General features: G+C 43.0%; 3 protein-coding genes across 3 annotated transcripts; all 3 read left to right on the forward strand.

The window, feature by feature from the left end:
- The first annotated feature begins 3,430 nt into the window (after nt 1-3,430).
- Nucleotides 3,431-4,042, forward strand: LOC115458214 (olfactory receptor 1019-like). The gene has a single exon (XM_030188074.1). The coding sequence runs from the start codon at nt 3,431-3,433 to the stop codon at nt 4,040-4,042; it is 612 nt and encodes a 203-aa protein (XP_030043934.1).
- A 4,854-nt stretch (nt 4,043-8,896) lies between these two features.
- On the forward strand, nt 8,897-9,502 carry LOC115458215 (olfactory receptor 1020-like). The gene has a single exon (XM_030188075.1). It carries the CDS (start codon nt 8,897-8,899, stop codon nt 9,500-9,502), a length of 606 nt encoding a protein of 201 aa, XP_030043935.1.
- A 19,027-nt stretch (nt 9,503-28,529) lies between these two features.
- LOC115458216 (vomeronasal type-2 receptor 26-like) lies at nt 28,530-57,827 on the forward strand. The gene is made up of 6 exons (XM_030188076.1): nt 28,530-28,741; nt 33,296-33,590; nt 38,350-39,171; nt 53,895-54,122; nt 55,982-56,105; nt 56,911-57,827. Exons 1-6 carry the CDS (start codon nt 28,530-28,532, stop codon nt 57,825-57,827), a joined length of 2,598 nt encoding a protein of 865 aa, XP_030043936.1.
- The last annotated feature ends 14,262 nt before the right edge of the window (nt 57,828-72,089 follow it).

The following is a 72,089-nucleotide window of genomic DNA, read 5'->3' on the forward strand; positions in this document are numbered from 1 at the left end:
CTGTGACATATACAGACCATATAAAAGGTAGGAATCACATAGAATATATACTGTGGATATATTTTTAAGCTTGATCATCATATATACTGGGCAAATTATAAATCCTCACAGAATACACTGAGTATGAAATGCGATGATTTATATTTCTTGATCTTGAATAATTCCTGTGAGCAAATCAGATTGTGATTTCAAATCATTTTTTACCATAACATAAAATGCATTTCCCATATATAAGAATACATTGATCTGTGTCAGAATGCAAAATGGAAGTTGAAATGGGTAATCAAAATTCTGGTACCTGATAGTACAATAGCTTGCAAATGTATCCATCTGGACCTTGGCTTTTGATTTCTGATTTTTTTTCTGTCCTTCCCTACTTCAGAAGAGTAATCCCTGTTATTGTTTGTTTTATAGAGTCATTTTAACATGTGTTAAAATCAAAAATTGACTTGGATGTTTGACAAGATCTATGTCAGGTTTTTCTAATTTAGCATGATAGTTGGGGTCCTCAGCACACCAGGTAAAGGAACAATGGTCAGCTGTGTACCTGGGAGCTTTTTATGAAGTCCACTGCAGTCCCCTAGGATGCCTGATTGCTGTCCTGAGATGTCAGGGGGACCAGTCTACTAAAAATGCTGGCTCCTCCCACGTCCCAATGGCTTGATTTTGGACATTTTAGACTTGGACATTTTTGTTTTCGAAAATGGCCGAAAATCAAAAACGTCCAAATCACAGGACATCCATGGTATTTTTGAACTCAAAAGATGGACATCCATCTTTTTCAAAATTGCCCTTCTTCCCGGTTCGGAATTTGGACGTCTTTGTAAAACATCCAAATTCAGACTTAGACGTTTCTTTCGAAAATGCCCCTCCACATGTGATAACCATGGTGACAGACTGCCGACTGCCCTGGTTTGATGCCAGTGTTCAATCATGAAATAAAGTAATCTGTACAGAGTGGTGGGTGCTATTCTACCCACCTTGTTGGATAGATTAGATGAACCATGCAGGTATTTATCTACCATTATTTACTGTGTTTCTGCGTGTTTTTAATCACAATTTATGTACCTTATCCCAACTCACTTTCCTCATTTTTTATGCATGATTCTCATATGGAATGCACATGTCTCAGTATGATGCTGAGTCATGCAAAAATGTAGCTTAATTCTGAAAAGAATGTGTCACTGTTGCATAATGACTGAAACTCATTTTTTTATGATACAGTTGATTGGGAATACCATCTAGTCAGAAACTCTTGCCCCAGCCTGCTTGAGAAACAGAAGCATGGAGCAATAATTAATTCCAAGAGCTGCATGTGACTTATTTCATCATACAAGTTTATATTTACTTGAGTGAATCTCTTCATAAAGGCTATTAATAAATCCCAATAAATAAAAATAAATAAAATATTTAAAAGATATAACTTCTGAGTTAATCACACAAATCCATTTTGAAAAATTGGAGCTGGCTAATCTGTATTTGTGCCTAGACAATATAATGCCCAGCTGAAAGTGATCTGGAGATGTTCCATGGGTGGTCTTCAGTGTAAAAAGATAGCAACAATTTTCCACAATTATCTGGTTAATTTTCGAAACAGAAGGACGCCCATCTTCCAACACAAATCGCAGGGATGACCAAAGTTCATGGGGGCGTGTCGGCAGTGTAGCAAAGGTGGGACTGGGACGTGCTTAGGAGATGGGCGTCCTCGGCCGATAATGGATAAAAGAAGGGCGTCTCTGATGAGCACTTGGCCGACTTTACTTGGTCCATTTTCTTTCATGACCAAGCATCAAAAATGTGCCCGAACTGACCAGATGACCATTGGAGGGAATTGGGGATGACCTCCCCTTACTCCCCCAGTGGTCATGAACCTCCTCCCACCATTAAAAAAAAGTTTAAAAATACTTTTTTGCCAGCCTCAAATGCCATACTCAGGTCCATTGCACCACTATGCAGGTACCTGGAGCAGTTATAGTGGGTGCAGTGTACTTCAGGCAGGCGGACCCAGGCCCATCCCCCCCCTACCTGTTACACTTGTGGTGGTAAATATGAGTTCTCCAAAACCCACCCAAAACCCACTGTACCCACATGTAGGTGCCCCCCTTCACCCCTAAGGGCTATAGTAGTGGTGTAGAGTTGTGGGTAGTGGGTTTTGGGGGGTTCAGCACCAAAGGTAAGAGAGCTGTGCACCTGGGAGCAATTTTTGAAGTCCACTGCAGTGCCCCCTAGGGTGCCTGGTTGGTGTCCTGGCATGTCAGGGGGACCAGTGCACTACGAATGCTGGTTCCTCCCACGACCAAATGGCTTGGATTTGGTCGTTTTTGAGATGGGCGTCCTCGGTTTCCATTATCGCCGAAAACTGGGGACGACCATCTCAAAAATGACCTAAGTACGACTATCTCTAAGGTTGACCTAAATTTGGGCGTCCCCAACCGTATTATCAAAATGAAAGATGGACGCCCATCTTGTTTCGATAATACGGGTTGCCCAGCCCCTTTATGGGGCTGTCCTGCAAGGACGCCCTCATGAAAACTTGGGTGCCCTGTTCGATTATGCCTCTCTTTATCTGTTTAAGTCAGAGTCCTTAAATAGCTGTCATAGCATAACAGATATCTTATCCATTTAAGTTTAGGACTACGCATTCAGTGGTACTACCTAATACTGGAAGTTTATGTGGTGGATTGCTGGCTAATCATTATTCCTTCCCCACATATGTTTTAATTTATATAGTACCTCTGCAATGAATTCCATTGCATCTGTTTTCAATTACTTTAATACAAAATTAATCTGATTGTTTTACCCAGGGATGAATTACTACAGCACTAGGCCCAAACTGAGGTATGGAGAATAAAAGGTGAAAATACATGAGAAATTTTAATGGAAATAGTACTTAATTTTAAACCAGTTGCCACTGATCCTATAGACTTTGAGATAAATTGAATGAGTGCCTTGTTTAAACCACAGATAGCCTTATGTACTTTATCATTGGGGTTACCTGTATATGGCAAGTAGATATTCATTCATCCACAATATTTACTTATCTTTCTTTGTATACCAACAGATTATGAACACTCCAACAACAGAGAGAGAGAATAATATATCTTTCACAGGATTCATCATTCTGGGATTCTTTAATCAAACTCACCAGCATGTCTTCATTTACACAATAGTTTTACCATCCTATTTTATCTCTATTCTGGGAAATATTGGGTTCTTAATATTAATGTTCTCTGACCATCGCCTCCACAAACCCATGTACTTCTTCCTCAGCAACTTGTCCTTCTTAGATATCTGTAGCACCATAGTCACTCTCCCTACAATGTTGGAAAGTCTTTTCAAAGGAAAAATATTTATTTCATTTTCTCTATGTATGGCTCAGTATTACTTGGTATCAATTACTGTAAGTACAGAATTGTGGCTTCTCACAGCTATGGCTTATGATCGTTTTGTGGCTATATCCAAACCCCTACATTACCACCTCTTGATGAACAAAAGGAACTGTATTTTACTTGTAGCCATGTCCTGGATAACTGGATGTTTGGATATGATTCCTTTAGTAGATTTTATATCCCGCTTTTCCTTTTGTGGCTCCAATGAGATTGACCATTTCTTCTGTGATCCCAATGCATTGCTAAAACTCTCCTGCGGTGATGCCCACAACTTTGAAATACTAGTACTTTCTGAAGGACCATTTGTGGCTGTCACACCCTTTCTATTAACACTATCATCCTATATCTTTATCATTGGAGCCATCTTGAAAATCCATTCTTCTGAAGGAAGGTACAAGACCTTCTCCACCTGCTCCTCCCACCTCATTGTTGTTGTTCTGTTCTATGGGACTATTATATGCATATACATGAGGCCAAGTTCAATGCAGTTACCAGACCAAGACAAAATGTTTACCCTTCAATACACAGTATTCATCCCCATGCTAAATCCCTTAATTTATAGCATGAGAAATAAGGAAGTAAAAAATGCCATGAAAAATCTAATCTTTAAAAAACAATATGAAAGGAAACAAGACAGTATCATGACCATATGAAACTTCATCATGAATCAATAGGTTTTTTTTGTTGTTTTCTTGGTTATTCCTGTTATTCAATAACTACTGTTATAATGAGGTTGATATTCAAGGCAATTGAATATTGATCTCATGACTGGTTAAATTGTTTGTTCGGGACTATCCACTGATATTAAGCAGCACTTATCTGGTTAGTGCCAGTGACTATCACCACAGATCACTAAACTCAGAGCCAGCTATTTTGTGGGTTGTCCATTGGTGGAGTCAGCAAATTTACGGTTAAGTGCTGGTATTCATCATTTAAGTGCTTAAGTTTAGCAGTCAAATTGGACTGCATAAAAGTCAAGCCAGTTCAATATATATTTTTTGATGTTACAATGTGATTAAGTGCTGAATATTGCACTTGGCCACATAAGAGATGGCCAGCCGCATAAACCTGGATATTCCATTCTGGTTTCCAGACATGGCCCAGCAATGAATATCCAGGAATAACACTGGCACTAGTTGAGAAATGCTTGCCTCTAATGAAAAACATAGAATATAGTTTTTTGTATGGCCATGGTAGCAATGGCCTTGGCATATTGGAAAAGTTCATGTATGGACATGCTAAGGCCATTTTTGCTGCAGTTTAGTGAAAGGATCCCTAAACTAGCTAAAATTCATGTCTAGAATTGTTGGACAGGCATATTTATCCCCTCTGAGTGATGCGATTTTCAACCTCTTGGGACTAGTACGCTCACTGGGGAGCAATCCAGTAAAACTCCTGTGAAAATATACTCAGAGGGTGGTTTTCAAAGTGATTTTCACACATGGACACATGGCTAAAACTCTGTGGGCCTAGTGTTCAGAAGAATTTATCTGAGGACCATGACCATGAAATCTCATACAGATAACAGTCAATATTCAGCCATGATTTGCACAAGTATCTTATGATGTGAATACTGTCTATGACCTGCATAAGTAATGGTGGCTGCCAACAATCTGGATAGGCATAGTTTTCTGCCAAAAATTTGCAGTTTTTCACATGCATATGTTTATCTTGAAAATTCCACCAAGGAAGGCATACATCGACATTTAAACTTGCTCTTTAATACACACACAGCTTTTCTGGGTTAATTTTCAGGAAGGTGTTACACATAAATAAAGTACCTTACCTTAACCATATCTCTATGATTGGGAATACCTCTGCTCAGTCCAGACAAACATACACATGCTTATATTCATACTTTCACCCATGTATCAGGGAGATGATTTATAAAAGCTTATTCCTTGTGGGTAGAGCACTAGGGATATGCATTTATATGAAAGAACATAAGAAATATCATTGCTATATCCTATGTCACTTAATGTCATCTTATAAAAAAAATAAGGGAAATGTCTAAAATTTCAGGATTTTGTTTCTCAAGCGGTCAGTACTGCACACTAGACTCAAACAGTGAAATGACCATAGGTAGGCCTGAATAGGTAGGAACCCGACCACTATGGACTCAGGCCCACTTAGTAGTGGCACACTCTTCTGCAGCTGGAAAGGAACTCACGCCCTGTCAACTGAAGATCTCCTCAAAGGCCCCTCAACTCCCCCAACATTAGCTCAGGAGTCAACATAATTTTCCAGAACTCAAGACATGCTTGGATTTCTATCTAACTCTTCATACAAGCTATCCTCTTACTCTATGGCGCTCATTTTAGAAATATATGTATATGTCTCAAAAGGCTGAAATGTACATCCGGGTGCTTGAAACAATCCAAATCCTGATTTTGCAAAGGCAGAATAGGATGTCCAACACTTCAGGACATCCAAATAGCAAGGGACATGTTCTGGGTAAGTATGGGGCAGGATTAGGGAGGGCATGAAATTTAGACCTCTAAGTGTGATTACCAAATGGGAAGAAACATCCATGACTAAAAGGATAGATGTCCTTATTTAGACCTATTTCAGGCACATCCAGGATACAAAAAGGTGCACTGATTGAGCACCTGTCGACTGGAAGGATTAAGGCATTACACTTCCTTGATTCCCCAGTGGTTTCTGTCTCCTCCCTCTTTCCTGAAAGAGAAGCTGAACGGGGATTACCAGGCTCTATGACTGCTACAGGTATTCTGGGAATTCTTAAGAAAGCAGGATTTAAGTTTGAGGAGAAGCCCAGTTGTTAGTGTAGTGGATGTAAACCAAAGGATCAAGTCCCATTTTTTTTTAAATTGTGAGCCCTCTAGGAGCAGAATTTTGTAGTTGGGATAGCAATGTTTAGGGATGTTAAAAGGGATAGTTTAAGTTGCAGCTATGGTAATATAAATGAGAATATTTCAAGCAGCCTTTATTTAAGGACAATAAATTTAATGGCTATATGGATTTTACAGCGTAATCTGCTTGTGTGTGAAACCGCCAGAAGCAGAAGCGAGGCCTTGATGTCACCGCAGGTCTTACTTTACAAGGTAGTTCATGGAATATTAGTACATTTGATGGAATAAATACGTGCTGCTATGTTGGCATCGACTAGTTTTATAAAAGGTAATAAGAAAAGCGAAGGTTGCATTGAAATATTGATAATAACATTTTTATTTGTGTTGGTTATGAATTTTTGATTGGTTAATAAAGCTGCAGCCGGAATTATTTCTCCAATTTATAAGGTTGTCGTGGAGGGGCATTTTCAATATGATGTCTAAATCTGAATTTGGACATGTTACACAAAACGACCAAATTCTGAACAGAAAAGAAGGTTATTTTCGAAAAAGAAAAATGCCTATTTTTTTTTTTTTTTCGAAAGTACTATGGACATTTTCTATTTTGGAAGGTTTGTGATTTGTACTTTTTTTTTTTTTGTCCATTTTGGAAAAAAAACGTCCAAAGGCAAAACGTACAAAATCAAGCCATTGGGATGTAGGAGGAGCCAGCATTTTTAGTAGATTGGTCCCCTGCCAAGTGATACAACTTAGAGAATTCTATCAGTTGTGTGTCACTTGGCACACTTAGGCCTGACAATTACAACTGGCATTCACATATTTTGACCCATTCACATGTTGTAAGGGGTCACACCTATCTTCTGGATCACCAGTTTGCACTATTATTCATTGGAATAATGGAATTAGAGCCAAGCACAACCAATTAAAGATCCTAAAATGAGGAGCCAAATTATACAATTGCCTTGATGGTCTTTAAAACAAAGTATTCTCATTAGCAAGAAAAACAAATTAGATAGACTTAAGCAAGAAATGAAAATGTCCCTGGTTATTCTATCAGTTTCTATATCTTTGATTGCCTCTACTCCCAAACCATTATGTCCCCAAAGATTTGACCATCTTTATTATCTGGCTGATATAAAATCTGTACTTTTTTGAGGAAGAAGCATCTGTATGTTGTATCTGAACATCAGAAGTCAATACAAACTTATTTGTTCTCATGTTATATTTTCATAAAGCCACAAACTTGGATGTCACTTAGCTCCACAGCTCATAAGGGCTGAGAAAAAATGCCAATATGTAATTAACTACCAAGTTAGTCTTATTGGCAGTGAGAAGAACATGCATCATGGACATAAGAGGTCACATCAGCATGTAAGTATGAATATGGATCTGTTTTTCAATAATAGAAAATTGTGTGCTATGACATATTAGAATATAAATTGTATATGTATTTATAAGCATGCTTATCTCAGACCAGTATTGGGCGAATTACTAATCATTACAGGATTCCCTGAGTTTGAAATGCAATGGTTTATATTTCTTGACCAAATCGATTCTGATTTCAAAACTATTTTTTACCATAACATAAAATGCATTTCCCCTATCTAAGAGTACTTTGTTCTGGGTCAGAATGTAAAATGGAAGTTAAAATAAATGACTGAAATTCTGGTATCTGATGGTAATTTAGATCACAAATGTAACTCTCTGACCACAGCTTTTGAAATGTGATTTTGTCTGTCTATCTCCATCTCAGAAGACTCATCCCTTCCAGTCATTTTCTGCTTAACTTAGGGTTCCTTTTACTAATGCACGTAGGTGCCTACACGCATCCAATGTGCATCAAATTGGAACTGCCACCCAGGTACTGCGTGCCCTGGGTGGTAATTCCATTTTTGATATGCGTCCAAAACACTTGATTGGTTCACCTTTCAATTATTTTCAAACAAAATGAATCTGACTGTTCTGGTCAGGGCTGGACTTCCACTCTGGGAACACGCAGGCAATCAGGGTGAAGGGAGGAAGGCTCTGATTGCCTCTTCTCAGTTGCAGCCTTGTCTCATCCTCAGAGTCTGAATCACTGCAGCACGACACCCAAATTGAGACATGAAGAATAAGAAGTGAAAATACATGTGGAACTATATTGAAAATAGTAGATTTTATTTAAATCAATTGCCACTCTTCTTATAGACTTTGTGGTAAATTTAATGAGTATCTTACTTAAGCCTTGGATAGCCTTACATGACGTATTATTGGGATGATCTGCATATTGCAAAATAGATATTCATTTATCTGCAATATTTGCTTCTCTTTGGTATATTCTAACAGATCTTGAACACTGAAATCATAAAGAGAGACAATAAGACATCAGCAACAGGATTCATCATTCTGGGCTTCTCTAACCAATCTCACCTGCTTGTCTTCATTTATGCAATAATTTTACCAGCCTATGTTATCTCTATTCTGGGAAATGTTGGGTTCTTGATACTAATGTTCTTTGACCATCATCTCCATAAACCCATGTACTTCTTCCTCAGCAACTTGTCCATCCTAGATATCTGTAACATCACAGCCACTCTCTCTACAATGCTGAAAAGCCTTTTAAAAGGGAAAGCATTTGTTTCATTTTCTCTCTGTTTGACGCAGCTATACGTGCTATTAACTTCTGTTAGTACAGAATTCTACCTTCTCACAGCTATGGCCTACGATCGTTACGTGGCTATATCTAAACCCCTGCATTACCCAGTGATGATGAACAAACGGAACTGTATTTTACTTGCAGCTACTTCCTGGATAACTGGCTCTCTGGATATGATTCCTCTAGTAGATTTTATATCCCATTATTCCTTTTGTGGCTCCAATGAGATTAACCATTTCTACTGTGATCCAAATGCACTTCTAAAGCTCTCCTGCAGTGATACCCACAACTTTGAAATACTAGTGCTTTCAGAAGGGATATTTACAGGCATTACCCCCTTTCTATTAACACTGTCATCCTACATCTTTATTATTTCCACCATCCTGAAAATCCGCACTTCTGAAGGGAGACGCAAGGCTTTCTCCACCTGCTCCTCCCACCTCATTGTTGTGGTTCTGTTCTATGGGACTATTATGTGCATTTATATGAGGCCAAACTCAATGTATTCACCAGAGAAAGACAAACTATTTGCCCTTCTGTACACGGTATTCATTCCCATGCTAAATCCCTTAATTTATAGTATGAGAAATCAAGAGGTAAAACATGCCCTGAGAAATCTCTTCTTTAGTAAACAAAGGAAACAACACAGTATCATGGCCATCTGAAACGTCATCATGAATCAATAGTCTTTTATTTTTCTCTTCTTGGTTATTCTTCTTATTGAGTAAATACGACTATAAGGTTAATAAAGTTTTAGAGTTTCTTTGTGCAACTGATTATGATGAGAGCAACTAGATACAATATTGCACACAAGCTCAGACTTAAACCTCTTTATGAATCTCTAAGAGGCACTTTTACTAAGGTGTGCTAATGGATTTAGCATGCACTAAATGATAAGACATCCATTATGGGCATCTTATCGTTTAGAGGGGGGTATTTTACTAAAGCCTAGCTTGAGTAATTTGCAGCAGGTCCCATTTTATTGCTATGGGCCCTGCTGAAGATAACTTGATCTAAGCTTTAGTAAAAGACCCCCAGAGTGTGTTAATCATTTGCATGTGCTAAATCTGTTAACGCACCTTAGTAAAAGGACCCCTTTGTGTTGAAGGCCATTCTCATTGAACGGCGTAGCAGCAACATTCATTGGCACCTTTGTACCTTTGGACCATTGCAAAGTTTCAAAGAGAAACGCCCAGTGTAGTTCATCTTTGAAATATATAATATTGGAAACACATCTAAGTATGAATATCTGCTATTTCTGTAGGTAGAAGCACAGGAAAATATTATACTTAAATAATATGAAATGTATTTTTTATATAATCATGTAATTTAATCATCAGTCAGATTAAGCCCCTATATGGAGGCAAAAACACATTGTAAAAAATTTTTTAGGTATATTGAAAGCAGGATGCTGGCAAAAGAATTGGTTGGACTGCTAGATGATCGAGGAGTAAAAGGGGCGATCAGGGAAGACAAAGCTGTAGCGGAGAGATTAAATGAATTCTTTGCATCGGTCTTCACCGAGGAAGATTTGGGTGGGATACCTGTGCCAGACATGGTATTCAAAGCTGACGAGTCGGAGAAACTGAATGAATTCTCTGTAAACCTGGAGGATGTAATGAGACAGTTCTACAAACTGAAGAGTAGCAAATCTCCTGGACCAGGTATTCATCCCAGAGTACTGATAGAACTGAAAAATGAGTTTGCGGAGCTATTGTTAGTAATATGTAATTTATCCTTAAAATTGAACGTAGTACCGAAAGATTGGAGGGTGGCCAATGTAACACTGCTTTTAAAAAAAGGTTCCAGAGGAGATCCGGGAAATAATAGACCGGTGAGTCTGACGTCAGTGCCGGGCAAAATGGTAGAGACTATTATTAAGAACAAAATTACAGAGCATATTCAAAAGCATGGATTAATGAGACAAATGTCAACATGGATTTAGTGAAGGGAAATCTTGCCTCACCAATCTACTACATTTCCTTGAAGGGGTGAACAAACATGTGAATAAAGGTGAGCCGGTTGATATTCTGTATCTGGATTTTCAGAAGGTGTTTGACAAAGCACCTCATGAAAGACTCCAGAGGAAATTAGAGAGTCATGGGATAGGAGGTAGTGTTCTATTGTGGATTAAAAACTGGTTAAAAGATAGAAAACAGAGAGTAGGGTTAAATGGTCAGTATACTCAATGGAGAAGGCTAGTTAGTGGGTTTCCTCATGGGTCTGTGCTGGGTTTATAAATGACCTAGAGATGGGAGTAACTAGTTAGTTAATTAAATTTGCTGATGACACAAAGTTATTCAAAGTTTTTAAATCACAGGAGGATTGTGAAAAATTACAAGAGGACCTTACGAGACTGGGAGACTGGGTGTTTAAATGGCAGATGACGTTTAATCTGAGCAAGTTCAAAGTAATGCATATGGAAAAGAGGAATTATAGCTACGTCATGCAAGGGTCCACGTTAGGAGTCAATGATACATTGAAACCTTCTGCTCAGTGTGCTGCTGCGGCTAAGAAAGCAAATAGAATGTTAGGTATTATTAGGAAAAGAATGGAAAACAAAAATATGGATGTTATAATGCCTTTGTATTGCTCCATGGTGCAACCGCACCTCGAATATTGTATTCAATTCTGGTCGCCGCATCTCAAAAAAGATATAGTGGAATTAAAAAAGGTGCAGAGAAGGGCAACAAAAATGATAAAGGGGATGGGATGACTTCCCTATGAGGAAAGGCTAAAGCAGCTAGGGCTCTTCAGCTTGAAGAAAAGGCAGCTGAGGGGAGATATGATAGAGGTCTATAAAATAATGAGTGGAGGTGAACGGGTAGATGTGAAGCATCTGTTTACGCTTTCCAAAAATATTAGGACTAGGGGGTATGCAATGAAGCTACAATGTAATAAATTTAAAACGAATCGGAGAAAATGTTTCTTCACTCAACGTGTAATTAAACTCTAGAATTCGTTGCCAGAGATTGCGGTAAAGGCGGTTAGCTTAATGGAGTTTTAAAAAGATTTGGACGGCTTCCTAAAGGAAAAGTTCATAGACCATTATTAAATTGGACTTGGGGAAAATCCACTATTTATGGGATAAGCTGCATAAAATGTTTTGTACTTTTTTGGGATCTTGCCAGGTATTTGTCACCTGGATTGGCCACTGTTGGAAACAGGATGCTGGGCTTGATGGACCTTTGGTCTTTCCCAGTATGGCATTAAGAGGTCCTTTCACTAAAGAGTGATAAAGTGCTAAACTGCACTAACATAGCTTAAAATAGCATACTGCAGGTCACACTCAATTATCTTGTGGTAACTTCAAAATGTGTGTGCTCTAAAAAATATTTTTTCTTGGAGCAGTCATGTCAGGATGGTAGATTCCTGTGCTAATCAGTTGGCATCGCTACATTACCATGCATTAGGGGGCCCTGTGGTAGCATTGGTATGTGGATTTGCCATGTGCTGAGGCCCCTTTTACTGCAGCGGGTAAAAGCCAAAAAAGGAAATGGCTGCACGGTCATTTCTGTGGGGAACTCGTAACGCCACCTATTTAGGTGACAATTTGGGATCGGGGCCCTTTTACTAAGCCATGCAAAAAGTGGCCTGTGGCATTGCGAGCGCGTCTTTTGGGCTTATGCTGGGCCAGTTTTTACCACATCTTGGAAAAAGAGCTTTTTTAAGGGGTCAGAAAATTGATGTGTATGAAATAAAAACCAGTGCGTGTCCATTTTTGGCCTGAGACCTTACTGCTACCCATTGACTTAGCGGTAAGGTCTCACATGCTACCAGGGAGGTAGGCATGCAGCACACGCCCACTGCCGTTTACCACCTGCTAAACGCCACACGGTAGAAAATAGAAAATATTTTCTACCATGCGTTTTTGGTGCCCACTAAATTCAGAATTTCCTCCCAGGGCACATGGTAGCTGGGCGATAATACTAATTTGGCGCACACTGGACATGCAAAGGCCCTTATGCACCTTTGTAAAATGGCCCCTAACAACAAGGCAGCAACCCCCTGGTGGTAAAAAAGAAAAAGAAAAATTTCTAGTTGCACTAGGAACAGTGGCGTTCCTAGGGTGGCTGACACCCGGGGCGGATCGCCGATGCGCACCCCCAGGTGCAGCGCCCCCCTCCAGCGAAACGACACCTCCCCCCCCCCCGGCGAAATGACACCCACCCCACCCTCGGGTGCATTTTTACCTGCTGGAGGGGTGCCGTGCACCTGTCGGCTTCGCTCGTTCCGGGGCAGAGGGAGCACGGAACGAGTGGTGCCGACAGGCGCGTGGCACCCCCCCAGTGGCATGCACCCGGGGCAGACCGCACCCCCCCCCCAGGAATGCCACTGACTAGGAATGGTGTGCGCTATTAGGACTGTGGTAGTGCCAGATTGGCATCTGACAATGCAGCGGTAGCTCTACTGCCACTTTAAAAAAGGTCTGCCATAGGCATAAGGTATATGAGGTATAAGAGGCTTTGGGAGGCTAAGCCTCCCCAGGGGGTTTAAATTCTTGATTGCAGCAGCTGCAGTGAAAGCCCTGTCTCTAGCCTTCCAGTTGTAGAAATTGGTGTAATTTGATTACCTTACTGCTGGGAGAGCAGGGGGGTTGGCTGGAGGTGTCCTGGGTTGCCAGGGAGATATTTAACTAGGATCATGAATTCCTGCACATGAGCAGTGCACACCAAACAGACTTGCACTGACCCCTGGAATTTTAAAACTGCTAAAAATGAGTTTTAAAAGTATTTGCATTAAATCTAATTGCAGAATTTAGGTGCTAGGAAGTGAGATTGGTATGCTATGTACTCAAATTTGCTCAAGCCATATGCAAATTAGTCCGTTTTTGGGAGGGTCTCATTTGCATATTTATGGGTAAAAATGGTTGGAAATGTTTACAGCCTTAATGTTAGGGCATGGCTCTGATCAGAAATGTGAAGTTTGATCGAAAAACGAAGGGTTTATCTAGTGTTTTTGACTAAAAATTCCCATTAGAGTGTATGTTAATCTACATTCAAATAGAGCTCTCTGTTTGGATGAGCAGCTCCTGTTAGAAAATCTGCCTGGTAATAGAGAGATTTGACTGAGACAGGATCTGCATGTTTGAGCTCCTTGTGTAAGAAAGGAAAGAAAGAATTATTGTTTGATCTAAGTTGACTGAAATTATAAAAGAGTGCCTGATTATGTGGTAAATGAGAAAATATGTGAAAAGAGATTGGTGGAAATTTACAAGTTTGAGGTTTCTCTATTGAGAAAAGGATCTGAATATTTCACTTGTAAGTCTTCCCTTCATTCCCGTCAGTGTCCCGCCTTCTTCTGACGTCATTTCCTCTTTCAGCGAGGGCGGGACACTGACGGAAATGAAGGGAAGGCTTACAAGGCTAGAGATGGGCTTTCACTGCGGCTGCTGCGACGGAGGCAGGGGAGCGAGGAGAATTCTTGGATGGCTGGAGGGGGGCGGGGGAGAGGAGAGAATCACTGGGTGGGTGTGGATAGCTGGAGGGGGGCAGGGGAGAGGAGAGAATCATTGGGTGGGTGTGGATGGCTGGAGGGGGGCAGGGGAGAGGAGATAATTGCCGGGTTGGTGTGGATGGCTGGAGGAGGGCAGGGGAGAGGAGAGTTGCTGGACATGAATGGAGGAGAGGGAAGGGAGAGCGAAGAAATGCTGGACATGGATGGAGGGGAGGGAAGAGTGAGGAAGGAGATGAGATGAGGGAAAAGGAAGAGAGAAAAACTGCACATGGATGAAGAAAATAGGCAGAAGCTGGATCCACTGGCAGTCAAGTCTGCGGAGGACCCAGCTTTTACTTACGGATGTAGGGCAAGAAATGAAGAAGAAAGGCGGAAAGTAAAGAAATAAATTGAAAGGAAGCCTTGGAAACTGAGTTAAGAGGACAGATAGCAGCAGAATTGGATACTGGGCCAGCATGATCAGAAAAACAAAGTCACCAGACAACAAAGGTAGAAAAGATAATTTTATTTTCATTATAGTGTTTGGAATATGTCCACTTTGAGAATCAGGTGCTCAACATTAAAATTTTAGATTTATTTACTTTTTTATGGCATTTTAGCACACATTAAACATGGATTAGGATGTTTTGTAGTGCTACATGAGAACTGTGATATTATGATCCCTTGTTTCATATTGTTGATGGTCTGCATTTTCCGTATGGGTGGTATATTGGTGTATTAGGTTCTGCCCAGTGTAATATTTATGGTACCGTAAGGTTCTGAGTGTGTTTTTGCACAAAGTTGTGCATAGTGTTTTGCAGTTCAGCAATTGTGGTTAGAATATGCTTTGAGCAACCAATTTATTCTTTGACATATGATACATATCTAATATCTAAATTTAATAAAAGGTATTAATTGTGACTTTTATTTTTATTTATTTATTTTTTCTGTGTAATCAGACAAGTATTGATTTAAGCTCCACCCCTGGCCCCACCCCTAACCCCACCCACTTTAGCCTCCCCAAACAGTTGGGCCACCGACCGCCTATGAGGTCTGCTAACTAAAAAGGTCCACCGCTATCTCCAGACTCCGTTCCTTTTATCTTGCCACACCTTACGCCTGGAATAGACTTCCTGAGCCGCTACGTCAAGCTTCATCTCTGGCCGCCTTCAAATCCGGGCTAAAGGCCCACCTGTTTGATGTTGCTTTTGACTCCTAACTTTTCACTTGTTCGTAACCTTTATCTGGTCTTCCTCTCTTCAATAGTCCCTTATCCCTATGTGTCCTATTTGTCTGTCCTACCCTTATCCCTTATTTGTCCTGTCTGTCTGTCTTGAATTAGATTGTAAGCTCTCTTGAGCAGGGACTGTCTCTTCTTCATCTTCAATTGTGAAGCGCTGCGTACGACTGATAGCACTATAGAAATGATTTGAAGTAGTAGTAGTAGTCTGCTAACAGTTTAGCACAGGATTACCATGTGAGCCCTTGCTGCCTGCAAAATAGGTATCGATAAGTGCTGATGTAGTAATATTTTTATTGGCTGCATGCTAATAGCAATATTACCCCATGGCCATTAATATATTTAAAAATGGAAAATTGGCCTTTTTAGTACTGTGGTAAAATGGCCTTACTACAATTTATAATTTACCATTTATTTATACTTAAATGCCACTAGCACTAAAGGTCAGAGTGGTTTTCAATACGAAAATGTCAAGACAGTCACATGAGAATGCAATTTACAAAATCCAGAACTTCAATTAAATTACAGAATATTCCTGAAAGTAATGATTTCAGCATCTCCTTAAAAATATATATCAAGAATTATTAACGAACCTAAACATACTCAATCTACAATTTTCAATATGGGAAAAACTTGTGCAAGGCCACACCAAGGTCAGTTTTTGCCACAGCTTAGTAAAAGGACATATAAAAGAGCTAAAACTCTCTGGGCCCTGTTTACTAAGCCACGCTGTAGACGTGCAAACTTTTTGGTATGCACTAAAAATGAGCACACGCTAATGAAAGAGTCACCTATTATATTCCTATTGGTGTTAGCGTGTGCTCATTTTTAGCTCACTAAAAAGTTAGCACACCTACAGCATGGCTTAGTAAACAGGGCCATCTGACTAGAATTGTTGGACAGGTACATTTATCCCCTGAGAGTGAGGCAATTTTCAACCTCTGGGGCAGTGGCATTCCTAGGGCGGCTGACACCCGGGGCAGATCGTCGATGCGCCCCCCCCCCCCCCGGCGAAATGACACCTCTCCCCCCCCCAGCGAAAAGACACCTCCCCCGGCGAAACGACACCCCCCCGGGTGCATTTTTACCTGCTGAGGGGGTGCCACGCGCCTGTCGGCTTTATTCTTTCCATGCTTCCTCTGCCCCGGAACAGGAAGTAACCTGTTCCAGGGCAGAGGGAGCACAGAACGAGCGGAGCAGACAGGCGTGCGGCACCCCCCCCCCCCCCCAGCGGCATGCACCCGGGGTGGGCCGCACCCACCGCCCCCCCCCCCCTAGGAACACCACTGCTTTGGGGTTAGTCAGCTTATTGGGGAGTTTGCGAGTAAGATTCCTGTGAAAGTGTAACTCAAATTAAGGGTGGTTTTCTATGTGATTTTTACAAGTGAACATGTGTTTACCCAAGTTTGTCATCTGTCAAAACTTTACCCTCCCTTAATATGGCTAAGACTCCATGGGCCTGATATGCAGAAGAATGTATCTGAGTTGGAAAGGTTTCTACCTGGATAAGTCCCACTCATCTGAGTATATGTGGATTTTCAGTTTTATTTACCTGAATTTTGCTGCTGAAAATTGGGTCAACCCACTTTTGCACTATTTGGGCAGATCCTGGGCCATCTAGGGAAAAGTTTTCACAGCAAGCATGTTTTGATCTACATTCAGAGATGGCTTTCTGAGGAGACTATCCGCATTATTTTCGAAAGAGAAAGACGTCCATATTTCGACCCAAATCGGGAGATGGGCGTCTTTCTCCCGTGGGCGCCCAAATCGGTATAATCTAAAGACGATTTTGGGCGTCTTCAACTGCAATCCGTCGTGGAAACGGCCAAAGTTGACGGGGGCGTGTCGGAGGCGTGGTGAAGGCGGGACTGGGGAGTGTTTATCAGCCGAGGAAAGATGGGGGTCCTCGGTCAAAAATCGAAAAAAGAAAGGCGTTTTTAGCGTGAAATTGGGTCATTTTTTGGACCCTTTTTTTTTCACGAACAAGTCCCAAAAAAGTGCCCTAAATGACCAGATGACCACCGGAAGGAATCGGGGATGACCACCCCTGACTGCCCCAGTGATCACTAAACCCCTCCCACCCAAAATAAACAACTTTAAAAACTTTTTTTCCAGCCTATATGACAGCGTCAAATGTCATACTCAGCTCTATCACAGCAGTATGCAGGTCCCTGCAGCAATTGTTAGTGGGTGCAAATGACTTCATCCAGGTGGACCCAGGCCCATCCCCCCCTACCTGTTACACTTGTGGTGGTAAATGGGAGCCCTCCAAACCGCCCCCAAAACCCACTGTACCCACATCTTGGTGCCCCCTTCAGCCATAAATGCTATGGTAATTGTGTAGAGTTGTGGGCAGTGGGTTTTGGGGGGGGATTTGGGGAACTCAGCACCCAAGGGAAGGGAGCCCATTTTTTCAGAAAATATGGTTTGTCCCGCCCCTTCATGTACCCGTTCTCGGAGAAAGACGCCCATGGAGTTGGGCGTTCGCATTCGATTATGCCCCTTATTTGTCGGCTACCCTCTGGAAATCCCGCCAACTTGTGGTCTGTGTTTTGCCCTGCAACCTGGGCAAAGGACCCAGAAGGTCACGCTGTATGCTCTGCTTCAGCCAATTTTGAAGATTCGGGCTATGTAGGGACCTGGAATCCCTAAGGTGGAGATTCCGCCGAATACAGAGGGAGAGCCCAGGAATGATAAGCAGCATGCAACAGCGCCTCAGGGCTCGACATAAGTATTATAAACAGGGCACCTGTAGTCATTTGTAAATGTAATTATTTAATAATGCAAATGTCATGTACAATATCAGTTTCCATGTGGCTAATAGGCAAATAGTAAGTCATAACACTTCTGTCCCAGATCAAGGCCTGAGGTTGCAGCTACCCTCCCATGAGTGTGGCTGCAATTTCCAACTAACCTCCTCTGAGATGAATGATATGACATGCAAAAGAATGGTTGACATTGCAACAGGTATGGCAGGGAAGGATCCTCACTTCTGTATCCCTCTTTCTGGGGTCAATACTGTTTCATGGTATTCCTGCCTGAGGTCTTGCTCATAGCATGATTTTAAAGTAATGTAAAGAAATAGTGCTTCCACCCCCCCCCCCCCCCAAAAAAAAAAACAAACAACAACCCCTGGCTATCCAACCATAGTCACAACTCAAAATGCTTACATGCTGCTGAGGAATGAGTGTGCCCTGCCAACACATCCTGTGTACTCCTTGTCAGACCAGCTTCCAGGGTTTCCTGTCATGTCATCTCATGCATCTCACACCCCAGGCATATACTCCAGGGCTCACCACTGACCACACCTTTCCCCATCCCTGCCTCATAGGATGTCACTTTTCGAATATTCTACCTGATGCCAAGCTTTCTACTTTTTTTAATAACATCTGAGCCTTGTGTCTATTGTTTATCATTAGATTTGGGCTTTGAATACAGATCTATAGATGAAAAGGAGGTCCCATTACATATATCTAAATACCAGAGTGCTATTTTTCCATACTTCATAGCAAGAGTGTACATTCCTTAATTACCTGCCCCAATGCAACTGAAGCTTTTACCTCCTCAGTGCATGTAAATGGTTTCATCCCTGTGTGGATTCTCTGATGCTATGTGAGGCTTTCTTGCTAACCAAAGCTTTTACTACACTCAGGACATGTAAATTGTTTCTCTTCCATGTGGACTTTCTGATGCACTTTGAGATTTAAATTACAACCAAAGTTTTTACCACACTTAGAACATGTGCATGGTTTCACTTTATTGTGGATTTTCTTGTGTATTTGGTACGTTTTGCATTTGGATTTAGTTGTTTGAAAATGGACCAAAAAATAAAACATCCAAATCACAAAACATTTTTCCAAATAGCATTTTCAAAAAGATAGCAGGAGAGGATCTCCCTCCCCCACCCACAGCCTATGCCAATGTTGCCACAGAGGAAGAAGGGGGGCACATCATGAGCAGAGACCATCCAGCCAGAGGAGGCAGTTGCTGTGCCTTGCAATCCCATTGCTGTGCCACAATGTGCAGCTCGAGGATTACCAGCATCAGAAATTGGAGCTGCAAAAATTAGGGGTACAGGAATAGTGGGTTGTGGAGAGACCTGGAGGAAGACAATGCTGAGGGTTTCCCGGTGGAGGAGGTATAGTTTTGGCTGATCCATGTTGCACTTACCTAGGAGCCATCTGCCGATGATCTCCCCTCGGTCAAACCTGCAGAAGATTCCTGAGTGCTGTAATATGTAGGCATCATGGGTTGAGCCTGGGTATCGGGCACACACGTCTACAATCTCGCCCTGGGTGTCACACACAACTTGCATATTCATATAGTGTAATGCTTTCCTGTTCCTATAGGCAGTGCTTTTTTTGTGCTGGTACGCACCTGTACGGTGTCCTGGCATCTTTTTTCCTAGGGTCAGCTCACCTGCCCGTCCTTAGCTCCCCGCCCTGTGATGCGTTTACTTCCTTTATTTTTTTTTTTACCTGAAGTCGCAGCGCAGGCGTTAGTGAAAGGACCAGGCTCGCCTCCTCCTGCCTTCCCTTCATTCCCTCTCAGTGTCCCGCCTTCCTCTGATGTAGTTTCCAGTTTCCACGAGGGCGGGACACTGAGAGGGAATGAAGGGAAGGCAGGAGGAGGTGAGCCTGGTCCTTTCACTAACGCTGGTGCTGAGACTTCAGATAAAAAAAAAATAAAGGATGCAAACGTGTCACAGGGCGGGCGGAATGGAAAGCAGGACTTTGGAGCTAAGGGCAGGCAGGTGAGCTGACCCTAGGAAAAAAAGGTGCCAGCCGTATAAGAGTGGATTTCTTCCAGGTAACCTTAATGTTCCTACTTCCTTAGGAAAGTTGAAAACTAAAAATTGCTTGAAAAACCTTATGGTAGCTTTCAAAGGAAGGCATATTGTATGTCTACTTGCTACCAGTAAACATATGGCTTCCTTATCATACATTTTCAATCACTATATAGACAGTGTCAGGCTCCAAACAATAGTATCTGCACAGTGAAGATGTAAAGCAATGACAAAGTGAGGATGGCTCCCAATATTTATCCAGAGGGTAGCAATGTTCAACTGCTCTTTATATAAAGTGTATATCTTATTTAGAAAACAATTGGGATATACTTAGTACCCATAGCTGGTCCATTGTCACCAGAGAATGGGCTCTTCTTACACATGGAAAGAAGGTGATAGTAACATAGTACCATAGTAGATGACGGCAGAAAAAGACCTGCACGGAACATCCAGTCTGCCCAACAAGATAAACTCACATGTGCCATTTTTTGTGTATACCTTATCTTGATTTGTACCTGTCTTTTTCAGGGCACAGACCGTATAAGTCTGCCTAGCACTATCCCTGCCCCCCCAACCCCCCCCCCCCCCCCCCACCGGCTCTGGCACAGACCGTATAAGTCTGCCCAGCACTATCCCCACCTCCCAACCACCAGCCCCGCCTTCCACAACCGGCTCGGGCACAGATCGTATAAGTCTGCCCAGCACTATCCCCGCCTCCCATCCACCAGCCCCGCCTCCCACCACCGGCTCTGGCACAGACCGTATAAATCTGCCCAGCACTCTTCCCGCCTCCAAACCACCAGTCCCACCTCCCACCACCGGCTCTGGCACAGACCCTATAAGTCTGCCCAGCACTATCCTTGCCCCCCCCCCAACCACCCGCCCCGCCCTCCCCCCACCGGCTCTGGCACAGACCGTATAAGTCTGCCCAGCACTATCCCCGCCTCCCAACCACCAGCCCTGCCTCCTACCACTGGCTCTGGCACAGACCGTATAAGTCTGCCCACCACTATCCCCACCTCCCAACCACCAGCCCCGCCTTCCACAACCGGCTCGGGCACAGATCGTATAAGTCTGCCCAGCACTATCCCTGCCTCCCATCCACCAGCCCCGCCTCCCACCACCGGCTCTGGCACAGACCGTATAAGTCTGCCCAGCACTATCCCCGCCTCCCAACCACCAGCCCCGCCTCCCACCACCGGCTCTGGCACAAACCGTATGTCTGCCCAGCACTAACCCCACCTCCCAACCACCAGCCCTGCCTCCCACCACCAGCTAAGCTTCTGGGGATCCCTTCCTTCTAAGCAGGATTCCTTTATGTTTATCCCACACATGTTTGAATTCTGTTACCGTTTTCCTCTCCACCACCTCCCGTGGGAGGGCATTCCAAGCATCCACCACTCTCTCCGTGAAAAAATTAACTTCCTGACATTTTTCTTGAGTCAAAGGAAGGAGTCACCAGAGATAATGCAGCAAAGTTTATTGAGGGAAGACCTGCATCAGGGGTCATCCAAATTTCAACAAATCTACACATATGCAGCGGTATTGAGATCTGCCCAAGAAGTCATATAAACTTTGCCATAGGATCTCTGGTGACTCCTCCTTTCTTTGACCAACTTTGTTTCCTGTGACTGTACTCCCTTTCGTTCTGATTTCCCCTCCCTCCACTATAAAGATATCGCTATAAAAACTGTAGTCTGGTGGACCTTGTAGAGCACATAAAGGTCAGTTCCCAGACCTTTTGGCACACTAGGACCTTTAAGCCTAATCTCTAGCAAAACCTCACCAAATAGTTCCTTTCCTGTCCACCACATCAATATTATACTGAACATGTTTCTCAATGGGGAACAACATGATAAGGCCAATCAATTAATGATTGCCACCAGAGCTGATTTTTATAATGAAGGTATATTCTTTTTTGGACAAGTGGTAAAGCAAGATCATTGAAAGAATTTGAAGCACAATTATAACTCCAGTCAAGTAGGGATGCTACTGTTTTTCTATCTTCCAAATTTCTGAACACTTAACATAGGTTTCTTCTGTCAACACTTTACGAGAATATTTTTACAGTGTTGTCATTAATCCACACTGTAGGCGTGCAAAAGTATTAGTGTGCGCTAAAAATTAGAATGTGCTAACGCTAGAGACACCAATAGGATGATAAAAATAAGTACCTGTATATGTAAGCCGCATTGAGCCTGCCATGAGTGGGAAAGCGCGGGGTACAAATGTAACAAAAATAAAATAAATAAAGGGTGTCTCTATTGTTAACATGAGCTAAAAAGTTAGCACACCTACACTACAGCTTAGTAAACAGGGCCCCAAATATAGTAGACACATAATAAAACAATACGACATCAAGAAAACAAAAGAACTATGAAAGCCTAACAACAGCACAGAGTGAGTTGTGTGGAAGAGAAGGAGACAGCAGCAGTACTAAGGTTGTCTGTTTGGGTGTGAGTGTACACTAGAGCCACACACTGTACCGCATAGTGATGCTACGAGGACGAAAAACATGGGGCTGGTCAAAGAGGCACAGGCATATTCATGCTTTCTGTCACATGAACATACTTTTGTAAAATTGTCTAGAGTTATTTGTTCTGATAGTGGAAGAAAAAATAATCTCCTCCCCTCTCCCGTGTGCATGCACACACACACACACACTGCAAAGAGGCACACACAGGTTGGTAGCCTAGTGGTACCACCTTTTGCTGCTTCTTCTACAAAATGGTACAGATGATCCCTAGTGGTAGTCTCATGTTACTGCACCATAGACAAAGATGAAAACTTCCATATAAAAGGGGTTCTAAGAAGAACAGGAATTTCCCATGCATATGCATCCGGAACTTTCAGTCAGAACTGATTGCAGCTTTCTGAGGATATTCTATACAACACCCAATGATAAAGCAAGATAGTATGACCAAATGACATCAGAATCTGTAGAGACATCTGGTAACACAATACCATATTGGTACCATCAGTATCTCACTATCCAGCTCATTTTCGAAAGTGATCGCCGGCCATCTTCCGACATAAATCGGGAGATGGCCGGCGATCTCCTGAACCCAGCCAAATCGGTATAATCAAAAGCTGATTTTGGCCGGGTTCAACTGCATTCCGTCGCAGAGCCAGCAAAACATCAAGGGGGCGTGTCGGTAGGGTAGTGAAGGCGGGACGGGGGCGGGATGGGGGCGTGCTCACGAGATGGCCGGCTTTGCCTAATAATGGGAAAAAAAAAAGCTAGGCTTGACAAGCATTTCGCCGGCTTTACTTGGTCCCTTTTTTTTCACGACCAAGCTTCAAAAAGGGGCCTGAGCTGACCAAATGACCACCGGAGGGAATCGGGGATGACCTCCCCTTACTCCCCCAGTGGTCACCAACCCCCCCACCCCCAAAAAAGCAAAAAAAAAAAACTTTTTGCCAGCCTCTATGCCAGCCTCAAATGTCATACCCAGCTCCCTAATAGCAGTATGCAAGTCCCTGGAGCAATTTTTAGTGAGTGCAGTGCACTTCAGACAGGTGGACCCAGGCCCATCCCCCCCTACCTGTTACACTTGTGGTGGTAAATGGGAGCCCTTCAAATCCCACCCAAAACTCACTGTACCAACCACTGACACTGAGAGTCCCTCCCCCCCACATATTCTCAGTTCATGTGCCCCAGTGGCGTAGCCAGACCTGACATTTTGGGTGGGCCCAGAGCTAACATGGGTGGGCACTATGTATATAGGTTATGAGTAGCCTTTCTTGGGATACATACAGAACATAGCTAGAATGTTTCCTCTAACAGCTTTCCATAGGAAAAATGTATTCAAATTCTGATAGCACCTCAATAATAGCAACACCAAATCCCTTCACTGCCAGGTACTTTGTGAAGTAACACTATATCCTGCAAAGAGGCTTCTTAGAGCCTATGCTGCAAACCTTAACACCAATTCTGAATAGGAATACCAGTAACAGTACCTTTAAAAAGGCAGCAGTGAATACAACAGCAATACACATTCCATTGGAATAGCCAGACAAGTCAGACTCATAGATCCTCATACAAACCACATGCCAGCAGAATCTCTCACCTGCTTGGTCACAGGTAGAACACAGACCAACCTTATCAATTACAAAATAAAGGACCAAAAATTTAAATTTGTCCTGTAGTCCTTCCTTTCCCTACCCCCCTCCCATCCATCCACATAGCCCAGCATCAGCCTTTCCCTTCCTCACCATCCTTCCCATAGCTAGGCATCAGCCCTATCCTACTCTCACCCCTCCCTATAGCCTCAGCCCTGCCCTACTTCTACCCATCCCCTGCTTTTTCCATTCTCACCCTCCCCCACCCTGAAGCACACCAGCATTAAATATAAAACATTTGGGGTTTTTAAATGTCCTTTGCACTGTAGAGTCTACCCCACCCAGAAACCTGCCTACATTAAATACAAAACTTGTTTTTATATTTTAACCTGGGCACTGTAGAGCCCACCCCCACTCAGAAACTCGCCTTTATTAAAATTTATAGTTGGTGGGTTTCTGGGTGAAGGTGGGCCCTTCACTGAGGAGCACGGGGGGGGGGGGGGGGGGAATGCAAGGCAGGCGACCATACTAATTTTGTAAGGCGATCCTACCTAGTATTTCTTACCTTCGTTGAGTGTGGGGTTGATTGGTATAAACTCATTCAAAATCCTCCCTAATTACTCTGTTGCCCATGCCTTCCTGCTGGATCCCCATCACACTTCTGTCGCCACCAGTATAGCGCACATAATTAGGGCTGGGCTTTTATATAACTTTTGCACACCTAAGAGGTGGTACCAAGGCAGTGGTGTGCTGGTAAATTTTTTAACAGGCTCTCTCCCCGGGTATAGCCTGCAATTTTTTTTGTTGGGGGGGGGGCGCAGAGGCCCCAGTCTACCTCTGCGCCCCCCAAATTGCAAGACTGGCTAAACCCAGAGAGAGAGCCTGGGAGGGGGCAATGCATTACTCTCTCCAGAAAAAAAGAAAGATTTTAAATGCTCCCTGGTTCCAATCTAATTCATGTTTAATGTGGGATAAAATCCCAAAAATAAGTAAATAGATAGAAACTCTGAATGTTGAGCACCTGATTCTCATAATATGATGTCTGTTTTAGTGGACCTTTTAGCAGGAGAAAAAAAATCTCTGCAAGTATATAACACATGCTAGGGTGTCCCTGTAACCAGCCCCTCCCTCCAAATGACACACTAATTACGATTTATAACAAATTACTACTCTACCTATAAAAAGTTATACTTTCTCTAGTACATCCGTATGCTGCAGCAGCTGGCTGGTATGTCTTAAAATATAAATAAAATTAAATAAAAATGCTACCAACAATTAAACAATGTGGAAGCAGCAGCTCTTATTCAATCCAATCTGCTCCGGCTCCCTCCACCCTCCATCCCAGACTCACACTTTCTGTGGCTCCTCCGACTTCGTCCTCTCTGGTGGCACTGCAGGTCCCTCTCTCCTGATGATCTGCTCTCTCTGACAATAAGAGCAGATCGGGAGGGGACCCGCCACCACAGACACCTTCCATCTGGGCTTCGGCGTCTGTCTCCGCGCTGCAGCACAGCCAAGAGGACCAGGCCAAAAAAGCTGCGATCAAGGGGGCACACCGGCAAGTTGAGAAAGCGCGCAAGCGAGCACACACGCACTCGGCCGCTGCGCGATCAGTTTTTTTTTTTAAAGCAGTGCTGCGGGACCCGCGGGTATACATCGTCAGGGAACAGGCTACTTCAGCCAATCCCAGGAGCCTTCCTTCAGCTTGTCCCACCCCGGAGAGTTGAAGAGAGGCCCCGGGATTGGCTGAAACAGCCTGTTCCCTGCCGACGTATACCATTCTGACCCGGATTTAAAAATGAAGCAAGGCACAGGTAGGAGAGGTGCTGTTTTGCTGCCAGTACCGGCACAGCAGAACAAGCGCCTGCCTATCTAGCACCCCTAGAAGATCCTCCTGATTGGGTGGGCCTGAACTGAGATTGGGTGGGCCTGGGCCCACCCGGGCCCACCCGTAGCTACGCCCCTGAATTGTGCCCAAGAGAGAACTCTTTAGTTGGCGGAGGTTGGGGATCCCACCAGCCAAGGTATTGTAAAATGGTGGAAGATTAAAAAAAAAAAAAAAAGATATGTTGCCCGTTTTGGGCTTATCTGAGTCTGAGGGCCATTTTGGGGCTAATTTGGTTCTGCCCTGATGCTTTGGAGTTTGTCTGTGGCTCTGTCGGTCTTTGGGCTGTTTCTGGACCCATTTTTCATTTTTACATTGGTGACCTGTGGCTGTGAGTCCATGTCGGGGCTGGGGCCAGTTCCCATCTTGTTGAGTCCTGTTTTAGGTCCAGTTAAGGCGCTGGGGTGACAGGGAGCTAAGGCACAGCTGGCGCAAGCAGATGCGCCACCGCAAATGAGCTCTGGAGGAGGGAGAGCAGGGGAGAAAATGGCTAGCATTCAGCCTGGTCCACTTCTGAGTATGCACTGCAGGTCCGCAGGATCCAGCACATACATAGATGTGCACTGGGAGCTCTTGTAGGCCACAATAGAAACAGGGGTCTTAATTTTTGAGGTTTCCCAGTGGGCTTCTGTGGCCTATCGTATATTTATATTTCTTGCATTTCTATCCCACATTTTCCCACCTATTTGCAGGCTCAATGTGGCTTACATAGTACCGTAAAGGCTTTCGCCTAGTCCGGTAAAGAGACAAATACAAGGTGATATTGTGGTCGAATAAAGGTACATGTGTATCAGGTACAATGAGGGCTGAGGAGAGGAAAGGTTATGTGGAGGGGCATAATCGAACGCGAACGCCTATCTCCATGGGCGTTTATCTCTGAGAACGGGTCCGTGAAGGGGCGGGCCAAACCGTATTTTTGAAAAATGGACGTTTTTAAGCTGGGCGTTTGTTTGTTTTTTAGCGATAATGGAAACTAAAACACCCAGCTCAAAACGTCCTAATCCGAGCCATTGGTAGTGGGAGGGGCCAGGATTGGTAGTACACTGGCCCCCCTGATATGCCAGGACACCAACTGGGCACCCTAGGTCAGTGCGGTGGACTTCAGAAAAAGCTCCCACATGCATAGCTCCCTTACCACAGGTGCTGAGCCCCCCAACCCCCCTCCCCCAAAACCCACTACCCACAAATGTACAACACTGCCATAGCTCTTAGGGGTGAAGGGGGCACCTACATGGGGTACAGTGGGTTTTGGAGACATCCCATTTACCAGCACAAGTGTTACAGGTGGGGGGGGGGGATGGGCCTGGGGCCACCTGGCTGAAGTGCACTGCGGTACCCACTAAAAGTGCTCCAGGGACCTGCATACACGCAGGCCTCGATCTGCAGCCCCTCCTTACCTCTCAACCCTCATCTCCCCTTACGTTCCTACCTGTAACCTCCGCTCTCAAGACAAATCCCTCCTTTCAGTACCCTTCTCCACCACTGCCAACTCCAGGCTCCGCCCTTTCTGCCTCGCCTCACCCCACGCGTGGAACAAACTCCCCGAGCCCATACATCAGGCCCCCTCCCTCCCCATCTTCAAATCTCTGCTTAAAGCCCACCTCTTCAATGTCGCCTTCAGCACCTAACCTCTACACCTCTACCCAGGAAATCTAGACTGCCCAACTTGACATTTCATTCTTTAGATTGTAAGCTCATTTGAGCAGGGACCGTCCTTCTTTGTTCATTTGTACAGCGCTGCGTAACCCTAGTAGCGCTCTAGAAATGTTAAGTAGTAGTAGTAGTAGTAACCCAGTGGCCAAATCCTGTAATGACATCCTTTTGTGTGACTTCTTTTCCTCTACTTTCTAGATTACAGAGACATTCATCACTCGTAGGACAGCAAGATTTTAATTAGAGTTAACATCAATAATATGTTAAAGAGTTATTTTTTTCCTCTGTGGAATTTTATGAATTTAATATTTATACTGCTCTATTAGTCCACAGGAGAGATGGACCAATGTGTCATCTGTGCTGTTGATATTTACAGTTGACCTGCCTTTAGAGTGCAGCAAGGACCAAAGACACAAACACCAATAGCAGTTTCCTGAAATAGGTGTCCCTTCGGATCAAGTAGCAAATCTCTGGAGTCAAGGGAGACAGCAGGAGAGCACATTAAGGAGAAGCTCTGTATTCCTTCTTCTCTCACTAAAGCATGACTGTGTCTGTGTCAAGGCAAAGCTATGATAAAACTGCGATGGAGGTGAAACTGGATCTGGTATAGAAGACGTTTTGAAAGAGAAAATGATTCTGTGCGCTCTATTTCTGGGACAAATTGGGATCTTGATGACAGTTTCTGCAGCAGTTACCCGATGCCAGAGACCTAGCTTTGGTGATTTCCAGAACTACTTTAAGGAAGGAGACCTGATATTGGGTGGAATAATTGCAATCACTCATTCTTCCAGGATTCGGTTCTTAAGCTTTACAAGTAGCAGTGTGCCCAATTTCTGCATTCCGTAAGTACTGTATTCATTTCCCTTTTTTTTATATGTGGTATTCTAAACCACCAATCCAAGGCAACTTTCCATCAGTAGTGTGCAAAGACTGAAATTCATCATTTCCACGAACCCAGTGGCATAGCCAATTTGGGTTCAGGCACACAAAGTCTGTTGGTTTGGCAGAAGCTTTCCCAAAGCAATATTCACTGTTGCGCTGTCTGCCCTGTTTTCCCCTCTACTGTGCGCGTGCTGTATTTAATTAATTTGATTATGCGCACGCTTCGCCCGTGCTCAATTTCACAACAGGCTTCTACTGGCGGGGACCACTGCCAGCCCAGGTATGTGGAGTTATGGCAGGGGTTTAAAGCATCAGGGAGGTAGGGCAAAATGACCCCCCCCCCCCCCCCCAGCACATGCACACCCACAAAATCCAGTTCTGGCTACACCACTGCATGAAACAAAGTGCAAATTTCACAATTGTATATGACAACATATACGCATCTACCTAGAAAATGCACACTTCATATTACATAAGTACATGTAATGCCATACTGGGAAACGACCAAAGGCCCATCAAGCTCAGCATCCTGTCCACGACAGTGGCCAATCCAGGTCAAGGGCACCTGGCAGCTTCCCAAACGTACAAACATTCTATACACGTTATTCCCAAGTGGATTTTTCCCAAGTCCATTTAGTAGCGGTCTATGGACTTGTCCTTTAGGAAACCATCTAACCCCTTTTTAAACTCTGCTAAGCTAACCGCCTTCACTACATTCTCCGGTAACGAATTCCAGAGTTTAATTAAGTGTTGGGTGAAGAAAAAATTTCTCCTATTTGTTTTAAATGTACTACACTGTAGTTTTATCGCATGCCCCCTAGTCCTACTATTTTTGGAAAGTGTGAACAGACGCTTCACATCCACCTGCTCCACTCCACTCATTATTTTATATACCTCTATCATGTCTCCCCTCAGCCGTCTTTTCTCATTTTATCATAGTCTCCTTTTTTAAAGTTAAATGCTAACTTATTTGACTTCCCCAGTACCATAACGTTCCCCACCAGATCATGCGCTCCACTAAGGACCAAGTCTAGAATTTTTCCTTCTCTCGTCGGCTCCTGCACCAGCTGCTCCATAAAGCTGTCCTTGATTTCATCAAGAAATTGCACGTCTCTAGCGTGTCCCGATGTCACATTTGCCCAGTCTTTATTTGGGTAATTGAAGTCACCCATTATTATCGCATTGCCCATTTTGTTTGCATCTCTGATTCCTTTTATCATTTCTGTGTCCTCCTGCTCATCCTAGCGAGGCGGACGGTAGTACACTCCTATCACCATCCTTTTCCTTTTTCTACATGGAATTTCAACTCACAATGATTCAAAGGTGTGATTTGTGTCCTGCTGAATTTGTAATCTATCTGAGTCAAGGCTCTCATTAATATACAATGCTACCCCTCCACCAGTCCAGTCCACCCTATCACTACGATATACTTTGTACCCTGGTATGACAGTGATATACTTTGTACTTTGTATTGAAAACTCTTACAGAGTACAGAATTATTAAATCCCAGATATTTTAATTAATATTCTATAGACCTATGTTAATTAACAATCACATTACAGAACAACATTAATCTTTTTTCCTGAGCCTGTACTGTATGTCTAGCTCCATCTCTACCTGTTTTCAAATCTATGCTGAAAACCCACCTTTTCACCACTGCTTTTGGCTCCTAACTACTACTCAATTACCTCCCCTTGTACCTTCTCACCCTGTGCTTCCCTCGCCCTGAATTGTCTTGTCTGTCTGTATTATTTTTAGATTGTAAGCTCTATTGAGCAGGGACTGTCTCTCTATGTCATGTGCTCAGTGCTGCGTGCGTCTGGTAGCACTATACAAATGTTAATAATAATAATCTTTTATAAATACACATATTATCTAATATTTTCCGTAATTTTCACTTATAAACTATTCAACAGAGTGGACTCTGCTACTGCCTATAAATCTTCCCTATTGGAAAAGGTGCAGCGAAGGGCGACAAAAATGATAGCAGGGATGGGACGACTTCCCTATGAAGAAAGACTAAGGAAGCTAGGGCTTTTCAGCTTGGAGAAGAGATGGCTGAGGGGAGACATGATAGAGGTCTATAAAATAATGAGTGGAGTGGAACAGGTGGATGTGAAGCGTCTGTTCACGCTTTCCAAAAATAGTAGGACTAGGGGGCATGCGATGAAACTACAGTGTAGTACATTTAAAACAAATCGGAGAAAATGTTTCTTCACCCAATGCATAATTAAACTCTGGAATTCGTTGCCGGAGAACGTGGTGAAGGTGGTTAGCTTAGCAGAGTTTAAAAAGGGGTTGGACGGTTTCCTAAAGGACAAGTCATAGACTGATACTAAATGGACTTGGGAAAAATCCACAATTTTCGCAAATAACATGTATACAATGTTTTGTACGTTTGGGTAGCTTGCCAGGTGCCCTTGACCTGGATTGGCAGCTGTCGGGGACAGGACGCTGGGCTCAATGGACCCTTGGTCTTTTCCCAGTATGTCATTACTTATGTACTTATGTAACTTTGTAGCTTTGATGACTGGTAGACAATGTAGAAAATATTCTTCTGACTGCTACTGGTGGTAGTGACAGTGGTCTCCAAACAACCTCTTTAAATCAAAATGGCTTAGAAATATATTGATTTCAGCTTAAAGTTCACTCCTCCACAGTAATTAACATTCTACATTTAGGACACATGCAAAGACAAACAAACCCTTCATATTTCTCCTAAAAATATTCCAGAAATGCAATTGAAAATAACCAGGTTGTAACTAGTCTCTGAAAGTCCAGATAATTCTAACACAAAGAGCATCTGATGGGACATAATTCTGCAAGGCTGCTCCATTAAACTTCGTATTTGCGAATCAATGCTTTGTAACTAATAACAGAAGAATAACAACTAGTCAAAAATAAATAATCTTCAAACAAGATACCAAAAGAATTGGGTGAATAGTAAGGAGCCATTGGATAGATTGTTGTAGGAAGTAGGTGACCTTGGTTATCCTTATTTAGTATGGTTAAAATGGCCTGAATTAAAACTGGTCTCCTCAGAAACAGCAAAAGGTTGAGTGCTGGTGTAAATGTCTGCCCCTAGAATATTTGAGTACACACATAGCGTAAGTTTATAATCAACATGTATTCATAAAAATCTCTGACTAGACTCTGCCAAAACTCCACCTGTGCACACACCTACCAGAAAGTCATGTTGATTGCACATTCGTGTACTCCTGTCAAGACATCACAACATGCCATTTATGAGCATACTAGCTGTTGAGCCCTTAAAAACGGGCTAGTAAAGGAAGGGGGGGTTGAAAGCTCCCCCCCGGCTAGGTCGCCGCCGCCGCCCCCCCCCCTGGAGTCCCCTCTGCCACCCCTCCACCCGGGCTGGGTACCTGGCTTCACTATTCAAACCGCCGGAACGCAGCACACAGCTCATCTGAGCTGCCGTCGATCTTCCTTCTTCTCTGCGTGTGTTCCGCCCTCATGTAACGTAACGTCGGCGAGGACGGGACACAGGCAGGTAAGGAAGGTCAACGGCAGCTCAGATGAGCTGTGTGCTGTGTTCCGGTGGTTTGAATAGTGAAGCCAGGTACCCGGGCTGGGCGGAGGGTGGGTGGCGGCGGCGACTCCGGGTGGGTGGGGGGAGCGGTAGCGGCAACCCTGGGGGGGGGGGGTGGCGACGGCTGTTCCCTCAGTCACAGGTGCGAAGGTTCCCTCTCTGTCATGCCCCCGTCATCACATATTGACGCGGGGGCGGGACAGAGAGGGTCTCTACTGCGCATTTGCGAGTGAGTACGCCTCTTGCTATTTATATGTTTGATGTTGTAACAAACATGAAACATGACTACACATACACTTTCTCCCTAAATGTCTCTATCCCATGTCTTATACCTGATCTCTCCAGCCTTTGGCCTCTAAATCAGTCCAAATTAGGGCACTCAGATTTGTATAATACCCTCGTTTTTTAATCATATTGGAACACTTGTGCTGATTATGAATCTGAAGTTAAGCTTTGATGAGATCCAGCCCTTCCCAACACAGCCTAATTTTCTGATGAGCTTCTGAAGAAAATAGAGCAGTCAGTAAGAAACAAAGAGATGCATAAGGTCCATCAAGCATTGCTGCAGGTTAGGACAGAGTATATGCTTGCATACGAGTAACAAGAATAGAATAGCCTGGAATAAAGCAGTTCAAATTGAGAAAAAAAAAGAGAAAAATGAAGACAGATCAAGATCATATTGTCTATCCATTTTGACCATCCATGCCATCTACTATCTCTTCCTCTCCGTTAGAGATAGTAGGTACCTGTTCCAAGCTTTCTTGAATTCAGATACAGGTTTCAGAATTAATTTGCCTCAGCAGATCCTTCAGTACCACAAAAAAATAAGTTACTGTACAGCAAAACTAAGATTTAGTGGTAGAATTGGCTGGTAGGTTTTGGTAGTGGAGAAGGATGGGCTCCTACAAATCAGGATTCTAGTAAATTAGTATAATGTTTTAAATATATGTTTGATTTCTCACAGACATATCTCCCTACACTATTTTCAGCATCTCTTGGCCTTTTTTTTTGCCATTGAGGAGATCAATCAAAACGAAGAGATCTTACCCAATATCACGTTGGGCTTTCATATCTATGACTCCTGCTCTGATGTTTGTTTTTCACTGTCTGGTGTTCTGAGCATATTATCTGGACAAGAAGAAGCAGTTCCTGGCTATACTTGTCATCGGCGAGGCCATGTTGCAGGTTTCATTGGAAGTCTCTCTCCAATGATGTCACATGCAATTTCCAGACTCACAGGGATCTATAGATATCCACAGGTACAGAAAGGACCAGTCTCAATATATATATTCTATAAAATTTTGCTGTCTGTTTGTTTCCCTACTCCATCTTGTGCCGACCTGGGTTATTGCCGATGGTTTCTTGTTTTGTTAGCTTGCTGAAATAATAAAAGGCTCCTTTTAAAAAGCTGCAGTAAAAAGTGGCCTTATTGCACCCTTATTTCACAGTAACACAATAAAATGACGGCAGAAAAAAGTTGAGTTTATGTGCAGAGGCTTTGCAGTTTAAGCGACTTTTAAAGACCTCTTTGTTCGGTGAAGCTTTTCCGTCAGTAGGACTGTGATAATTTTATGGATTCTTTTTTGAAACAGGATGCTATGATGTTAGCAGATCCAGTACTTTCTGTTTATGTATTTTAATGATTGTATTGTTTTTAATCAATTTTGTTATGTATTCTTGCTTTGTTTGTTTCTTGTATATAGCTTTGGTTTTAAATGGTATGATATGTGGAAAATAAATAAATAAATGAAACCCTCATGGTACAGCCAGTCTGCCCAACAAGATGGCCAAAGCCTTGCCTGCCATTCTGTATGGGTCCCGGTCACCCAAGATTAAACACAGGTTGTCAAGCCTCCATCATGCCATCCTATAAGCAGCCAAACATAATGGAGTCTTGGTTATAACCACATATCCCTAGGTATTGCCGACAGTATTCAACTTATCAGTCAAGATGTCGTCTCCACTCCTCCCCTCCCCCCCTCTGAGTTGCACAGCACCCTCACTCACAGCAGGTGATAATTAAAGTGGTCTACAACACTGGAGTTACTGAAGCTTCACTCGTCTTTTGCCATGTGCGGGACTCAGACCATAGAAGTTTGTCCAACCCATGTTATGCTTAGGGGCATCCAGAATCCTGCTTAGCATCCTTTGACTTTATAGAATTTAGGGGTCAATTCCTAGCAACGTTTTTCAAAGACGCCAATTTATAAGCACAACTTTCAAAGTTAAAGGCATAAGTCCTTTGAATATCAGGCCCATAAGTTTTTCTTTTTCTTTTTTTTATGTCCAGCAAACTCCACAATAACTAATCGTTTTATTTGAAACGTTAGCTGATAACTCAATGCACAGTGAAATAACCACTCTCTCCCCCAATCAGTTAGCCAGGATCTCAGTTGTCTGCAGCAAATCTCACAGGCCACTAATCTGGATAGTGAAATGGATAGTTAGGAAAGCAAAGAAACAGTCCTCTACTTATCTGGTTAGGGAAGGGGGATGGGATTTGATATATGGCCTTTCTAGGGTTACAATCAAAGCGGTTTACATATTATATGCAGTTACTTATTTTGTACCTGGGACAATGGAGGGCTTAGTGATTTGTCCATAAATCACTTGTGGCTGTCTTACCCTGATATTCAGTGGCAGTAAACTGAATATCGTTTCTGACCAGTCCCAGAAAAATTGGGCAGATCAGGGGCAAAGGGGGCGGTACTGATGAGGAGCTGGAGGTTATGCGAGTGCTGGTATAGCTGAGCGGTCCTAAATTAACCCACAGCTATGAGGGCCCCATCATACATTTTCTTTACATTTGTCCTCCAGAGCATCCCGAGCCTCCAAAGCAGCATGCCTCTTTCCATTCTTTCACCATTTTAATCCCCCAACCCTCCCAAATATCTGCAAGGTCACAGAAGCCACGTGTAGAAGGCAGCCACAAAGGGGAAAGATCAAGCAGGCTTTGCTCCTGCCTCCATCACCTTCCACTGGACAACCAGAGATATAGCTAGTCCCAGGGCGAGCCTACCTAGACTTTGGGGTTTTGGGGGACTAGAATGGTAGTGGGATAAGTGATGGGAGAGGCAGGCTGATTAAGGGGGCTTGATGGGGGTAGGTGGGATTAAAAAAAACATTTATTTATTTATTGGGATTTATTAACCACCTTTATGAAGAGACTCACCCAAGGCAGTGTAGAGCAGATACAGTTTAACATAAAACTTACAATTTTGTTAACAGCATAACGGTAATAAAATGACCAAGTATAAACATAAATACAATAAATGAGGAAAACTTTGAAAGCAGCAAATTGAAAACTAATAATATGAGTAACATAAAACAGTATCAAAAATATACATATATAACAACACTGAAATTCAAATAGATCTGTTGTGCATGTGAGTAAAAGGAATAAGATCGTTGTCCCAGATGTTGCAGCCTCCATACATCAAGCAAGTCTAAATCTTTGACCAAGTGTAAAAGTTTTTCTCTATGAGCCAGATTATCACCCGTCCCCCCTTGGAATGATCCATATCAGCTAAAGTCAAATTAAAGTCACCCCCAAAATCACCCGACCAGAGACAAAGAGAGATAGGGCCCCCTGCAATGATTCAAAGAAGTTGCCCTGACCCACGTTAGGAGCATACAGATTAATGAAAGTTACTGGCTGATTGAATATAATCCCCTTTACTGCTATTTTATTATTATTATTATTATTACATTTGTACCCCGTGCTTTCCCACATAATGCAGGCTCAATGCGGCTTACATAGTAATTTGAAATACAAAGTTAATAGAATTTTAATAAAACAGTAGAAAACAATGTAAAGTTGGGCTTAGTAGTGTATGATAAGTTGAACTAGATAATATATGACAAGGATAAAAGAGGGTAGACAGGATAGGATAGTGTAATTTGGGAGAAAGTGTAAGGATGGATAAAATTAAGGAGAGATGGAAAGAGAAGGATGGGAGGTTGGTGTTTAAGTCAGAACAGAATTGGGGGTGGAAGTTGGCGAGATTAGGTTGGGGCATTTGGGTAGGCTTGCTTAAAGAGATGATGCTATACATCTCCCATGATCTTCTACATACATATTTTCTTTAGTAAAGGGTACCCCTGCTTTTACATAAATCACTAGATCCCCCCCCCCCCCCCCCCCCCCGGGTGTGCTAGGTTATAAAACCCACTGTACTCTTTATGGCAAAGTAACACTGCATCTTTTTTCTGTATGTGAGTTTCCTGGAGCATGACAACATCCCATTTCAGATGCCGCAGCTCCCGGAAAATGATACTTCTCTTTCCTGGCTTATTTAGACCGTTAACATTCCAACAACCCACCTTTAAACCCATCCCACCCCCATGCCCCACCTCCCCCATGAACCGACCAGCACTGCCTCCAGCCAGATAGTTCCCTGAGGAAGCGTGCCCCTGCTGTAGTATGAATCCTCCGTGTATGACTGCCGACAGTAAGTTGTAATCGAAAAGGGGAAAAGCCAACGATAGTACAGGCTAGCCTTTTGCAGATATGCAGTCACCTCCTGAAAATCCCTCCGCTGCTGGAGAGTTGACCAGGCTAGGTCCTAAAACACCTTGATCTTACAATTGTTCCAACTAATCTCTCCTATGGCCCGAGCCTTTTTCCAGTCAGTCTGACTCTTTCACAGAGAAATCGTGAAAACATGCTATAATGTCCCAGGGCAATGCACTCCTCTGAGGCACCAAACTTCGGTGAGCCCTATCCAGGACAATAGGGTTAGATCTTGTATTACCAGATGTATTCTCTCCCTGATTCAGAAGTAATTCACATAGTTCCTTAACCACTTGGAAGCTGTCTTTAAACTGGTCTTCCTCTGGCACTTCCTTGAAGCACAAATTACACCAACTCCATATCAGCCCGCAGCTGCCGCTCTCTTTTAAGACCAGTTTGTAAAACACGTACATCTTCTACTAGCGCATCAATCCGCTCATCAGTCTCAGTCAACTGGTTCCCAATTTCTCTGACCTCCTCTCAAAGTTCTGTTACCGCTGTCTGTATATCCCTTTGGAACGCAATCATTTCAGATTTCAAGTCTTTGAACCAGCGGGTAACATCACTTTTGGTGAGCTCTGAGTCGCTATCAAACTGCTCCGTGTGGTATGGGTTTGAGTCCGAGTTCGCTGCTGCCATTTTAGCACCTCATGTCACCGCCCTTTGTAGCTCACTCGATCCTGGCACCCATTTCTCCACGGTGAACTTAAATCTGGCGAGCTTCTTCTGCATGGCCATTCCATCTGGGGGCTTCAAAAAACTAGTGGGGAGGAAATCTAGCCGCTATACCCGGGTGAATCCGGTAAATATAATTTGGCTCCAGCGGAGCTCCGAGATCAGGCCGCCATCTCCTAGCAGTGATGTCACTTCCTCCTCTAGATCGTTTTATAATCAATCCATATTTCAGTTACCTGTTATTGTTTGCTGATTGCACATTTTCTGTTCACTGTACAAGTTGTGACAATAAACCTATTTTGCTTGTTGACTCTGATGTCTGGACTGATAAAGTTATCAATAGAAATCAAACAAAATAAAAAATGGAAAAGAAAATAAGATGATACCTTTTTTATTGGACATAACTTAATACATTTCTATGTCCAATAAAAAAGGTATCATCTTATTTTCTTTTCCATTTTTTATTTTGTTTGATTTCTATTGATAACCTTAAGAGTGGACTAACACGGCTACCACACTCCTGGACTGATAAAGAATCCTGGTGGCGTGTGTTGAGTCTGTGAGTGCTTTCTAGGAACTGTGGGACCACTGTGAGTGTGCCCCAGTAACCTAGAAATCACTGGGGATAATTTGAGAGCAGGAGACTCACCAAGAGGTGTTTGTGACCTCGGTCAGTGGGAGGAGGAGGGTGTTAGTATAAAGCACAAGTGGCAGATGCAGGTGGACCTGAGCTATGCTAGGGAAAGACTCTCTAAGAGGCTTTGTATAAAATTTCCAAAGCAAGAATTAAAATCTGAAAACATTAACTCCTTTGACCTTTGTCATTCTAGATCAGTTACGGATTTACAGAAGCATCACTGAATGACCAAGCTGAGCTCCCATTCTTTTATCACACTTTTCCAAATGATTATTCTAAATACCATGGTATGATTCAGTTTCTGAGACTCTTTGGATGGGATTGGGTTGGGATTCTCACCACAGCTAATAGTAATGATAAAATTAGCAGTGAGGAACTGAAGAGGGCCATTATCAGGAGTGGGATTTGTGTAGATTTTTTGGAACTGATGCCAAATATTTTTCCATTAGGCTCATTATTCAGTAAAGGAATAAAAGATATGTCTAAAAGAATCTACAAATCAAAAGCCAATGTGATTATTATCCACAGTACCAACAATGAAATGAACTTTGCACTGGTTTCCACTCATTTCAACATTACTGATAGCAAACTGTTGATCTTCTCAGTGGAGTCCTCCTCCATTCTGAAGATAGATGCCCTTACTAGCTGTCATGGCTGCACTAGCTTCAATGGTTCCATAATGTTTACCATCCCTACAAGAGATATTCCAGGTTTCAAGCATTTCCTTCAAAATCTAAAACCCTCCACTTTCCCAGAGCCATCTTTCTTACAGTCTGCCTGGAGAGCTGCCTTTAATTGTGAGTTGCCCTATAAACATACATTTAGGAATAAGAACAATTGCACAGGACAGGAGACACTGTCTAACCTACCTCCTTCAAAGTTTTACATGGATCATTTCCAGTTTTCTTATAATCTTTATAACATGGTCTATGCCCTGGCTCATGCTTTACACAACATGTACACAGCCAAGTCCCAACCTGGGGAGAGTCTTCACATGGAATTTCAGCCATGGCAGGTAAACCCTCCAAGTTCATTTTTCTAGCAAGTATAATGTTCTTTTTCCTTACAGTAAAATTCATTGTAACTTAATATTGTGTATTATTGATGGACATCTTTTAAAACAGCAGAAATTGTATTAATATAAATCCTTGTGGAGAATTGCAATTACATATTTTAGATTGGTAGCAAATGAAGATGAAAAAAATATTTTTAAAGGTTGAAGAAGGGGCTAAAATCAAATATAGAAAATGGAAAAATTTCCTATGGGATAGAGAGGACACTCTTTGTAGCCTGGAGCTATCTTTCTGTTCACTTTCTCCTCATTGGGGTGGAGGAGTAGGTCTGGGGCTATGGGGAGCACAGCTGTCTCTTTGACCTCAATGTCTGACAGGGGGATGATCAGAAGCAAACGCCGGTGCTAAAGGCTGTTAGCGCCATACTAGCGCCAGCGTTTGCTACCGCCCCATGATCAGAGCTCTCAAGCGTGTGAAACAGCGCGCTCGAGGGCTCTGAACCAGTGGTGTGCTGGTAAATTTTTAACAACAGGCTCTCTCCCCAGTCCACCTCGGCGCCCCCCCATCCACCTCTGCGCCCCCCCGTCCACCTCTGTGCCTCCCCCCCCCCAAAATTGCAGAGCTGGCTATAGCCGGGGGGGGGGGGGGGCAATGTATTACTCTCTCCAGGAAAAAAAAATTAAATGATCCCAGGTTCCAATCTAATTCATGTTTAATGTGGGATAAAATGCCATAAATAAGTAAACAAATATAAACTTTTAATGTTGAGCACCTGATTTTCAAAGTGAACATATTCCAAACACTATAATGAAAATAAAATGATTTTTTTTCTACCTTTGTTGTCTGGTGACTGTTTTTCTGATCATGCTGGCCCAGTATCCGATTCTGCTGCTATCTGTCCTCTTAACTCCGTTTCCAGGGCTTCCTTTCCATTTATTTCTTTCTTCCTTTCTTCTTCATTTCTGGTCCTCAGCTTCTGCCTATTTTCTTCATCCATGTGCAGTTTTTCTCCTCTCTTCCTTTTCCCTCATCTCATCTCCTTCCTCACTCTTCTCTCCCCTCCATCCATGTCCAGCATTTCTTCTCTCTCCCGTCCTCTCCCCTGCCCTCCATCCACCCATGTCCAGTGACTCTCCTGTCCCCTGCCCTCCATCCACCCATGTCCAGCAGTGACCCTCCTCTCCCCTGCCCTCCATCCACCCATGTCCAGTGACCCTCCTGTCCCCTGCCCTGCATGCACCCATGTCCAGCAGTGACCCTCCTCTCCCCTGCCCTCCATCCACCCATGTCCAGTGACCCTCCTGTCCCCTGCCCTGCCCTGCATGCACCTATACCCAGCGATCCTCCTGTCCCCTGCCCTGCATGCACCCATGTCCAGCAGTGACCCTCCTCTCCCCTGCCCTCCATCCACCTATGTCCAGCAGTGACCCTCCTCTCCCCTGCCCTGCATGCACCTATAGCGACCCTTCTCTCCCCTCCCCTCCCCTCCATTCACAAATGCCCAGCGACTCCCTTCTCTCCCCTGCCACCCCCTCCTGAGTTCGGTGAATCCCTCCTCCCTCCCTCCCTCCGGATCCGGTCCCTTACGTCAGCGACTTCACGGATTGTTCAGTGTTGCTGCAAGCGCTGACTCTCCCCCGCTGGTGCTGCAGGTTCGTGATTCAAAATGACCGCCGAGATTTACAAGGGCGGCCTCCAAGACTTCGGCAGAAGTCTCGCGAGGCCGCCTCTGGAAGTCTCGGCGGCCATTTTTAAAATGCGAACCTGCAGCGCCAGCGTGGGAGAGTCAGCGTTTGCAGCGACCCCGAAGAATTCGTGAAGTCGCTGACGTAAGGGACTGGATTGGGAGGGAGGAAGAAAGCCGGCTCACGCAATTCAACAACCGGCTCGCAAGAGCCAAACAAAGTTAACAACCGGCTCTTGCGAGCCGGTGCAAGCCAGCTCCAGCACACCACTGCTCTGAACGCAACTAGCATGCAAATGCATGCAAAACAGGGCTAAACATATTCATCCCCAATGATCAGCGACCAGCGTGCCAAAGATTGGGTTGCTTGCTGGCTGTGGCAAACCCTACGCCAGCTCCGAGCTGGTGTTAGGGTTTGCAGATCATTGGGGAGGAATGGTGAGCCCTGTCCAGCATGCATTTGCATGCTGGCAGGCCCCCATCCCCCCCCCAACAAAGCAAACCTGGACCCCCCCCCCCCCCAGCAACAGGGGGCTGGAGGTACGGCGGACCTCCGGTCCCCCTGACAATCCCCCCTCCCAGGTTCAGGGAGGGCTGGAGATCCGGTGGGTCTCCAATCCCCCCTAACTTCCTTCAATAACAGTCCCTGGTGGCCTTGTGGGCGACCAACCAACCCCCTCCCAGCGACAGGGTGGGAGCGGGTTAGTGACCACTGGGGTGATCTGGTCAGTTGAGGACACCCAAAATCGGCTTCTCATTATGCCGATTAGGTCGACTCTGTAAGAAGGACGTCCATCTTGCAATTTGTGTCGAAGGATGAGTGTCCTTCTCTTTCGAAAATAAGCTTGATAGTGGAATTAGAAAATGTGCAGAGAAGGGTGAAGAAAATGATAAAACGGATGGGATGACTACCCTATGAGGAAAGGCTAAAGCGGCTGGGGCTCTTCAGCTTGGAGAAAGACAGCTGAGGGGAGATATGATAGAGGTCTATAAAATAATGAGTGGAGTGGAACGGGTAGATGTGATGTGTCTGTTTATGCTTTCCAAAAATACTAGGACTAGGGGGCATGCGATGAAGCTACAAAATACCAAATTTAAAACGAATCAGAGAAAATTTTTCTTCACCTCAAAGTGTAATTCAACTCTGGAATTCGTTGCCAGAAAATGTGGTAAAGGCGGTTAGCTTAACAGAGTTTTAAAAAGGTTTGTGTTGGAATGTAATTGTATTTTACATGCATTGCCTGTCACCTATTATTTCTCTGTGATTACTCTGTGACCTCTGATGTGAATTACTTAGAGAGGTCACATAGCTATGCAACTTCCTGTGGGGGCAGATGCAGCAGATGCAGCACATGAAGCACATGGAGCACATGGAGCTCATGATCTCTCCTAACCTGAGAGGATCTATGGTGGTGTGAGCATCCATTACCATCTAAGCACATGGAAGGAGCTGATAATACAAATGTATAGTAATATGTATATATAAGCCTGTCTGATTATAATCTAACTACAAACTGTGAGTAAACAGATGTTTTGTTACTTCAACTTTAAAGTGACTCAGCAGTGAATTATTCAGGGGTGAATGAGAGAGAGATGAAGAAAGAAATTAACATTTCTAAAGCTGAAGCTGTGTGTACTAAAATCTGCTAATTATTTACTACAAATAATCCAACAAAAGGGTTATGGGCCCAGGGCTCAGGAATTGAAAAAGAAGAGAAATATTACCAGGCAGAAAAAAAGGCCACATTTTTCTCTTAAGTTTTAAAGGAAAGATTCAGTCTGTCTCTCTCTCCCCCCACACAGCAGACAGAAGGCTAAGAAAATGGCTGAGGGAAGAAATTCACCATTGTTCTATTCTCTCAAGGTGCCTAGATTAACTGAGTTTAATTATCAGCAGTGGGAATTAAGATTCATATGTTTCCTTCGAGCAAAAAGATTAGATATATGCTTAGACCAAGACAGAACAGCTGAAAATATGGCTGAATGGGACAATGCAAACTATTATGTGAAGTGCATGCTTTTGGAAGCTCTCTCAGAGAAACAAGCCATATTAGTGGAGGGAAAAGATACACCAAAGGACATTTTATATAAACTGAGAACTATGTATGCAACTACATATGCAAAGCAGCAACCAATTTGGTTGGCAGAGTTGAATGAAACCAAATTAAGGGATAAAAGTAAATGTAATGATCACATTATGTATCTTATGTCTTCATTTCAAAAGTTAGAACTTTCAGGAATTCCCATGTGTGATGCATTGAAAAGAGCATTTCTTTTTACCTCACTATCAAAGAAGTTTGATGTTTTTAGGTCTGTAAATGAGGCCATTGAAGGGCAATCTTTTGAACAGGCAACATCAAAACTAAGGCAGGAATGCATAGTAGATGATTCTGAGGAGATGTGTTCTCAAAGTCAGTCAGAGAGAAATGAAACAAATTTCTTGGCAAAGAACAGAGGAAGGCGGAGCTATGGGAAAACTCCACCCAAGGGCAAGCTGATTTGCTACTCATGTGGAAAGGAGGGACATGTATCTAAATGGTGTAAGGAAACACAAAACACTCCCTCTAGCTCACCTAAGCCAATGGAACTAAAGAATTTTCAAACCAGGAAATGTATGAAGGACAAAGATAAACACCAGGGCTTTCTAATGGCAGAAAAATCTTTGACTATGGTAAATAATAATTCAAATGAAAGTACTTGGATTTTGGATTCGGGGAGCACATGCCATTTAACCAATTCTAAGGATTTCTTTCAGGAAATGTGTCCAGAGGAAGGTATTCTTAAAACTGCAAACGCAGGGACTGCTAAGATCCAAGCCAAAGGTATTGGATTCTTAAAATGCAAAGTGTCTAATGAAGTTAAAGAAATTCCTGTAAGTGATGTCTTGTATATTCCCCAAGCAGTTTGCAATATGCTTAGTGTATCTACATTAGATAAGAAGGGATTTGTGATTCATTTTGAAAATAGTAAGTGCACAATCTCTAAAAATGATGAAGTGTATGCTGAAGCTTTTATGCATAATGATGTTTATAAGCTGAACATTTCAGGTGAAGCCTCACATATGGCGCAAGTAAGGAAGAATGATGGTAAATGTAGTCTGGAAATCTGGCATCGCCGCCTGGGACATCGTGATTCTAAGGTGATCCAGGATCTTTACAGTAAGCAACTGGCCACCGGCATTCAGATAAGTGCAGATGCTGGTAAAATGGAGAAATGCATAGACTGTGTTACTCAAAAAGGTGTGAGACCCTCATTTCCTGCATACACAGGAAATAGGAGTAATAAAGTGCTGGACTTAATACACAGTGACTTATGTGGACCGTTTAATATCCCATCATTGGGAAATAACAGATTTGTGCTAATATTCTTGGATGATTTCTCTAGATATTGTGTGGCCTATTTGCTGAAAGAGAAAAGTCAAGTCACAGACATGCTGAAGAAATACGTAGCCATGGTGAGCAATAAATTTGAAAGAAAACCAAAGGTTTTTCAGACCGACAATGGTGGTGAGTTCACTTCACAAAGCATGCGCACATTTCTAGAACAAGAAGGCATTCAGCATATCACAACAGTAGCTTATACACCAGAGCAAAATTCTGTTGCAGAGAGAAAATTTAGGTCACTTGTGGAAATGACCAGATGTATGCTGTCAGATAGCAATCTCCCTAAAAGACTATGGGGGGAAGCAATTCTCACAGCAGTGTACCTACAAAACAGAATGCCAACTAAAGGCGCTGAGCGCACACCACATGAGGCATGGCATGGTAGGAAGCCAAACCTGTCACACATAAGAACATTTGGAAGTACAGCATATGCTCATATACCAAAGCAAAGAAGGCATAAGCTGGATTCCACAACAGAAAGGGGCATTTTAGTTGGCTATGCTCCAGGACACAAAGGATATAGAATTTTGAATCTGAAAACTGGCATTGTTGGCATAAGACATGTTACATATTTTGATGAAAACAAAAGGGTTGATAAAGGCTGGATTATCCCAGATGAGCCTTATCATCCAGAATATGAAACTAGAACCATAATAGACATGCCAGTGTATATAAATGCCATACCAAGGCAGATGTCTGAAAGCAACTCACCTGTATCTAACGAGGAACAGGCAGAGGAAGCAGACACAGAAAGGATCATTGAAGAAGACAGTACAGTTGGAGAAGGGGAATCAATTGGAGAAGAACTCTCAGATTTAGAGGATGCGGAAAGGTCAGACCAACCTGTTGTCAGACGCTCATCCAGGGAAAACAAAGGTGTTCCACCCCCAAGACTGTCTTACCTAACAAAGTCAGCAGAAGCTCAAGAGCCCTTAACATGGGATGAGATTGAGAAAATGCCAGCAGAAGAAGCTGCTGAATGGCATAAAGCTGCACAAGAAGAAATTGATGCATTGGATAAAAATAATACTTGGATTCTTACAAAATTACCTCCTGGCAAGAAAGCTATAGGATGCAAATGGGTATTCAAGTTAAAAAGGAATGCACAAGGAAAAGTGGAAAGGTATAAAGCCAGATTAGTCGCAAAGGGATATCTTCAAAAATATGGAGAAGATTTTGATGAAGTGTTTGCACCTGTAGTGAAACACACGACAATAAGAACACTTCTGAGCATTGCAGTCTCAAAAGGCATGCAAGTCAACCACATTGATGTGAAAACAGCATTTCTTCACGGAGATATAACTGAAGACTTGTACATGGAACAACCAACAGGTTTCATAAATACAAAACAAAGACAGCTAGTGTGTAAATTAAACAAAGGTCTTTATGGATTAAAGCAAAGTGCAAAATGTTGGAATGAAAAATTGCATGAAATATTGACAAATTTAGGATTTAAGCAAGGTGAAGCAGATAAATGTTTGTACACTAGGTGCACAAATGGACAATATGCATACATTTTAGCTTTTGTTGATGATCTGCTCATTGCAAGCAAAAGTGAGCAAGAGTACAAGGACATTGTAAAATGTTTAAACCTCAATGTTGAGATAAAAGAACTTGGTAATGTGTCATACTATCTTGGTATAGAAATTGAGAAACAAAATGATGGTTCTTATCTTCTAAGCCAGAAGCAGAAAATAAATGAGCTTATTGAAAGTTTAGGTATGCAAGATGCCCAAGTTGTAAGCACTCCCATGATCACTGATTTTCTGAAGGATGAAACAGTAAGAGAACCTTTACCAGATAACATCCAATATAGATCAGCCATAGGTAAGCTTTTATATCTAGCTACCACATACAGGGCTGATATAGCAAATGCAGTAGGAATTTTGAGCAGAAGGGTCAGCTCACCTACCAAATCAGATTGGACTGCAGTTAAAAGGATGGTAAGGTATTTAAAGGGTACCATTGATTGTAAATTAAAGATTTCAGCCAATAGTAATCCAAAACTAATATGTTACTGTGATTCAGATTGGGCAGGGGATCATTCTAATTATAAATCCACAAGTGGATATGTGTTTATGTATGGAAATGTACAAATTTCATGGGCCAGTCATAAACAAAGTATTGTGAGTTTGTCTTCTACAGAAGCTGAATATGTGGCCGTATCGGAAGCGTGCAGAGAACTGATGTGGATTGAAAAACTTTTGCTGGATTTTGGAATAGCTGAAAGAGACCAATCCAGATAATGGAAGATAATCAGAGCTGCATCCGACTGTCACAGAATGACAAGGTTCAGTCACGCACCAAGCACATCGCAACGAAATACCACAACGTGCGAGAGTTGGCGAAAGAAGGGGTCATCAGTCTACACTATTGTCACACCAGTGAGATGACAGCTGACATCATGACCAAACCGTTACCCAGAGAACATTTTGTGAATCTGCGTATAAAGCTTGGACTTTGTATGAATAAATAATTGCATGACAGTTATGCATGAGAAGGGGTTTGTTGGAATGTAATTGTATTTTACATGCATTGCCTGTCACCTATTATTTCTCTGTGATTACTCTGTGACCTCTGATGTGAATTACTTAGAGAGGTCACATAGCTATGCAACTTCCTGTGGGGGCAGATGCAGCAGATGCAGCACATGAAGCACATGGAGCTCATGATCTCTCCTAACCTGAGAGGATCTATGGTGGTGTGAGCATCCATTACCATCTAAGCACATGGAAGGAGCTGATAATACAAATGTATAGTAATATGTATATATAAGCCTGTCTGATTATAATCTAACTACAAACTGTGAGTAAACAGATGTTTTGTTACTTCAACTTTAAAGTGACTCAGCAGTGAATTATTCAGGGGTGAATGAGAGAGAGATGAAGAAAGAAATTAACATTTCTAAAGCTGAAGCTGTGTGTACTAAAATCTGCTAATTATTTACTACAAATAATCCAACAGTTTGGACGGCTTCCTAAAGGAAAAGTTCATAAACCATTATTAAATTGGACATAGGGAAAATCCACTATTTCTGAGATAAGCAGCATTAAATGTTTTGTACTTTTTTGTCGATCTTGCCAGGCACGGGAGCCAACTTTTCAATAATTTTGATTATTGAGGATGCTAAACCCAAACACAGTTAAGGAGTTTGTTAAATACTGGGGTGCTCAAGCACCCACATCACCCACAGAGCTGGCTTCTAGGTTGCCAGGTATTTGTGACCTGGATTGGCCACTGTTGGAAACAGGATGCTGGGCTTGATGGACCTTTGGTCTGTCCCAGTATGGCAATACTTATGTACTTATGTATGTAACTATCCTTTCTTTCAGCAGCGACTCCATTATTTTTCCTACCACTGACGTGAGACTTACCGGTCTGTAGTTTCCCACTTCTTCCCTGTCTCCACTTTTGTGAAGAGGGACCACATCTGCTCATCTCCAATCCCGCGGAACCTCTCCCATCTCTAAAGATCTATTAAATAAATCTTTAAAACGTCCCGCCAGTACCACTCTGAGCTCATTCAGTTTCCTGGGATGTATGCCATCTGGCCCTATAGCCTTGTCCACTTTCAGTTTCTCCAGCTGTTTATAAACTCTTTCTTCTGTAAACGGCACAGTATCCATTCTATTTCCAGTTGTTCCCTCGGCAGACGACTGTGGTCCTTATAAGTACATATAAGTACATAAGTATTGCCATATTGGGAAAGACCATAGGTCCATCGAGCCCAGCATCCTGTTTCCAACAGTGGCCAATCCGGGTCACAGATACCTGCAAGATCCCAAAAATGTACAAAACATTTTATACTGCTTATCCCAGAAATAGTGGATTTTCCCCAAGTCCATTTAATAACGGTCTATGGACTTTTCCTTTAGGAAGCCGTCCAAACCTTTTTAAAACTCCGCTAAGCTGACCGCCTTTACCACATTCTCTGGCAACGAATTCCAGAGTTTAATTACACGTTGAGTGAAGAAACCTTTTCTCCGATTCGTTTTAAATTTACTACATTGTAGCTTCATCGCATGCCCCCTAGTCCTAGTATTTTTGGAAAGCGTGAACAGACGCTTCACATCTACCCGTTCAACTCCACTCATTATTTTATAGACCTCTATCATATCTCCCCTCAGCCACCTTTTCTCCAAGCTGAAGAGCCTAGCCGCTTTAGCCTTTCCCCATAGGGAAGTTGTCTCATCCCCTTTAATATTTTTGTCGCCCTTCTCTGCACCTTTTCTAATTCCACTGTACCTTTTTGAGATGCGGCGACCAGAATTGAACGCAATATTCGAAGTGTGATCTCACCATGGAGTGATATGAAGGCATTATAACATCCTCATTTTTGTTTTCCATTCCTTTCCTAATAATACCTAACATTTTATTTGCTTTCGTAGCCGCAGCAGCACACTGATCAGAAGGTTTCAACGTATCATCAACGACGACACCTAGATCCCTTTCTTGGTCGGTGACTCCTAACGTGGAACCTTGCATGACGTAGCTATAATTCGGGTTCCTCTTTACCACATGCATCACTTTGCACTTGCTCACATTAAACGTCATCTGCCATTTAGATGCCCAGTCTCCCAATCTCGTAAGGTCCACATGTAATTTTTCACAATCCTCCCGCCATTTAATGACTTTGAATAACTTTGTGTCATCAGCAAATTTAATTACCTCACTAGTTACTCCCATCTGTAGGTCATTTATAAATATGTTAAAAAGCAGCGGTCCCAGCACAGAGCCCTGGGGAACCCCACTAACTACCCTTCTCCATTAAGAATACTGACCATTTAACCCTACTCTCTGTTTTCTATCTTTTAACCAGTTTTTAATCCACAATAGGACACTACCTCCTATCCCATGACTCTCCAATTTCCTCTGGAGTCTTTCATGAGGTACTTTGTCAAACACCTTCTGAAAATCCAGCTACACAATATCAACCGGCTCCCCTTTATCCACATGTTTGTTCACCCCTTCACCAGGATTTTCTTCCGTGAACATCGAAGAGAAGTAATTGTTTAGCACGTTCGCTTTATCTTCACCACTCTCCACATAGCCATTCTCATAATCTTTCAGTCATACAATTCCATTTCTATCTTTTCTCCTTTCTGCAATTTATCTGAAAAAGGTCTTGTCACCTTTTTTAACATCTTAAGCCATTTTTTCTTCCCCTCTCACTTTCGCTAGCTGTATTTCCCTGTTTGCTTCTTTGAGTTCAATCCGATAATCTGTTCCGTGATCCTCTTGTTGCGTTTTTTTTAATTTCTTGAACAAAGCCTCTTTTGCTCTTATTTTTTCAGCTATTTGTTTGGAGAACCGTATAGGCTTTCTACTTCTCTTGTTTTTGTTTACTTTCCTTGCATAAAGATCAGCTGCCATATTTATAGCAGCCTTTAGTTTTGACCACTGATTTTCCACATCTCCTACACCTTCTCACTCTAAAAGCTCCTTCTTGAGGTATTCCCCCATTTTATCAAAATCAATACATCTGAAATCCAGTACTTTGAGTTTTGTGCGCCTGCACTCCGCCTTTGCCCTTATATCAAACCATATGGTGTGATGATCGCTATTACATAGGTGGGCACCGACCCACATATTGGAAACACTTTCTCCATTCGTGAACACTAGATCCAGCATCGACCCATTCCTCGTGGGTTCAATCCGTCCACAATCTCCCTACTTCTTTCCCATTCCGCAGATGGGACGTTCCAATCCACATCAGACAAATTGAAACCTCCTAACAGTAGCACCTCCCCTTTCAAATCAATCTTTGGAATATCTTCTATCAGATCTTTGTCCAACTTCTCCGTTTGTGGCAGAGGCCTGTAGATAACTCCTGTGTGGTTACAGGTTCCGTCTTCTCTTTCCAGGATATTCCATAAAACTTCTTCCTTTTCCCAGGTTCCCGCGTTTCAGCCTCTCTGATATTGTCTCTCACATAAAGCGCCACTCCTCCACCTCTTTGGCCCTATCTATACTTCCTAAAAAGATTATAGCCCCATATGGTCACATCCCATTTCATGGGAGTCATTGAACCACGTTTCTGTAATAGCAACAATATCCAAGTTTTCTTCAAACATCAGGGCTTGCAAGTCTTGAACCTTTTTACTTAGACTATGAGCATTTGTGCTCATTGCTTTCCATGTGCTTAGTGAGTTTACATGACCTATCCCTCTGCCATCATGTTTATTCTGGGGTGACTTTCTTGAATTCCCTTGTTTCCTTTTGTCACCCCCACTCTCTAGTTTACATGTCTAGAAACATACTGTCTGAATTTCTCCCCAAGGATCCTTTTTCCCATCACAGAAAGATGTAGACCATCATTACAGTACAGCCTGTTATTTTTCCATAAATTACTCCATGCTCCTGTATATCTAAAACCTTCTGCTTTACACCAAGACTCAAGCCACTTATTGAATTCCACTGCTTTGTGTAGTCTTTCCTCTCCCTTTCCCCATTTAGGAATTAATTCAGAGAAAGCCACAGTCCGAACCAAAGATTTCAGTCCCTCCCCAAGCTTCTGGAACACTCTTTGTGCAGTAAACTTGCTATTGTTGGCCAGGTTGTTCGTCCCCAGGTGAATTACAACATCAGTATATGAAGCCTTGCTCTCTTCTCGGATCACTTTCAGTATTTGATCTGTACATCTGGTAGCTCAAGATCCTGGAAGGCATTTCACAAGGTTGGAACCCTTGAACTGTGTTCCTAAGTTAATGCCTCTGATAATGGAGTCTCCAGGCAGTAAGAGTTTTCTGCTTTTCTCCAATCTGTCATTGTTTGGGGATGTTTCTTGGGTTGTGCTACATTCATTGCCTCTGGTTCCACCACATTACTTCTTTCTTCAGCATCATGAGAGGAGGAGTGGCCTAGTGGTTAGGGTGGTGGACTTGGGTTCTGGGGAACTGAGTTCGATTCCCAGCACAGGCAGCTCCTTGTGACTCTGGGCAAGTCACTTAACTCTCCATTGCCTGCTGCATTGAGCCTGCCATGAGTGGGAAAGTGCGGGGTACAAATGTAACAAAAATAAAATAGATACTATTGGAGATTCTACATGGAATGTTGCCACTATTGGAGATTCTACATGGAATGTTGCTATTCCACTAGCAACATTCCATGTAGAAGGCTGCGCAGGCTTCTGTTTCTGTGAGTCTGACGTCCTGCACGTACGTGCAGGACGTCAGACTCACAGAAGCAGAAGCCTGCGCGGCCAACATTGGTGATCTGCAAGGACCGACTTCTACATGGAATGTTGCTAGTGGAATAGCAACATTCCATGTAGAATCTCAAATAGCAACAGTGGAGGAGTGGCCTAGTGGTTAGGGTGGTGGACTTTGGTCCTGAGGAACTGAGTTCGATTCCCGACACAGGCAGCTCCTTGTGACTCTGGGCAAGTCACTTAACCCTCCATTGCCTGCCGCATTGAGCCTGCCATGAGTGGGAAAGTGTGGGGTACAAATGTAACTAAAATAAATAAATCATGATCATGCAATGCAGCAAAATAATTTGGCAGGGCAGAGATTGGGAGGGTGAGTGCTTCTGTATCACAGATCTTTGTTTACCAGAGCTTATTGTGACCCATCTATTCCTCTATTGTTTCATTCTCTGTGTCCGTATCAGTTTGCTAAGACCCTGAGACCGTGACAGTTTGCAAAGGCCTTTGTGGCCGAGACCATGACATTATTGCTTCTTAACAGCTGTTATCAAGCCGATTAGCTTGTTAAACCAATTGTTATGTGCACTGCCAAAGAATACTCATGGATTCCAGCACGGATCTCTAGGCACACTATATAGAATCTGGGGGACAGTGTATAATCTATTATCCCTAAGGTGTCTGCACAAACTATTGCACACTGTTGGGAAAGAGTATGCAAACTATGCAAAGATGGTGCACATAGAGGGGCATAATTGAAAGGCTCCAGTGAAATAGCTGGCCGGCGATCTCTGGCGTTGGCGCCGCAAGCGGGCGGACCCAACTGTATTTTCTAAAAAGATGGCCGGCCATCTTTTTCTTCGCTAATACGGTTGGACCCAGCCAAATGTCAGAGTTCGCCGAGGTTGAGATGGTTGGCCTCGGTTTTCGGCCAAAATGGGAAAAAAATGCCGGCAATCTCGAACCCGGCGAAATCCAAGGCATTTGGTCGTGGGAGGAGCCAGCATTTGTAGTGCACTGGCCCCCCTGACATTGCCAGGACACCAACCAGACACCCTAGAGGGCACTTCTAAAAAGTTTTTAAAAATTAAAAATAGCTCCCAGGTGCATAGCTCCCTTCCCTTGGTTGTTTAGCCCCCCAAATCCCCCCCCAAACCCACTCCCTACAACTCTACACCATTACCATAGCCCTAAGGGGTGAAAGAGGGCACCTACATGTGGGTACAGTGGGTTTCGGGTGGGTTTTGGAGGGCTCACATTTACCACCACAAGTGTAACAGGTAGGGGGGGATGGGCCTGGGTCCACCTGTCTGAAGTGCACTGCACCCACTAAAAACTGCTCCAGGGACTTGCATACTGCTATTAGGGAGCTGGGTATGACATTTGAGACTGGCATAGAGGCTGGCAACATTTTTTTAAAAAACATTTTTGGTGGGAGGGGGTTGGTGACCGCTGGGGGAGTAAGGGGAGGTCATCCCCGATTCCCTCCGGTGGTCCTTTGGTCAGTTGGGGCCCTTTTTTGAAGCTTGGTCGTGAAAAAAAAGGGACCAAGTAAAGCCGGCGAATTTCTCATCAAGCCTGGCCTTTTTTTTTTTCCATTATCAGGCAAAGCCAGCCATCTCGTGAGCACACCCCTGCCCTGCCTTCACTACCCTACTGACACACCCCCTTGATGTTTCGCCAGCTCCGCAATGGAAAACAGTTGAACCCGGCCAAAATCGGCTTACGATTATACCGATTTTGCCGGGTTCAGGAGATTGCTGGCCATCTCCCGATTTGTGTCGGAAGATGGCCGGCGATCACTTTTGAAAATGAGCCTGATAATGGACTAAATTCTACATATGGTGAGGAAAAAAATGAATACTAAGTGCTATTCTATATGGGTGCAATTTATTAAATAGCAGAGGGATCCATGCCTAATTAGGTGTAAGGATTTAAACCAACTGAAACGTGGTGTGAATCCCAGCACAAATCTCCCATATTCTGTAACACTGCGTGCAAATTCTTGGAATGCCCATGACCTGCCCATGCTGCTTCCATGGCCACATCCCCTTTTTTGGGCTGCGCACAAGAATTTGCATGCATATCTTTATATAATAGTGCCTAGCAAGCTGCACACGTAAATTCTAATTATTGCCAATTAGCGCTAATAAGTGATTGCTAATGCCCAATTATCAGTGCTAATTGGTTCATTTCTTAATGAAATAGTGCACACAAATTGGGTCTGTGCCCCAATTTGTGTGCAGAATTTTGTGCATGATATATAGAACCTGTGAGAATGTGCCCTTTTGATGAAGATGGTGTATTATTAACGACATTCATCGGAAACAATAAAAATTCCAAACAAAAATGACTCAAAAATGTTCATTGTTTTCATCCCTAGTTTCAGTTTGAGTTGTGAGAAGGTAACCAACATGGAAATGGGTGAAGCTAGTAAAAGTCTGAATCTCACTTTTTGAAAGGATAATACCTGAATGAAAAAGAATAAAATCTAACCATTATTTACCTTTCTAGCTCAACCAGTACCTTAAGGAGGTTCGTTTTAAAGCCCCAGATGGAAATGAGATCTTCTTTGATGAAAAAAGACATGCTGCAACTCACTATGACATCATACAATTGAATCACTTCCCCAATTGGTCATCCTCCATAATCCATATAGGAAGTTTCAACCCCTCAGCTCCTACGGACAAGCAACTCTTTGTGAACAAAACTGCCATCATATGGAATACTCCCTCTAACCAGGCCTGACACTATTTATTATGTTTATTGAAGAGAATATAAAGTCGAAACAGAGCAGTTTAGAAAAAACACGGGTATATAAGGACTCATTAAAGTGTGTATTCACATTTTTTATAAATATAGAATAAATATTCCTGTCCTTTGTTGAAAACAATCAGTGATGGATATTCAACCATAGTAGTAAGCAATGCATATTTTCTAGCGAAAAAGGTGCAGGTACTCAAATGCCAGGCCACCCTTCAGGGGGTGGGGTGATCACTAAGAGACCCACCCCACAATAGCTAGGCCCCCTGCAACCAGTTACATAATCTATGACAAGGCAGAATTGGTGTGTAGGGCCTGAGCTCTTTCATTAAAACTTGGGGACCATGGGTCAATTTTAGCAGACAATGAAAAAGGTGCCAGTACTCAGTACCCCCAAGTACACCCTCAAAAAAAGCCCTGGTGGTAAGCAGCCTCTGGCACTGAATATCAAGGTTAGTGTAGCAAATCAGATGTTGATTGGACACTGACCGATATTGTGATCGGTACACAATTCAGCAGATAAAGTTAGGACAGCTGTTCAGCTGTCTAACCTTAGCTGCTTAGTTAATGTCACGTACTCAAAGCTGGAAACTGGGTTGTGAGCCCTTGGACCACTGCCGAGGAGCAGCAGTGGCAGGCAAAACCACCCCACACCAGAAGCAAGGCAGAACAGACGTACCGGCAAATCCAGGCAAGGTCTCTAGGCAGTCAGCCAGCAAGCAGAAGACAGGTCCAGGCAACGGTTCAACAGGCAGGCGGCAAGCAAAGCAAAGTCCAGGTCCAGGCAAAGATTCAATAGGCAGGTGGCAAACAAAGCAAAGTCCAGGTCCAGGCAAAGATTCAATAGGCAGGCAGCAAACAAAGCAAAGTCCAGGTCCAGGCAAAGGTTCAAAAGACAGGTGGCAAGCAAAGCAAAATCCAGGTCCAGGCAAAGGTTCAAAAGGCAGGAAACCAGCAAAAGCAGAATCAGGTCCAGACAAAGTCTCTCAGGCAGAAGTGCACCAGCACCCACATACCAGGGCCTAAGACGCAATGCAAAGGCAACCGACTGCAGTCTCTAGGTGATTAATAAAGCCCATCCACACCTGAGGTGCAGCTGCAGCAACTCTGAGTAACTATGGAGGTTGTTCCCACAGGAGATCTCTAAGGACCAAATAAGGGCTTCCTTCCTGTCCTCGTTACTCCAAGATGGCTTCCTATGATATGATCTATCCAAGATGGCTGTACCCCTTGAGCTATCCAAGATGGCTACGACTCTTGAGCCATCCAAGATGGCTGCTGCCATTGATCCAACCCAGATGACGGCGGCCAGAGAGAGGAAACCGAAACAGATCTTCCCAAAGACAGAACTACTCCAGAAAGGATAGGCAGAAGCCAGCTCAGAAGCTGACCCCCCAGAAATCAGGTAGAGGCTGTGAGGGGTCACGACCACAGACGTGACAGTTAACCAATTAGCAGACTGGATACACCAATGCTCTGGCCCTGGACTGCCCCTAACATAGCCAGTTATTGTTTTGGCACTCAGTCATGATATTCAGTGGCACAAACTGGTTAAATACTGATAAATGTATGGGCATAGTCTGCTCAGCAGGATTTCACCTGGTTAAATCCTTTAGAATATTGACCCCTTAGAATACAATTTTTTTTTATTTAAACTAGCTTTCATATAAATGTAGTGTGATAGCTCAGAAATGTTCTTTTTTTACTGGAGAAAATTTAAGCATGTTCTGATTAGGACACCAGAAGGTTTGGAAGCAGATTTAGTATTCAATCACTGTTAAAGAGAGAAGCAATTGCTGCTTAGGAATTTGACACTATTTCTCTTTGACTTCATCTAGATCCCCCGCTCTATGTGCTATGAGAGCTGTGCACCTGGATCCAGAAAAATTCATGATCGTAAGAAGCCGGTCTGCTGCTTTGACTGTATCCCTTGTTCGGAAGGGGAGTATTCTAACACAACAGGTAGACAAAACACATAATAGTGTGTTATAAATATGAAATACCTAGTCAACACCTGCCCAGTCTGCAAGCATACAAACTACGTTGCATAGATATAGCAAGATAGTGAATACTTCCATGCGTCCTACATTATATATAACAATTCAACAGTCTATGCAATAAAGGATAGCATTCTGGCTGTGACCAATTAGTTTGTAAAAACAAAATTGCATTCTATGCCTTAACCACTAACTCTCAGATTCTATAAATGGTGTGGAAATTTACATGTGCAATATTCTGTGCTATCCTCAGATGTGTGTGCAACTAAAATGGTTAATGAGCCAATTAGCTCCAATAATTGATAACAATCAACTATTGGTGTTAATTGGCAATGCTTTTTATTTACTCAATCCAGTCCTTATTGTGTATACTGACCTGGCCTGAAAAGTTTCAAATATGAAAATGAGAAAATTCCACATGTAAATAAGACTAACAAGAATACATTAAGTAGCCTTAATCTTCTTCTCCACATGCTACATGGGAAGCACATGCAGACAATTCAAAAATTATCCCAACTAATTTTATGCCATTTCAGTCTTACCTCTATGTAGCTGAAAATATAGGATCACCCATGTATTTCACATCTATTACCTACACCTGATCTAGGTCCTTGTTGCCTTCCAAAACGGAATATGTAGCCTGAAAGTCAGACCCATCTATGTGAACTATTGTTTCTTTCTTCAAAAAAAAAAAAAACCCAAAACACACACTGATTTGTTGGTATGAAAGTGTTTACAAATTAATAATAAAGATATGTTATATTCCATAGATGCAGATGACTGTATGAAATGCCCTGAAGATCACTGGCCCAATGAGAAGAAGAATGAATGTCTCCCGCGAGTCATTGAATTCCTGTCCTATGAGGATCCCTTGGGTGTGGCTTTGTCTTCCATTTCTATTCTCTTATTCATCATCACTGCCCTATTGCTGGGAATCTTTATTAAATATCGGGACACAGCTATGGTGAAAGCCAATAACAGGAATCTCAGTTACATGCTCCTCATCTCCCTCATGTTGTCTTTCCTCTGCACCTTCGTATTCATTGGTCAGCCTGGAGCAGTGACCTGTCTTCTCAGGCAATCTGTATTTGGGATATTATTTACCATTGCTGTTTCTTCTGTATTGGCAAAAACTGTTACAGTTGTCATTGCCTTCAGTGCCACTAAGCCCAGCAGCAAGTTAAGAAAGTGGATTGGGACAAGAGTCTCCAGCTATATAGTACTCCTCTGTACCTCTGGTGAAATTGTGATATGCACTTTCTGGCTGCTCATCTCTCCTCCATTCCCTGAATATGATACACATTCAGAAAAAGGGAAGATGATACTACAGTGTAATGAGGGTTCTTTCACTGCATTTTATAGTGTAATAGGGTACATGGGCTTTTTGGCCCTTGTAAGTTTCACAGTGGCTTTCCTAGTAAGGAAGGTACCAGATAGTTTTAATGAGGCCCAGTTTATCACTTTCAGTATGCTGGTGTTCTGCAGTGTCTGGGTGTCCTTCATCCCAGCCTATCTGAGCACCAAAGGCAAATACACGGTAGCAATAGAGATATTTGCCATCCTGGCTTCCAGTACTGGATTGCTGGGCTGTATATTCACCCCCAAATGCTACATTATTCTGATCAGGCCTGATCTGAACACAAGGAAGCATTTAATTGGAAAACAGCATCCAAAAAATACTACATGAGAGAGGATTTTCTTATTACATTCATGTAAAGATGAAAACTACTCTTGATATTGTTGATAGCAATTGAATTTTAAAATCAGAATGCTTTATTACCTGAAAATATGTCTGCTGGTAAACTTATTACTTCTTTAGCCAGGCATTTTCATCCATTATGCAAATAGTATTACGCTCAATATAGTCTAATTGGCTCAGTGGCGTACCAAGGGGGTGGGCAGTGGGTGTGGTCCGCCCCGGGTGCACGCCACTGGGGGGGTGCCGCGCGCCTGTCTGCTACGTTCGTTCTGTGCTCCCTTTGCCCCGGAACAGGTTACTTGTTCCGGCACAGAGGGAGCATGGAAACGAACGAAGCAGACAGGCGCGCGGCACCTTCCAGCGGCATGCACCCGGGGAGTTCTTTCACCGGGGGGTGTCCTTTCACTGGGGGGCCGCGCTGCACCCGGGGGGTGGGGCGCATCGGCGATCCACCCTGGGTGTCAGCCCCCCTAGGAACGCCACTGAATTGGCCCAATAGAATCTGCACAGAAAAGAGAAAAGGAAGTATAAAGTGAGGACAGCATTCAAAAATTATCTAGATAGTGAGAATGTTCCACCACTTGTCAGATAAGCTATGTGTTTAATTTAGAAAACAACTGGCATTATTGTTTAGTACCAGCAGGACCTTCATTGCAATCAGATGATGGGCTCTTTTTACGCATTCTGTAGCTTTAGAGCTGGCAAGAGAACATGTATTACATGGTAACATAATAACGACAGACCTGAACAGTCCATCTAGTCTACCAGTCACATTCATTATCAATTAATGATTAAACCAGTAAGGAATACGATATAAAATACTTGATCATGGCCTTTCTTTGGTGTTTTTTGGGACATAGACTATAGAAGTCCACCTGCCCTGTTCTTATGTTTCAAACACTGGACTTAACAAGGAGCAGCCACAAAAAGTGGAGGAACACTCAAACCCTACGTCAAAGTAGTGCAGCAAAGAAAGGAGTAGGGTAATCTGGCACTTTCAAAAAGCCAGGGGAGACGTATACATGATAAAAAGTCTTTATTAAAGAACATCAAATGACTCGACACAGCTGCTTTGTTTTGGCGCCTATGCGCCTGCTTCAGGAGTCTACAAAACATACAAAAATCATATAAAAATAAACATATAATCATGACTACACAATGAACATACAATTATAAATGTAAAATTGGAAAGTGATCAGATTTATAAAGAAACCTTATTACACGAATGATGAATTCAAAAACTAAAACATGTAAAAATATTATACATATGAAAAATGAAACATTGAAATTGTATTAAAATATTTTAAAATACATATTAAAATTGTGTGTGTGTGAAGCTGTATAGAGATGGTCGTCCCCGGTTTTCGGCGATAATGGAAACCTAGGACGCCCATCTCAAAACGACCAAATCCAACTCATTTGGTCATGGGAGGAGCTAGCATTCGTAGTGTACTGGTCCCCTTGACATGCCAGAACACCAACCGGGCACCCTAGGGGACACTGCAGTGGACTAACTGATGCACTAACTGAACAGAAAAAGCCCTTCCCTTACCGATCCCTTAGCGATTCGGAAAGGAACGGGCATGCATGAAGTAAATCACATGCAAATGAGCTGCTCGCTGTTAGCTCATTTGCACACGATTTCCTTCCTAAGGAGGGGAAGCCAGTGCAGAGCAGCCAAGCGTTATGCGAATGATGTTATGATATATATACCCTTCAAATTGAACCCATTAGAAATCACCGACCAAATCACTAATAGCTTGAGAATCATGGATTCTTGGGCATCGGCATTCAAACTGAAACTCAACAAAGAAAAAACACACTGTCTCATTCTCTCATCCTAACACAGCGCAGATCACCCCAAAACCATCAATACCCAAGATCATACTCTCCCAATCTCAGACAGTCTGAAACGCCTCGGTATCACCATAGACAGAGAGAACCAAGACACAGCCACAACAAAGAAAATGTTCCATACAATGTGGAAACTCAAACGTGTAAAACAACTCTTTCCGTGGGAAACATTTTACAACATGATACAATCAATGGTCTTATCCCACATCAATTACTGCAACGGAATATATATGATGCATAGAACAAATCTTAAAGAAACTTCAGACCGCTCAGAATACGGCAGCTAGGCTCATCTATGGAAAATACAAGATTTGAAAGTGCAAAATCCCTTCGCAAAAAACTACACTGGCTACCAATCAAAGAAAACATTGCCTTCAAACTATGCACTCTGGTTCATAAAATACTCCACAGACTAGTTCCTGGCTACATGACCGACTTGATCGACCTACCAATGAGAAACACATTTGAATCAGCAAAAAACATACCTAAACCTTCACTTCCTAAGATGTAAAGGACTAAAATATAAAGCAACATACACGTCCAGTTTTTGCTACATAAGCACACAACTATGGAACGCACTACCAAGAGACCTGAAATCCATGAACAACCACTTAAACTTCAGAAAAAAATAAAAACACACCTTTTTAGAAAAGCATACCCCACAGAACCAGCATAAATGTCCAGCCACAGAAACACACTATCACTAAAATACGTCAAGGACATAACACAAAAACTTATGTTGCTCGATCCCCTAGTGTGGGTGAACCACACTAGACTCATTTTATCCATTCTATCACTTCTATTTGTTAACACCAGATTTTGCAATCATCTTTCTGCATTGAGCCTACAAACAGGTGGGGAAATGTGGGATATAAATACTACAAATAAATAAATTAATAATTTAAAAAAACTCCCAAATTATTTTATAAATCTCGTTTTTAGTACATATTCTCCTTTAAATCTTATTTTTTAAGAAAAAGAGGTATTTATCTTTTTTTATAACTCTCATCAAAACTAGCTAAGTAGCTTTTATGTATTTCAGTTAGATCTCACTGTTTCTCCAAGAAAAAGGAAACAGGGGAATTTCACCATCCTAGAGGTACAGGACAAATATATTCTGCGTATTAGAAAAAGAGGAAAAAAGACCAAACGTCAGCCGGCGTGGCTAAACAGCACGGTAAATGAAGCCTTCAGAGCCAAAAAACAATCCTTCAGAAAATGGAGAAGAGAACCAACTGAAAATAATAAGATAAAACATAGGGAATGCTAAGCCAAATGCAAAGCAGAGATAAGGAGGGCAAAAAAGGACTTTGAAAAAAAGTTAGCATTAGAAGCGAAAATACATAGTAAAACTTATTTTTACATACATTAAAAGCAGGAAGCCGGCTAAAGAATCGGTTGGGCCGCTGGACGAAAGTGGAGTTAAAGGGGCGATCAGGGAAGACAAAGCCATAGCGGAGAAATTAAATTAATTCTTTGCTTCGGTCTTCACAGTGGAGGATTTGGGAGGGACACCGGTGCCGGAAAGGATATTTGAAGCAGGCGAGTCAGAGGAACTAAACAAATTCTCTGTAAACTTGGAGGATGTAATGGGGCAGTTCTGCAAACTGAAGAATAATAAATCACCAGGAATGGATGGCATTCATCCCAGAGTATTAATAGAACTGAAAAATGAACTTGTAGAGTTACTGTTAGTAATATGCAATTTATCCCTAAAATCAGGTGTGGTACTGGAAGACTGGAGGGTACCCAATGTTATGCCGATTTTTTAAAAAGGTTCCAGAGGAGATCCGGGAAATTATAGACCGATGAGTCTGATGTCGGTACCAGGCAAAATGGTAGAGGCTATTATTAAGAATAAAATTACAGAGCACATACAAAAACATGGGCTGATGAGACAAAGTCAGCACGGATTTAGTGAAGGGAAGTCTTGCCTAACCAATCTACTGCATTTTTTGAGGGGGTGAACAAACGTGAACAATGGGGAGCCGGTGGATATTGTGTATCTGGATTTTCAGAAGGCGTTTGACAAAGTGCCTCATGAAAGACTCCAGAGAAAACTGGAGAGTCATGGGATCGGAGGTAGGGTATTACTATGGATTAAGAGCTGGTTGAAGGATAGGAAGCAGAGAGTAGGATTGAATGATCAGTATTCTCAATGGAGAAGGGTAGTTAGTGGGGTCCCTCAGGGGTCTGTGCTGGGACCGCTGCTTTTTAACATATTTATAAATGACCTAGAGATGAGAGTAACTAGTGAGGTAATTAAATTCGCAGATGATACCAAGTTATTTAGGGTTGTCAAGTCGCAGGAGGAGTGTGAAAAATTGCAAGAGGACCTCACGAGACTGGGGGATTGGGCATCCAAGTGGCAGATGAAGTTCAATGCTGACAAGTACAAAGTGATGCATGTGGGTAGGAGGAACCCTAATTACAGCTATGTCATGCAAGGTTCTGCGTTTGGAGTCACAGACCTAGAAAAGGATCTGGGAGTCATTGTTGATAAGATGTTGAAAACTTCTGCTCAGTGTGCTGCGGCGGCTAAGAAAGCACACAGAATGTTGAGTATTATTAGGAAAGGGATGGAAAATAAACACAAGGATGTTATAATGCCGTTGTATCGCTCCATGGTGCAACCGCACCTCGAATATTGTGTCCAATTCTGGTCGCCGCATCTCAAAAAAGATATAAAGGAATTGGAGATGGTGCAGAGAAGGGCGACAAAAATGATAAAAGGGATGGTACGACTTCCCTATGAGGAAAGGATAAGACGGTTAGGGCTCTTCAGCTTGGAGAAAAGTTGGCTGAGAGGTGATATGATAGAAGTCTACAAGATAATGAGCGGAGTACAGCGGACAGATGTGAAGCATTTGTTTACACTTTCAAATAATAATAGAAACAGGGGACACAAGATGAAGCTAGAATATGGTGGATTTAAAACAAATAGAAGAAAGTTTTTCTTTACTCAGCGTGTAGTTGGACTCTGGAACTCGTTGCCGGAGAATGTAATGATAGCGGCTGGCCTTACGGAGTTTAAGGGGGGTTTGGACAGAGTCCGGGTTCTTAAAGCCTGGATTAGCCGCTGTCAGAGACAGGATGCTGGACTTGATGGACCCAGTATGGCGGTGCTTATGTGCTTATGACAGCGCCCTGGCCTAGTCCAAGTCCCAAGCCAGGACCTCTGCTGCCTCAATTCCCCAGACTCCCTGCATCTAAAAATAGGCCTAGAATGGCCGCATTCGCACCAAATTCACACTATTCATGGTGAAATGCCACTGATGCGGGCATACTGCAAGAGCAATTAAAATGCTCCTGGGGTATGCCCAAAGCCCCAGGAGCACAAAAGAACATTTAAGAGAAAAAATGTAACAACCTGGTTACACTAAGGTCATTTATATGTATTCATGGCCCAGCACTGAATATCTAAATCTAATTCAACTGAAGATAGTCAACGCTAAAAAATGCTTACCATTGCTGACCTGGAACTCCCTCAGCTTTATGGTGTTAATGCTTTTGCTCCTGTATCTTTGTTCTTTTCGTTGTTCATTAGATGATCTTCTCTCTGCTGCTGCTGAAAGTCAGCAATATTCATAGAAATATATTTAATGTAGCGTGGACAATAAAAGGATAAATAGTACAACACACAATGTATATTTGGAGATTGCCTGCCTGTTGTGAACACCAAGGGCCAAACCTTAGGGCATGGTTGTATGCTTTGCTATATCTGACACAGTGAGAGGGTACACAGGAGGAAGAATTGCAATTTTGTTGTCTCTTACTGCTGAACAGGAAGCCACAGTCAGGAGCAAAAGCTGGAGGGAGGAGGCAGAAGGCACATGCAGAGGAATTTATTTTGTATCTTCTTTGGATCCTTCTTGTGCTGTACACCTTTCTTTTGCATCTACTACTGCCATGGCTTCTACTCCTGGACTAAGGCCTTCTTAGGCTTGAATCTGATATGTTGCTGTCAATGCAGCTTTGTCTTTGCTCTATGAACCGATCATGATGTATTTGGGGGATTCGGTGATATTATGTTGGGGCTGGTGAATCCTTGTTCTTTTTCTGAGGGGCAGGAGATGTGTGCTGCAGCCTCCCATCTCCCATAAAAACTTCATCAACTCTTGTAGTGGTGTTAGGGGATGCTATGCTGGGGTCGCCAAGCCTGTGGAAGAACTGTAGGTGGAGATCTCCTGCTTAGTGGGAACAGGGCCTTTCAGCTACTACTTTCTCCCCTACAGGCATCACAGCGAGGGTCTCCTGACAGAGGAAGTAAAATGTCTCCTTTTATCCATCCTACTTTAAATTACAGCCAGTTATAAGCAAAGTATATATATATATATATATATATATATATATGTAGGTGTTCACATTTGTATGTGTATGCTAGTATTTTAAGCAATTAAACACCCTCTAATTTCACGTGGAGGGGCATAATCGAACGCAAACGCCCATCTCCATGGGCGTCTATGTCCAAGAACGGGTACGTGAAGGGGTAGGACAGAGCGTATTTTCTAAAAAAAATGGGCGTCCATCTTTCGTTTCGAAAATACGGTTTGTATGGACCAAAATGCCATGGATTTAGTCGTTTGTGAGCTGGGCGTTTGTTTTTTTAGCGATAATGGAAAATAAAAATGCCCAGCTCAGAAACGTCCTAATCCAAGCCATTTGGTTGTGGGAGGGGCCAGGATTCATAGTACACTGGCCCCCCTGACATGCCAGGACACCAACTGGACACCCTAGAGGTCAGTGCGGTGGACTTCAGAAAATGCTCCCACATGCATAGCTCCCTTACCACGGGTGCTGAGCCCCCAACCCCCCTCCACCAAAACCCACTACCCACAAATATACAACACTACCATAGCTCTTAGGGGTGAATGGGGCACCTACATGTGGGTACAGTGGGTTTTGGAGGCTTCCCATTTACCAGTACAAGTGTTACAGGTAGGGGGGGTGGGCCTGTGTCCCGCCTGCCTTAAGTGCACTGCAGTACCCACTAAAAGTTCTCCATGGACCTACATACACGCAGGCCTCTAGGACTTGTTGCTGTTGTATAACCTTGGCACACCAGTTAACACCTGAAGACTAATCTCTTTGAAAAAGTCCTTTATTTGAATAAGCACGTTTACTCACAGTTAACTGCAGATCAGAGGTTGTGCCCCACTGGCAAAGAGTCTCCCTGATACTGAGATTAGCAGTAGGTCAGAGCTGGCAGAATGGTGTACAATGCCCTCTTTCAGCAACATTCAAGGGAAGAACTAAGTTTTGTAACGTGGCTAACACATGAAAGGGATCTAAAACTGTGTTACAAAAATGGCCACTACCTCATGGACTACCAGAAACAAAACAGGACACACTCTGACCCAGTAAGCAGGGGGAAAAGCACCATGGGAGTAGAGCCTACCAACTACCAACATCGTGAGCATTTAACACAAGCTAGTGGAATCACAGAGCCCAATACTCTACACCCACCACAATGCATTGCTGATGTGACTCTGCAGTGTGCATAACAGAAAAGGTGTCACACTCACCCAAGAGCCACATCAGAACCAGGGAAAGGCTGTCAAAGGATAGAACACATTCTGCTGTCAGGGAGGTGCGTACGGCATTTGAGGCTGGCATACAGGCTGGAAAAAAGTTTTTAAAGTGTTTTTTTTTTGGTGGGAGGGGGTTAGTGACTACTGGGGGAGTCAGGGGAGGTGATCCCCGATTCCCTCCGGTGGTCATCTGGTCAGTTGGGGCACTTTTTTGGGACTTGGACCTGAAAAAAAAGGGTCCAAATAAAGCGGACCAAATTCTCGTCCAAAAATGCCCTTCTTGTTTCAATTATCAGCTAAAGATGCCCATCTGTCCTCGGCCGATAATTATGCCCCACTCCCGCCTTCACCACGCCTCCGACATGCTCCCATTCACTTTGTTCATTCCTGCGACGGAGTGAAGTTGAAGACGACCAAAATCGGCTTTCGATTATACTGATTTGTTTGCCCACGGGAGAAAGACGCCCATCTCTCAATTTGGGTCGAAATATGGGCGTCTTTCTCTTTTGAAAATAAGCTGGCTAGTGTGCCACAAGTTAGGTGCCAATCAAGTGTCTCTTTAGGTGCTAAAATGGGGGTAAGCGGCAGTTAGGTTAGTTGTTAGTCTATAAAAACTAGGGCCTACGTGCTTTAACATGCAACTGAAAGGGGGCGTGCCTATGGGTGTAACATGGGAGGGGCATAGGTGGGGCATGGGAGGGCATGAGTGGGTGATACACTTTGATACAGTTTATTGAATGTGGTAAGTTATTTGCCTAGGTGGCAACATCTAGGCATCAAAATTTACACCTGACTTTCACATGGTGTAAGTGTGGATGACTGAAGCAGGCTGCCGAGAGACTGAGCCGTGTCTGGTGCAAGGCTGCCCCCGGGGACCCGCCCCCACCACCACCCCGAGGCCGCCGCCACCCCCAATCGCTACTCAGGCTGCCAGCTCTGCAGTCCCCAGTCTCCACCCGCCCACCCCCAGCCCTGTCGACATCCCCCCTCCGTCCGCCACCGGGCCCCCTGCATTCAAATCGGCAGTGCCTCATCTCCATGTGAAAGCATAGAGGCAGATTGCCTCCCTTTGGGCCTTCCCTCCCTGTTTCCCACCCTCACGGAAACAGGAAGTTACATCAGATGAGGGCAGGACACAGGGAGGGAGGGCCAGAAGGGAGGCAATCTGCCCCTGCGCATTCACACGGAGGTAAGGCACTGTCGATTTGAATGCAGAGGGCCCGGTGGCGGATGGAGGGGGCTGTCGACAGAGCCGAGGGTGGGACAGAGTGGGGACTGCGGTGCCAGGCCCCCCCTTGGAGTCCCGGGCCCTGGGAATTTTTTCCCCTCTGTTCCCCACTCTCGGCAGCCCTGGCCTGAAGTTGGATACCTACATTTAAAAAAGTAAATGTGGTGCCCAAATGTCCATTTAGACTCTATTCTACAACAGAATCTGGGTGCCCAGATGGCATTATATAATACATTCTTAGTGCACAGATTTTGTGCAACTATCCGCTAATATTCAGTACTATTTAACAGGCCAGCAATGGCTCTTGTCAGTTACAGTATTAAGCCAGCTAAGCACTAATAGTCAGCGTGAGATATTCGGCTATCTCAAGCTGAATATTCCTGCTTAGTGCATAGCAGGTAACAGGGTATATTGTACGATATAACCAGGAAGCCACGAATATTCAGCACCTCACCAGCTATATTGAGCGGCCTATCATTGACCACTATAACCTTAACTGATCAGACCTGAATGTTGAATTGGCAGGTTAAGTTTAAACTGGCCAAAAAACCCTGGATATTCAATGCCAGTCACTGGAAATGGCCAAGCATTGAATATTTCCAATCAGAGACAACTATGGGACTAAGCCTGCCTGCCTACTGTGGACTGAATATTGGCCTCTAATTTTTAGAGCCATTTATAAAATTGACTCCATAATGCATGTGTAAATGTTAGTATATATGGGGGTAATTATGTGAAGTTCGACCTGCCAATTGGAAACACCACAAAATCTGCACGATCATACCTAAACCTCCACTACCCAAGCAGCAAAGGACTCAAATACAACTCCACCTATGCAACCAGCTTTTCCTACCTAAGCGCACAACTATGGAATGCATTGCCAAAAGCAGTAAAAACTACACTCGACCACCTAAATTTCCGGGAAGCACTAAAGACAGACCTGTTCAGAAGAGCATACCCCACCGACCCAACATAAAAATACCTGGTCACTTGCGACACAATGTAACCAAAGTCCGCAACGGACATTATCTGACTCTTCTTCCCCCTTTCCCTCTCTTTAATGTCCCCCCAACTGTACCTACCATACATGTAACTACCATACATGTACCTCATTCTACTACAATATCACTTTGTATTCATTCATACCATGTATTTGTTCAGACCGTAATCAGCTAACACCATTAACGGTTATATGTAAGCCACATTGAGCCTGCAAAAGGTGGGGAAATGTGGGATACAAACGTAACAAATAATAATAATAATAATAATAAAAAGTAAATACTAACACGTATACACTGATTATCCATACAAATCATCAGTGGTGACATATACACATATTTGTGTATATGCCACCATTGATGCTACTTTGCTCCGCTCTCGGGGGTCCTTTTACTAAGGTGTGCTGTAAATTGACCTGTGCTAGTGTAAGCACGTGTTTTGGATGTGTGAAGATCCATTTTTTCAGTGCACCTGTAAAAAATGCCTTGTTTATTTAGCCAAAAATGGACCTTACCGCCACCCATTCACTTACTGGTAAGGCCTCACGCATTAACTGGGCGATAATGGTCTATGTATGTAGAATGCCTTTTAGCGCCTAGTTAGGGCCCTATGCCAGAAACTAAAAATTACTTTCTGGCACGCATAGTGGACACGTATAAAAAATGAAATTACCACCTGGGTCATGCGGTAGCCGGGCAGTAATTCCAAACTGATGCATGAAGTTGTCCATGCAGCTTAGTAAAAGGGCCCCTAGTGCCTTTGAAATAAATATTCAGTCCCATAGTGTAGCTCCGCTCATCAGTTCCATCCATTTGTAAGGGTAGTTAGTAGGGTTCCTCAGGGGTCAGTGCTAGGACCGCTGCTCTTTAATATATTTATAAATGATTTAGAGATGGGAGTAACTAGCGAGGTAATTAAATTTGCTGATGACACAAAGTTATTCAAAGTTGTTAATTCGCGAGAGGATTGTGAAAAATTACAGAAGGACTTTACGAGACTGGGAGACTAGGCGGCTAAATGGCAGATGACGTTTAATGTGAGCAAGTGTAAGGTGATGCATGTGGGAAAAAAGAACCCAAATTATAGCTACGTCATGCAAGGTTCCACGTTAGGAGTTACGGACCAAGAAAGGGATCTGGGGGTCGTCGTTGATAATACACTGAAACCTTCTGCTCAGTGTGCTGCTGCGGCTAGGAAAGCGAATAGAATGTTGGGTATTATTAGGAAAGGAATAGAAAACAGGTGTGAGGATGTTACAATGTTGTTGTATCATTCCATGGTGCGACCGCACCTTGAGTATTTTGTCCAATTCTGGTAGCCGCATCTCAAGAAAGATATAGTGGAATTGGAAAAGGTGCAGTGAAGGGCGACAAAAATGCGAAAAAGATAGCAGGGATGGGATGACTTCCCTATGAAGAAAGACTAAGGAGGCTAGGGATTTTCAGCTTGGAGAAGAGACGGCTGAGGGGAGACATGATAGAGGTATATAAAATAATGAGTGGAGTGGAACAGGTGGATGTGAAGCGTCTGTTCACGCTTTCCAAAAATAGTAGGACTAGGGGGCATGCGATGAAACTACAGTGTGGTACATTTAAAACAAATAGGAGAAAATTTTTCTTCACCCAACGCGTAATTAAACTCTGGAATTCGTTGCCGGAGAACGTGGTGAAGGTGGTTAGCTTGGCAGAATTTTAAAAGGGTTTGGACGGTTTCCTAAAGGACAAGTCCATAGACCACTACTAATTGGACTTGGGAAAAATTCACAATTTCAGGAATAACATGTATAGAATGTTTGTATGTTTGGGAAGCTGCCGGGTTTCCTTGACTTGGATTGGCCGCTGTCGGGGACGGGATGCTGGGCTTGATGGGCCTTTGGTCTTTTCCCAGTGTGGCATTACTTATGTACTTACACTTACACCTTCCAAGTTACACATTTTGGAGCAGATTCAATAAATGGCACCCAAAGTTAGGTACTGGGATAATCCACGCTATGTGCTAATTCTACAAAGGTTGCTCAGCACTGAATGACTTTATAGCATAGTGCCTAGCATGGATTGCTATACCCAGCATTGTGCACAAGGATTTATGGACATCTGAAACTGGAGTAAATTCTCACGCGCAACTAATAATGTTAGGCGCGAGACTTCAGGTATTCTATAACCCTGCACTTAAATTTTGGCAAAACCCCTGACCCACCTGTGCTCCTACCCTGGACATGCCTTCTTTTTTTTTTTTTTAATTTGTAAATTTTATTGAAAGCAAAATATCACAACTGCGTTATATCTTGTCATAACATTATATTTCACTTAATAGTGTAACAATGCTCTTCTACATTTTAACAATTTTCCCCCCGTCCCTCACTGGACATGCCTTCTTTTCAGTTGTATGCTACAAACGTCAGCAGGCAGTGTTACTCAATAGCATATGGGCAGATCCACGTGTAAGTACTCATTATTACTAATTAATACTAGCACTTGTTGATTTTCCTTCTGCTTTTTGTCCTACTTTTGAATGGTGAGAAAGAGGAAGGGTAGTTATAAGAGGAGTAAAGGAACCCCTCTGGTTAGCCTCTGATCTAATAGAACGACATTTTGAATGACGGGTCTAATGAGTGATTGCACTGGTGATTGCACTGCTGGGGATGCTGAGGTGATGGAGATCAGAACGTAGTGGTAAGGTGGGATCAGAAATGGGGGACACCATGAGCCTGGTCATGCCAAAAAACTTCAATGCTGCTACTCAGACAGGAGCCAGCATTAGTTATCTTGCTCTAGCTCAGCCTGCAGCAGAAAGTGCCGACTGCCACCACCGGTTGAATATTGACCAGTATATTTCTAAGTGACATTAGTCCCAAAATGTCCCAAGTTCAACTCCCCCCACCTTTTTAAATGGATTACTGCAGGTTTATAATACCATACATTCAAAATTATAAGCTCAACTACAAATAAAGAGGAAATAGGTGTGATTCCAAATTTATCCATTGTGTCTTCCTGATCAATAAGTACAGTAGAAGCAGGGTTGAGGCCATTCATAGGTAGGGTTATAAACTTTTGTACATAAGTCTGTTCAAGGTGAAGTCTGTCCTAACTTAAATGGCAGACTAAAATGCATAATCCCTGCTGAAAATCCCAAAGAATCTATGCACATAACTCTATCTGGTTAACTTCTGCTTTTACCAGATTTTTGATTATTGGTGCCAAACTATTTGTGTAGAACAAACCAGCAGATCTGTATAATATCCAAAATACTTTATTGAAGATACCGTACGTTAGACAAATGCCCGACACAGGCCGTGTTTCGCCCAACAAAGGGGCTCCGTCAGGGTCTAGTTAGTATCTTTCTTAAATAAAAACAGTCGCAAATTGCATATCAGAGCATGGATAAAAGAATTCTCTTTAAAAAAAAACCAGCATAAGCAGCACAAAATAGCGTCTACTGTTGAGTCGCCAAGCAATTGAAACAGTCTGCTGTCAAAGGCTGGAAACACGGACTTTGCCGGGCATTTGCCTAACATACGGTATCTTCAATAAAGTATTTTGGATATTATAACAGATCTGCTGGTTTGTTCTCCATGTTGGATTTTACAGATCGTTTGCCTTGTTGCTTTCTGAAACTATTTGTGTATAAATATCAGAAATTTAAGTTGATATAAGAATGCACTTGTCTTCCTGCATTTTCAACACAATGGTGTAGGTTATGCAAGTTAGAAGCCTGTTTTTAGCCTCAAGAATTTGGGGCAGCTAAAATTTAACTTATTTGCATAGGCGGTCGGTGGCCGAACTGTTTACGGAGGCTAAAGGGGGCTGGGTTAGGGGTGGGTCCATGGGTAGAGCTTAAATCCATAATTGTCTGATAACACGCAGAAAAAATAAATAAATAAAAATAAAAGTCACAATTAATACCCTTTATTAAATTTAGATATTAGATATGTATCATATGTCAAAGAATAAAGTGGTTGCTCAAAGCATATTCTAAGCACAATTGCTCAACTGCAAAACACTATGCACAACTTTGTGCAAAAACACACTCAGAACCTTACTGTACCATAAATATTACACTGGGCAGAACCTAATACACCAATATACAGTACCACCCATACGGAAAATGCAGACCGTCAACAATATGAAACAAGGGATCATATCATCACAATTCTCAAGTAGAGCCACAAAACACTCTAATTAATGTGGGATAAAAATGCCATAAATAGTAAATAAATATAAACTTTTAATGTTGAGCACCCTGATTCTTAAAGTGGACATATTCCATACACTGTAATGAAAATAAAATGATCTTTTCTACTGCTATCTGTCCTCAGTGCAGGTCAGGAAGTCATCCTCGTTAAATATCTCCCTAGCAACCCAGGACACCTCCAGCCAACCCCCCTCCCTCTCCCAGCAGTAAGGTAAACAAACCATAAACCAATTTCTCCAACTGATTCACAAGGCTAGAGGGCTTTCACTGCAGCTCCTGCAGTGAGGATGGAGGTAAATCAACAATTTAAACCCCTCAGAGCACAGCAGGGGAGGCTTAGCCTCTCCAAGGCTCTTATACCGGGTGCCTATGAAAAATACCACTGTTTAAAAGGTTACTGAAAATGGAGCTGTTTGTAAAAGAAAGTGTGAGATGTGACTGAATATG

The sequence above is a fragment of the Microcaecilia unicolor genome, chromosome 14, assembly GCF_901765095.1.
Source record: "Microcaecilia unicolor chromosome 14, aMicUni1.1, whole genome shotgun sequence".
NCBI classification, from domain to species: Eukaryota; Metazoa; Chordata; class Amphibia; order Gymnophiona; family Siphonopidae; genus Microcaecilia; species Microcaecilia unicolor.

Excerpts from the sequence above, each read along its gene's own strand:
- LOC115458215 (XM_030188075.1), top strand. The coding sequence starts at position 8,897 with ATGGCCTACGATCGTTACGTGGCTATATCTAAACCCCTGCATTACCCA.
- LOC115458216 (XM_030188076.1), top strand. The coding sequence starts at position 28,530 with ATGATTCTGTGCGCTCTATTTCTGGGACAAATTGGGATCTTGATGACA. Across the intron at positions 28,742-33,295 it reads GTGCCCAATTTCTGCATTCC|ACATATCTCCCTACACTATT; the intron begins GTAAGTACTGTA and ends GATTTCTCACAG. Across the intron at positions 33,591-38,349 it reads GGATCTATAGATATCCACAG|ATCAGTTACGGATTTACAGA; the intron begins GTACAGAAAGGA and ends TTGTCATTCTAG.
- LOC115458214 (XM_030188074.1), top strand. The coding sequence starts at position 3,431 with ATGGCTTATGATCGTTTTGTGGCTATATCCAAACCCCTACATTACCAC.